Source organism: Malus sylvestris, chromosome 14 (genome assembly GCF_916048215.2).
Source record: "Malus sylvestris chromosome 14, drMalSylv7.2, whole genome shotgun sequence".
NCBI classification, from domain to species: domain Eukaryota; kingdom Viridiplantae; phylum Streptophyta; class Magnoliopsida; order Rosales; family Rosaceae; genus Malus; species Malus sylvestris.
Window position 1 is genome coordinate 23,167,044 of NC_062273.1, and position 54,580 is coordinate 23,221,623.

Here is a 54,580-nt window from a genome sequence, read left to right on the forward strand (position 1 = left end):
CCATGGATCTAAGAAGCAAGGAATGAAGGCCCTATCTCTTTGGGTGATTAGCCTTTGCTTATGCAAAGAGGAATCTACAAAGGTATTAATTTCAACTCACTTATTTTTGAGTTGATTATTGGTTCACCAATCTACTAGGCTTTGAATTTCATGGTCATGTTTTGTTTTTGAGTACATACAAGCATGATTCCGCCTTTTAATTGTTAATTGCATGCTATATGATGTTGCTCAAATGAACATGTTTTTCAAAATAATTCCTTCACTGTAGGTGATGTTTCAATAAAAAATAGTAAATTTGGACTTGTGAAATTATCTTATTGCCCATCATTTTTCTTGTGTGATAAAAGACTAAATAGTATTTTTACCCTCTTTTGGTTAATAAAAAATGTTTCATTAATTAATAGAGATAATGACATCTGGTGGTTCGGACCATGGATTTAAATATCGATATTATCGGCGAAATATCGCCGATAATATCGATTTTTCGGGGAATGGATATTTAAATAGGTATCCGTGTGGTTTTCGTCAAAATATCGTGATATTATCGATAATATCGCGATATTTTGGAAATATCGAGATATTTTGTTGAACGGTGCAATCGGACTCCGATATCGAACGCCGGAGAAGAACGCCGGAGATGGTGTGCCTATTCCCGAGCCGATTTCGTCCCAAAAACCTTGCAAAAACACGATTTTTAACTTCAATTTTACATATAAGCTTTAAATTTCACGCATGCATCAACGATTCAACATATGTGATGTCGGTTTAGGGCTTAGGGTTTCAATGGAATCTCACCTGAAAAATCGATAACTGGGCCAACTCCTTGCTTAGCGGTGCACCACCAGAGACAACTGAGCCAAGTCCGACTTCGCCAGAGCCACGATCAACGGCAGCGAAGGATCGAGAGAGTGGGAGAAGGGGGAGATCTGTGTGTGTGTGGGTCGAATGGAGAAGGGGGAGAAGAGAGGTCAGGCCTCAAAGAAGAAGAGAGAAGGATCGAGGGCCTCAGAGAAGAAGAGAGAAGGATCGAGAAGGGGGAGATCTGTGTGTGTGTGGGTCGAATGGAGAAGGGGGAGAAGAGAGGTCCGGCGCCTCAGACTCAGAGAAGAAGAGAGAAGGATCGAGAATGAGAGAGAGAGAGAGAGCCGTATGCGTGTGAGATATGTGTGCGTGTGTTGTGTGCGTGTGTGATGGCATGTCTGTGTGTGTGTGTGCCTCTGTGGTTGAGTGACCCCATCTGACTCACCTCATGAATTTTTCAATCACTTTTTACAATTGCAGACAATGGACAACGAATAATAGCATCACTTTTCATTAATTACTACATATTTTCTACACTCACAATGTTTGTCAGATCGCTATATAATCAACTTGATAATGTTAAATCCATCATGCAATGCATTTCCTTCCAATTTTTTGTGATAAACTAATAGATAATTGACTAAATAAACATCCTACAAAGTTTCAATAAAAATTTCCAAGTTTTTCTTACAATTTCCGTGGCTTCCATGTAATTTTTATCGATATCGATATTTTACCGATATTTCCATCGATATTTCCGTGTTTTCGGACTACCGATATTTCCGATATTACCGATATTTTCTTCCTTGGTTCGGACACACAGAAAATTTTCTTTGAAAAACCGAGAAACACCGCCAAATCATTACACACGTGCGGCCCTAGGGGGTCCCACTCCCCGTATATATAGCGAAAAGAAATTGTACTGGTCATCAAACTAGACTCCCACACTCACAGAACCCCGTCTGATTTGACTCTCACCGTGTCTCTCTTTTTACCTCTGTGTGAATACTTTTTACCCAAGGTGTTCTTCACGCGCCTCCATGGAGGCCTCGTCTTCTCAGCCGCCGTCCGGTACGAATCAAACGGCCAACGGCCCTTCCATGCTCCTCCAGAACCTCCCCTCCCGCGGCCTCTTCTCCTCCACCGTCCTCTCCTCCAATCCGGTGATCAATTCCTCTTCTTTCCTTTTTATTTGTATTTTCCTTTTGGGTTGCCGATGTATTATTGGATTCATCAGTTTTTCATTTCACATGGTTCCTATTAATCTATGACTAAAACAAGCATTTGGGTCTTAGGATTTTACAGCTATGAAGTAAATTGAGAGTAAAGACTTCGACCTTTTATTTATTTGTCTGTTGGGTTCAGACTGAATTGTATAATTTGCATTTGTATGTAGTCGATTGTGAATAATCTTGGTGTAATTCTGTATCTTAGGAAGTAAAAAGTATTGGGTTTTGTTTTGATTGAGTTTATGACTGTTGGGTTTTCAATTTTATGTGGGAAAGTAGATTTGAATACGCCATATTGATTTTATATGTGGACGATTTTCCATGTTTTTTTACAGATGTTCGGTTTTGCATGTTATATAACTTGTAAGCACTCGGCAAGTACTGAATTTCAAATCGTTGTCTATTACCATGTGTACATGTGAATGCTAATTTTATCCCAATTGCATTAAAATGTGTTGCTTTCTGCATACAATGGAGAGCATCGTAGGTGTACTAGGTTAGCGGCCTAGAACGCTTCATCGGATAACAACAATGTACCAAGTTATTTGAATCAATAATTTATTGATCAAGTGCTGGAAAGAGATTAAAGTCTAAAAATTTGAAAGTTGTAAGAGGTTATCATAGTTTTGTATCTAGGTTTGTTTTCTAATATGAGAAGCCAGTTAGATCAAGTTTGTGTTTTATGAAATCAATTTTCTGTGATGCATTTCTTAGCGTGTTTCACTAATTTGGCCATTCAAAAGACAAGTGCTTTTGGAAATTAATGTATTGATTTAAACAACTATTTTCGCCAATTATATTGTCTGATTCCTATCTGGTTCTTCCACCACCTACTCCTCTCCCTGTTTTGCTTACATGATGCAGAACTTTTTCAGGGCGGAGTGCGAGTTTATGTATGTACCCATGACACCTCACCCCCAGGTTTACATGTGCTTTTAAGTTTCTAAAATTCATTTATTTAGCTCTATGCTAATGCATTATTTTGCAAAATTTGTTATTTTTGTTTATCATATTCAGTCTATTCCACTTCTGACTTTACAGCTTGATCTTGTTTATCCAGATGGTCAACTGATACAGACAAACCAACAGAACATATTGATTAGATCACTTACACTTAAAAAACAGAAGGGAGATTCCAGTTCAAAGGATGCAAAAAGCTCCGGTGCAGCTGAAAGTTCTAAAAAGAGGTACGACATGGATTTTATTGATAAGATCCACCTGTTTGTTTATGTTTGAATGAATTAATTACTTTGAGGGTTTAACTTATAGTTTTTTGTATTAAGTAACTGCCTTTTACCATTCAGTATCTTCATATGGGCATCCCTTGATGTAGCCTTTTTGGGTGCTCATTTCTATATTTATCATTGTATTCAGTCTCAATTTGACCAGGGAAAAAGATTGTGTGCAGTCTCGTTTACCTGTTTTCGTTTATCATTTAGGCCTGCTGAAAGAGTTTTGGATAGCAAGGCTTCAGCTAAGAAAGCCACTAGTCAAACTAGTTCTCGACAAGGTAAGGTTCTTCGGCTTTTATGTTGCATTAGCTATCAGTTAGACATAAGTCATCATCAAGTCTTTTGACTAAAAGAATGTGTTGGATGAATTGGGTTCTCAGTTTTCAATGACTAGAATGTTTATTTCATTATCGTTTATAAGGGGTTTAGTAGAATGTTTTTTTTTTCATTATCGTTTATAAGGGGTTTAGTGTGGTGGTTCCTTGATATCTATCTTTTACGTTTAACTTTAATTTTTCAAATTCATAATTTTGTTATGCTGTAAAGTCCCGTCCTTGAATTGTATCACCTTTATTACTTGTCAAAGGGTACAAGCTTTCTCTCATGTGAAATTGGTGGTCAATTGCATAATTTTACGGTCTCATTGTGGTTTGAAATGTTTACCAACCAACAATGATTGCATGGTGCAATGAATTTCATGATGTGCAGTTTTGACTCCGAAGGTTCTGCCATCTTGTTACTTCTGTGTACAATTTGAAATCAAATATTAATTCAATTTCTCTTGTTTTTGCTGACATCTCTGATTATAATATCTCGCATTCTAGAGATGTATTTGTCTTTCTAACTTCCATGCATAGTGGGTGGACCCATTTGATCTTCACTAGAAGACCCAATGCTTCTTAAATTAGAGCAGCTTTTTAGTAATCTATTGAAGGAGTCCAATTTTTCTGAATTTCCCGTGAATCAATTGTACCTTTATAGTTATAGCTTGCAATTGCTTTAACGTGCAGAGGGATCAAGCAGTCAAGCATCATCTAGTAGGGACTTCCAAGGGTTAACTGTAGAGAGGCTCCGTGCCCTTCTGAAGGCTAAAGGTCTTTCTACAAAGGGTAAAAAGGTAAGTATGAAGACCATCTAATCTCAAATCTAAGTATTTGTTTAGAGGACCTATTTACATATTTACCGGAATGGGGGTGTTTATTGCTCTGTGGACTGTTGGCACTTGAGATCCGATAAAGCTTCATTATCATTTTTGTTGTTATTTTGGCGGAGATAAAACCTTCATCTGCTTTTATTCATCCATGAAATAATGCGTGCAGGATGAATTGATTGCACGGCTGAGAAGTTCAAGTGGTTAAGCACAGTTCAGACGGCGGAGCAACTCCTCTGTTATCTGTATGTGTACTCTTCTAGGGGGAGAGTAGTTTCATCCATTTTGATGTAAGTTAGGAATGATGTAAGCTGGAATTATCGATATTTTGAATGACGACCACAAGTTCTAGACACTGTGAACCGCATTTTGTATCATCTTGTTTGATAAATTCTATTTCGCGCTTTTAGCATTGCATTTTTCTATTCCGCTCTTATGGTATTTTCTAGCTTTAATGGAGTTTATACCGACAAATCTGGTTATAATGCTCAAGCTACTGCAAATGAGCAACTTGGATTATGAAAAGGACGGTGCTATTCACACTCCTCTTTACCTTTCATACACCTTATGTTAATTTTTGTTCTTTGATTCTGTTCAATTCATTCAATTCAATGTTCGAAAATTAAAAAGAGTGTGGAAGGTAAAAAAAATGTGTGGATAACGTCGTCCTGGAAAAATTCCCAAAATTTTGAGAAAGGAATGTGCTGAGTAGTGGGTGCAAATAGAAGCACTCGAAAAAAAAAAGAAGGAAACCGCGGTCTGTCTCAGACCCATAACCCAAACTGATTGAGGAGCCGGGAATGTGCTCCTGAAGAGAGGTCCAAAGTAAACTGTCTCCAACCCAAAGTCCCATGGGAAGATTCTCTTTATATATGCAGTTGCTATTCACATTTAGACCTCTTTCAACATTAAGAGAAGTACTATAAGACAGTATGTTGAAAGTGTTTCTACAGTACACATATGTATGGGATGCATCAATGTTTGAACGACATTGAAACTGTCAAAATCAAGTCATCCAATGCACGAATGCGTTGTAGAATTTTCTGTTAGTTGATGCAATTCCAAACACTTCATTGACATCAGCTTTTCATTCTTGTAGACTAAACTTATGAATACTACAGTGGAATGAATTGGTGGATAATCTTCTCTTCATCGCACTTTGTATCAGGCTTGAGCCCTTTCTCCTATCCATAACCTAACATAGTAAAAATATCGTTTGTAATAAAAAAAAAAATTGTGAATAAGAAAAACTATACTTGATATTTGCTTATCAAAAGGATTTGAATCTTGAGCTTTAAAATTCTATTACTCCCAACTTGTGGTCACTTAGCATATACCAAAATGACAGGTTCAACTAAAATTCTTCTCTAAGACCCACCAAAAATGGAAACCCTATAAACTAAAAATAACTGAGTTTCACTTTGGACAGTCCAGACAGATTAGGGCTGGAAATATTAGGTAAGATTGCTTGATTATGGCAACTTTTACACCAGGTAAACAATGTGAATTTTGATAAAAGAAGAAAACAAGAGTAATCTAATACTTCTGTGAAAGATGCCCTTCATAACGCTTCATTCTACGTAAGTTGTTCTTACAAATAATTAAAAGCATGCATGCATGAATGCCGCGACCGTTTTGTAGCCCGGACGGTGCACGTTTTGGATTGTATTTTGTACTTTTATTTCCGATAAGAGTATCTAACTTATTTGAAGCTTCAAGTTATGAAACTGGTTTGGATGCTTACAACAAGGCCTGGTTTTTTGAGGACCTGTCCTAATTGTGGGAATCGCACGGCGGCGTATTGATGTTGAGGGAAAATGTTTGAATGGTGTAACTTGAGTATTGGTCACTTCTTGGAAGGAAAAGCATCACGCTGTGATTGGATTTGAGAGCTGAGGGTGACAACAGGTGTCGATATATCTACAGGGAGAAAAGGAACACCATCTAAGCAGCTTCCCACCAAATAAAATTGAGACCTTTTGGTCTACGTGCCAAGCATATTTCACATTATTTTTGTGCCATGAGCCAGGGATTCATTTTCGTACAGAAAAAATTGTAGTAATGGTCTCTTAATTTTAATTTAATTTGAGCAATGGTCTCTCAATTGAAAATCTTTGGCCGTTGGTCCCTTAAATCATCAAAACATGCATCAATAGTCATTTTCATTAATTCCGTCAGACTTCTGTCAAAATGTCATGTCAAAAGGGTCATTACTCTAATTTGGTTAAAGTTGAGAGATCATTTCTACAATTTCCTCTTTCGTACGTGTAAGGGGATTCACGTGCAGAATTCAGAGGAAAAACGATTTGGTTTTAGTTTGGTTTAAGTATGAAAGCAATCGAAAATATGTGAATTTCAAATTACACTAAGTAATCCAATACTTGAAAAATGCAAGAATTAGATTGATTAAGAAGTGTATTTGATTTGCATATGATGCTTTATCGCAATTGCCCAATTAACACTCAAACATGCCTTTCCAGATTCAAACTAAGTAAACATAACAACTCATCGTTTGAAATCCTAATCCATTTATAAATAAACAAGAACAACATTCCTTCTAATCTACATTTTAAAACTTAATTAGTGGTTGTAACAAAAGAAAACATTCTCTGTTTGTTGTTTGATCATCTTTTTCTTGTGCCGACTTAAATAAGGTCATCTCCAACCGAAGGGTCCAGAGGGCCAGAGGGCCGAAAATAGCCCTAAAACCGTCTCCAACCGAGGGCTAGGCCAGAGGGCTCTGGAATCTGGGAGGGCCCCACGGGATCGGAGAGGGCTGGAGGGCTGGAGGGCTGGCTATTTTTTTTTTTAATGATTTCCTATTGCTGTCGGTTATAGCCGACAGCATTAAAGATATTCTTTTTTTTTTAATAGTTCTACTATTAGTGTCGATTATAACCGACACTAATAGTTTGAAATGCTTTTGAATATAACGGCTAGTAGCCGTTGTATTATTAGGCCTCTTTTTTTTCTTTTTTTTTTAATGAATTAAACTTCTTTTTTTTTTCCTTTTCATACGAATCAAATTTTGTTTCATATTTTTTTTCCTATAACTTTTATTTCACAAAATTTGTTTCATATTTTTTTTCAATTCTATTTTTTTCGTATAACTTCCTAGGCCATTTATACAACATTAAATTGTAGTTTTTAAATAATAAATTATGTTTGGCCCTATGGCCCTTTGGCCCTCGGTTGGAGACGGTTTTTTGTGACTGGGCTAAAACGAGCCCTTTGGCCCTCTGGCCCTCGGTTGGAGACGGAGGCAAATATGGCCATGTACTGTTCATTAAAATATTAATATCTTGGGAAATCTTGGAGGGCTAGAGGGCTCAAACGAGCCCTCTAGCCAGCCTTCGGTTAGAGATGACCTAAGTCGTTTTTAAAAGCAACAAAAACACTTGACGCAAGCTCCAAAATACTTTTAACCAATTCACAACGACAAGGAAATACAATTGAATATGAACTGTCATTATTTATTCAGATTCAAGATTTGCATTACATACTTTTCTATGGAAGATGTTCCACTTGTGGAAATAAAAAACATGCTAATTAGTTACACTTTTCACGTGGGTTTTTTGTTTAATATTTCGGCACAGAATAAAGCCATGTTTAGTTTCATTTTTTAATTGATATTGTATACATCCAAGTCCAAAGAAAACGAAGAACTGCTTTAACTGCATGCGCCTACATTTAGGGTTTAATGGAAAATTCCAAAGCTGCTAACCCTAAATATTTAAAGGTTAAAACACCAGAGCTCGGCTAATTAACCCTACCTATTAATATAGAGCTTTTTTGGTGAAAATGTTTTAAGAACTGATATTTAGTAAAGATACAAGTAAATCTTAGAAAATCACTCAAAGTGCTTCCTGAAACAAACACATAACCGGTGCTTTTACAAAAAGCACTTATAGTACTTTTGGAACTCAATAATATTTTCTCTAAAACTGCTTTCAGTTATTCTAAAACCATTTCCAACCATGCTCATGATCATCTACGTTTGAAAGGTGATTAGTTACTGTAACGACCTGTCCCAAAAAATTATAGTTTTTTTTTTAATTTTAAAAAGTGAATTTACGAAAATACCATTTGAGGCAAATACGTTGACCACCTTGTCGTGTCACATAAGATCTATTTTCTTGGCGTATTTGGGTAGTACTCGTCGATACGAGCGCATGAGCGCAAACGGAACGTGATTTAGAGTTATAACAAAGAAGTTATGGGTGAGTAAAAATAAGGACAAAATAGTCATTTAAATATTTTTTGGAAAGCTCCAAATTTTTGGAGCAAAATCTGGAAAGCCACGTGTGGCCCAAATTAAAGGAAATGAGAAATGGTCGACTGTGATGGAAAGATAAGAGGAGAAAAGAGGAAGAGGTGAAGGTAAATCGAGAGAGGTGAGAGAAGAGAGTGACGAATGGGGGAGAGAAGAAAGGAGGGAAAGGAGGGAAGAGATAAGGAGGGGAAAGCCCAGACCCTCCATTGACCGCGCGACCCGACCAAGTTTAGCCGGATTTCCACGAACTTTCCGATAGTTTTCCGACGAATTTCTTCTCTCCACCCCCTGGAAACCAATGCACAACCTCCCATCTTTCATTTTTATACATTAATCGATGGAATTTAGTCTTGGTTTCATGGGTATACCAACGGCGGCATCATGGGAAGATCGGAGAAATTTCAACGTTTTTGCAAGCACCACCGTCTACCACCACCATCAAATTACTCACCTTAAACATAGGAACAAAGCGCAAACAAGTTTGGGGGTGTCAGGTTCGATTTGAGGACGAATTGTGAGCACCCAATTTAAAGGTTTCCGGAGAGTTCGAGTGAAATTGGGGATTTTCTCAGCCAAATTAGCCTTAGTCACAGGTATAAAAGTTGATCCACTCATTGAGATCTTCATTCCTGTAAAATTTGAGAATTTTTGGAATTGTTGGATTTTCCGGCAAGTCGAGGAGGCTGACTGCTATGTGTGGCGGCGCGTGGAGGAAAAACTCGAGGTTCCTCGACGTGCCGAATCAGAATCCACCATCCGTTTTCCCAAACTCTAACGTTTTAATAGAGTTTTACTAATAGGTTCCTAATTGTGTTTAGGTGCATTGGCGGGAAATGATCACATTCTCGATAGTTCGAGCGACTTTCGGGCAATGGAAAACTAGTGAGTGGACACCTTCTTAACCTATATATTTTTATAAATATTTATCTAGCATGCATGGCATATTTCATGATTTGAATATGATTTATATTTTATGCTTTGCTTTATGGATTTCTATATTATGACTTATTTAATTTACGTTTTATGAAATGTTATAAACTATTGGTTTTACATTTAGAAAAGGTTCAAGACTATTGCTTTTATGCCCTATGGAATATTACGGATTTATGAAATATTATGGAATGTGGTTTATGAGAATGATTTGAGTTGGATAGCTTTCATGGTTTTATATGATTTATGAGACGAGGTTTGAGATTTTGGACTCCGAGATTTCATATGAGTTTTTGAGACATGTTTTTGGTACTTATCTAGTGGGTTATCATACGGCACATCCGCACACCACAAGTATTATGTCTATGGCCATAGGACACAGATGATGGAGGAGTGAGATATGATATATTATATATCCCCAATTTCACCGCCAAAAGCGGTGTCGGTGTGGATGTATGCTAATTTATACAGCTTCACCTACTGGTGATGGACATATTATTCAGCTTCACCTACGGGTGATGGACAAGTTATACAGCTTCACCTTCGGGTGATGGATAGGTACTGCTTTCGGACGACTATGATACCCCTAGTTGAGTATTTTACTAATGAGATTTACGGATTTACCTTCGGGCGACGTTTTCAGCGTTATTGAGCATAATTTTACACGTACATGTTTTAAGAAGGTTTTTCATGGCATGCTAGGGTTTTCATAAAACATATACGTAGTATTATATATGTTTTCAAAACAGGGGGTTAGTATGTTTATAAGAAAATGACTTTCATATTACTAGTATTATTATTATTATAAACTTTGGTTCACTCACCTTTTCTGTTTTTGCGCCCCCTTCAGGATTTAGATTCGAGGCACGTGATCCCGGCGTCAGGATTCTACAACATAGGTATTCTCGAGTCTTCTCAGTATAGGTATCATTTCTTTGTTCGTACCTTTTCATAATAATTCTTTCCTACTATTCTTGAGTAGTTGTATGCTCTGAACACGATTCTGCTTTGGTTTAATTCGTTCTAATTACGTATTCTTAATGGTAAGCAAGGAAGAAAAAATCGATAATATCGGCGATATTTCGCCGATATTATCGTTTTTTTGGGGGTCCGATATTTTTTTAACTATCCAAATTATTTTCGTCAAAATATCGCGATATTTTCGAAACTATCGCGATATTTTGGCACTGTGCTAATTGGAGAAGAATGCCGGAGCAAATTAACTGGATCCCTAAATCCCCAAATTCGAATTCAAAGCAAATTAACTGAATCCCTAATTCCTAAATCCCTAAATTCGAATTCAGTACAAAAATGAAATTACATGTAGAAAATTCGAATTCTGTACAAAAATGAAATTACATGCCGAGAAGAAGAGAAGTCGGAAAACTGCAGCCGAGGCTCCGTCGTCGCAACTGCCAAGATCTGCGCCTCTCTCTGCAATCTGCGCTCAGACCCATCAAAATCCGCAATCCCTTCTCTCCGGATCCCAAAACCCGCTCGGGTTTGATGGATCCTCCGCCTCGTGTGGGTGTGGTGTGGCTGTGCTCCGGGAAGGAGAGTTGCAAAAATGGGGGGAGAAGAAAGAAACAAGGAGAGGAATGAGGGAGAAGGTTCGAGGGATTGGGGGAGGGGGAAACACGGGGAAGTGGGGTGTGTGTGTGTATGTCTCCTCTGGGAAGGAGAGATGCAGAAAAGAGATGGGGGGGAGAACTGGAGAAGAAACAAGGAGAGGGAAGGTGTGTGTGCATGTCTGTGGAATGAGGGAGAAGGGTTAAGAGATTGTGTGTGCGTGTGCGTGTGTGTGTGTGTGTTATCCGAGAGAAAAAAAAACATTGAGGGTGTGTGTGTGTGTGTGTGGCACACGGTTTTGTATGAAACCATGATTTTGTGTGTGTGTGTGTGTGTGTGTGTGTGTGTGTGTGTATGGTTATGTGTGTGTGTGTGTGTGTGTGTTATCCGAGAGAAAAAGAAAAAAACTTTGAGGGTGTGTGTGTGTGGCACACGGTTTTGTATGAAAGATTTGGAAGTGACTTTGCTCAGAAGAACCAAATATTTTGTCAGAGAAGAACCAAAAAATCTGCTTACTTTATCTTTTTCTCCACGTGTAGACCAAATTCTGTCAGAGAAGAACCAAAAATGCAATGTATAAAGTGTAAAATATTGTACTAATTCATTATATATAAATGATTATGGTGTGTTTAGACTTCTTTCATTAATTACTACATATTTTCTACACTCACAATGTTTGTCAGCTCGCTATATAATCAACTTGATAATGTTAAATCCATCATGCAATGCATTTCCTTCCAATTTTTTGTGATAAACTAATAGATAATTGACTAAATAAACATCCTGCAAAGTTTCAATAAAAATTTCCAAGTTTTTCTTACAATTTCCGTGGTTTCCATGTAATTTTTATCGATATCGATATTATCCCGATATTTCCATCGATATTTCCGTGTTTTCGGACTACCGATATTTCCGATATTACCGATATTTTCTTCCTTGATGGTAAGTATGTTTTTAAATGGCTTCGTCACCCTCGGGTGTCGGCCAGCACGTACCTACCCTGGTATGTGAGGATATCAGGGTTGGGGTGTGTCAGTTACTATATATCTCTCACGAATACGGCAGAACAACTGTAATATATAGTGCTAAAACTTATGTACGAAATGGTTCAACAAGGCCCAAATCGAACTTTTGAACTTTTACGGCTCAATTCAGCCACTTTCATCGGTTTGTCAGTTTAGATACCCAGTTTTAGTTTTAATCAAGATTTGCATTTTTACTTAAAGTTGACATTATTTTTATTCCTCACTTTTTTGAATTTATTAACACATATGTATTGGAATTATTCTCACTTTCACAGATTGTTAATACATGCAAAATCTAAAAGTATGTGAGTTTCAAACTACACTAAGTAATCCAATACTTAAAAAAACCAAGAACTGAAACTAATTAAGAAGTGTATTTGATCTGCAAATGGCGCTTTCTCGTAGTGGCGGAAAGCACCTATACAATCTGGTGCGGGTTTGATCCTAACTAATTCCCCCTTAACAACTAATAATTAATCCACTAACACTTTTGTTTGTGAAAAAGAAAAAGCGTATTTAGTCTCATATACATTGTTTATCTCACTGAGTGGCTCGAACACAACTTCCCTGATTTAGAATAAGTAAACATTACAACTCATCATCTTTTATTTTATTTTATAAAACCTCGATGGTACGAGGGAAATTTTATTAATAATGAAAAAGAAGTTATATCTAGTCATGAGGGATATAAACCTAACCCCTTATAATACAAGAAAAAATGGATAAAAATACTTGAAAAAGAAGAGGGGACATAAACCTTACTCTTCTAGAAACGCAAACAATAAAGATACAAGAAAAAAAAGGGGGACATTAAACCTAATCCCTCTAAAACTAAACCTAAAAGTCTAAACCTGCAAAACAGATTAAGCAACATCACAAGGTTAAGAAAAATAAAACAAGAAAGTGAATCAAACCTGTATGCCAATATGCAAACTAATTTGAGAACCGATAGCCAGGAAAGCCAATATAGTTTGAAAACAAAGTAGCACAAGCCACCAACGAAGGGGAATATTGCCATACTAAAGTTGGAGAAGACAACCCCATGTTAGCAAAATTATCTGCAACAACATTTCCTTCGCGATATATATGAGAGGCGTAGAAAGTCATCTTCCGAATGTGGACCAAACAAAAAGACCATTGCGTACGAAGAGGCCAAGGAATATCAAAATCAGTCAATTAGAGAGCAGAAATAACACTAGAAGAGTCACTTTCCAACCAAATGCAATGCCAACCCCACTGATATGCAAACTCTACACCCATAATAATTGTTGATAATTCTGCAAAGAAAGAGTTGTGATAACCAATCATTTGGCAGAAGCCACCAAGAAATTGACCATGGCAATCCCTGAAAAACTCATCCATAAGCAGCAGAACCAGGATTTCATTTGGACAAACCATATGTATTAAGTTTAATCCAAGGAAATCAAGGAGAAGATGAAGGCATAAGAAGAATAGTTGGCGCCTTACGAGGGATAGATTGTCGTTGGATCCCCAAAGAAGAAATGATATAAGTGTCAAAACCTTGAGAATAATCAGGAATAAACTTCACACCATAAACGATCCCAGAATTGATAGATATGCAAAGATGAGGAAAATAGATTGGGTGAACCTAAAAAAAAACTCATTTCGAGCATTCCAAATAGCCGAAATAGTGGAAAGACATGCAAAAATCCAGATATTGTGCAATTGTTGGGAAAATGGCTTACATACGTAGACATCCCAAAAAGTGAAAATGACAAAGAGGTACCAAATTGACATGCTAACCACTTCTAAAGTTGCCTAGATATTCGACAATCGAAGAAAAGTTGAACAATAGATTCCTCAAAATTATGGCAAAAACAACAAATGGACACCAAAGAAATATCATGTCGTTGAAGTGCACATTTTGTAGGAAATTTATCATGAAAAAGCCGTCAAATCAAAATACACAGTTAAGGTGGAATAAAATGTCGCCAAATGACCTTAGCCACAATCATAACAACTCATCATTTGAAAACCTATAATATGTTTCTAAATAAACAAGACCACAACATTAATTCTTTCTAATCTACATTTGAAAACTTATGGCGCGTTTACGTAACCGTAATGAAAATTTGAGGAATTAAATTGAGGAGGAATTGAATTTAGGAGTTGGAATGAGGAGAAGTCAGAATCAGATTCTTGTTGAAGCTGTTTACTTAAATATTCTGGAATCAGAATAGAAATGACACTAATTCCATAAAATTGTTTACTATTCAGCAGAATCGGAATATAAACCAATATGATTACTAAAATGCCCTTGTCCAAAATCAAATATTATATATGTTTTTTTTAATAAAATTTGATATAATATATAATAGTAAGAAAAAAATTAAATTGCTTTTTTTATTTCATAAACACACTAAAATGTTTTTGTTTATTTTTTTTTATAAATTTAAGCATTTACTTTAATGGGTTTGTAAAGGATAATCTTGGAAATAAAAAAAAAGTGAGTGAGGGCATAAAGAAACAAAAGTGTATTATCCAAGCAATTAGGAATCCAAATACTATGTTAATCTAAATAATCCAAATCCTCCAAATTTTGGAATTGAATTCCAAAATTTTGTGTCGATCCCACCTTTTCTTTTATTCCCAAAATTTAGTAAATAAAAGTATACCCCGTAATCGAAATTCAATTTCGTATTATAATTCTGATTACAGTTATATAAACGCGCCATAAATTAGGTGGTGTAATGAAAAAAATACATTCTTTGGTTGTCCTTTGATCGTCTTTTTCTTGCGCCGACTTCAGGAGTTGTATTTTAAAGCAACAAAAACACTTGACGCACGCAAGCTCCGAAATACTTTAAGCAATTAACGACACGAGCAATTACAGTTTATTTGAACTGTCATTGTTTATTCAAATTCAAGATTTGCAGTACATACTTTTACATGGAATAGCTTTGTTTGATGTTCTTCTCCAACTGCAAGTCTGCAAGTGCTACTTCCACTTGGGGGATAAAAAACGTGCTAATTAATAATAATAATAATAATAATAATACTTTTCACGTGGGTTTTTTGTTTAATATTTCGGTACAGGATAAAGCCACGATTTTAGTTTCATTTTTGAATTGACATAGGAATAAGGATCCTTTTTGGATCATTTTTGTGAGGATTCTGAGAATTTGTGTATCTTGTCCATCCATTGTACATCGTACGGTCAAAAATCATTTTAAATTTTATTATTTAAAATTAAACACAAACGGTACTTGAAAAAAACTGGCCGCACGATATACGATGAACGAACATGATTTACGGATCTCCAGAATCCTCACAAAGAGGATCCAGATTGTTGATATACATCCAAGTCCAAAGAAAACATAAAAGTGCGCCTCCGTTTAGGATTTGATGGAAAATTCCAACCTAACATCTTGTGTTTGAATTTGAAAGGTGGAGACTCAATGTTTTTTTTCAAATATTATTCGTATAATACTCACGGGATGTGAGTTGGCGGCTGAGCTGGGCTATGGTTGGGTCGTTGCGGAGTCGGATTCATTAGAGGTTGTCTCTTCCTTGAATGGGGATATTTCTAATGGTAGCTGGGAAGTGTTTCCAATCTTCGAAAATATTTTGAGTTTGGGGATCTCTTTCCAAGGCTATCACTGATCTTGGGTTCCAAGATTGGCCAACTAGACGGCAGACTTATTGGCGTCTAGGAAGAACATGGTGATGTTTGGCAAAACTTGGGTTAGACGACCCCCATCTTCATTGATTCACATTCTCAACAAGGATGCACTTCATTGCCATCTGTAATTGTTTTTGTGTTGTGGGGGTGTGTTGGGACGACGCTTTGCCTTTGTGGCAGCGTCCTTATGTTGTTGTCCCTCACATTGCCCTTTAGTGTGTATTTTGCTGTGCTTGCCCCTCTTGTGGGCTTTTCTTGTACTCTTAGCTTTCGCCCTTGTTATGAAAATTTCCAATTATCCAAAATAAATAAATAAATAAAATACCAAAGCTGCTAACCCTACATATTAAGGTCAAATTAAACACCAGATCTGTTAATATAATCATCTGCGTTTGAAAGGTGATTATATATATAATGCTAAAACTTAAGGCAGTGTTTGACAAAAAAAATAAGGTAATAATCATGCATGATTATTAGTAACCATTCCTAATATTAGCTTCATTGTCCGATCATAATGAAGTCATGCACCTAACTTACAGGACTAGTAAATATGGCCTAGCTACAATTATTAGAGCAAGTGCGCACACTCTTTATCTACTCAAGTTTGAATTTCATTTTCGTCAGTTAGATTAATTTAACATAAAAAAATCTAGAGAATAATAGTTAGGTCCTTTGACTAATCAGAACCTTCTCATCGTTATAATTTTATACGGCCAGAGGATATTGAAACGCATGTACACAATTTATTTTTAACAAGCTTACTAAATAAGCAATCAAACGAGCAATTAATTTTTCGATGTATTAGATGTTAATTAATACAGTCATATGGCGTTAGAAGTAGGCCATACGAAACCCTGTTGTTCATTCATATTATATACTAATAAGCAGAATAATTAATAACACATCACATGACTTATATACTAAAAAATAGTAAAAATATCTCCAATCAAACACCTATTCTCTTCTTTCCTTTATTAACTAAAACAAACAGTGACATTGATAGGATGCTGTGTATTGTGACATATAAGGTTGGCAGTGCTGACTAGGACAAGGAAGAATTAGTTGGAATTGGTTGTCAGTTAAGGGTTGTTAGGGAGTGACTTAGGGAGGAAGCTGCCTAGTTACTATATAAGGGAATATTGTAAAAGGGGAAGTTGTTATTGTAAAAGTTGATATTGCAATGAAATATACTAGCTACTGTTACACTGATTAAGAAGCAGAGTAAGGGTTGTATCAGACACCATAAACACAATAAGGAAAACTAATGAAAAATGTTTAAAAACTTTAAGTTTTAATGATAAGGACAAAATAAAAGGTAAAGTGAATAGTACCAGGATTGACATTTTAGTGTAAAAATATGGTTTTTCGTTAAAGTGAACAGTACCGGGTGCTTTTCGTTAAAGTTCCCCAAGTCTTAAAACGCAAAGAAACCATTTAATACATGCATCAAACGCACACACCAATACATGTACATTAGATATATGAAACGTGCAGACTCCTTTCCTCCTCTGCATATCTTTTCTTTTATTAGCTTTTGAACTAAATAAATTTCGAATAAGGTAAATAAGAATTAAACCTTTATATCTCTAAACTACTTATTAATAAAACATTGTTTGTCAACCAAAAACTAATAAAATTACTATTATACCCTCTTATTACAAAATTGAAAGAAGATATTAGAAACAATGGGGGCATTAAAGTAATTTTATAAAAACAAATTTTTACTTTTTTTAACTTCACAGCTATGTCACTTTTTTCAATACCCTCTCAACTCATTCTCTCTTTCTCAACTGCCAACCTCTACTTTTTTGGGATGCCTGCCAACCTGTTAAAAACAAATAACTCCTCTCATAAAAAATAATTAAAATACAAATGTTTAAAAAATGTATTTCTCAACTCATAGAGTGTGTGACATTTGCTAGTATAAATAAATAAAAGTGTGTGTAAACAAAAAATGGTACATGAATCACTTTTTCGGTGTAAATTAATTAATTTAACTTATATTCCCTTATAGATTTTAACAATAGTAAAACATATATATTCTTTATTCTTAAATGGAAATGTCACATATACATGCACTCCAAATTTGTTACCTTCCAACACTAATTGTGGATTAATCTAATATAATATAACAATTATTTTTAAATACAATGACAAACTGAGAGTATGAATAACAAGTTATACCAACTGCATTAATTTTTTTTAACACGACATATTAATTTTGCACATTTTATGCAAGTAGAGTGGGGATTCACTATCTCTATATGATGTAGACCCTAGCTACATTTGAGTGGAGGCTAGGGTTGGGCACAGTGCGGTTTGGTCTAGTTTTACCTTCAAACCAAAATCAGAATCGGAAAATATTAACGGTTTGGTATGGTACGGTATCCATATTCAAAAACTATATTGATCGATTTTCAATTTCAGAGACCATCTTAATTGGGTGGGGTTAAAAAAAAAAACCTATATATAACACCTCCTCTTGGCTCTCATCTTTCATCCTAAAAAACTCTCCATTTGCAAACCAAAGTTTTGTCATCAGAGGCAGCCATGTTCTTAACTCTACTCTTACTTTGGTCTCTACTTTCGTTACTCTATTTCTTCTTCACCACCATCCAAAAACATCAAACTAGATTAACCAAACCACTATTGAATTCCACCTATGGCCCTTCCTCCTACCCCATAATTGGTTGCTTTATCTCTTTCTACAAGAACGAACACAACCTCCTAGACTGGTACGCCAGTCTCCTCTCAGGCTCGCCATCACAGACTATAGTTGTGCACAGGATAGGTGCACGACGCACTGTTGTGACGGGGAACCCATTCAACGTGGAGCACATTCTCAAAACAAACTTTGCAAACTTCCCCAAGGGAAAACCCCTAACTGAGTTCCTCGGGGACCTTCTGGGCTGCGGCATATTCAACGTGGATGGCGATTTGTGGTCCACGCAGCGCAAGCTCGCGAGCCACGAGTTCAGCATAAAGTCCCTAAGGGAGTTTGTGGTGAACACTCTCGCGGAAGAAGTCGAGCACCGACTTATTCCACTGCTGGAAGAAGCTGCAGAGAGCCAAAAGGTTTTGGATATGCAGGAAATACTGAGGAGGTTTGCTTTTGACACTGTGAGCAAGGTTTCTTTGGGCTCCGACCCGTTTTGCTTGGACTTGACCCGACCCGTGCCTCCCCTTGTGAAAGCTTTTGAATGTGCTGCTGAGATAAGTGCCAGGAGGAGTACGGCTTCTTTGTATTTGATGTGGAAAATAAAGCGTGCATTAAGCATTGGGTCCGAAAAGAAGCTCAAGGAAGCTGTTAAGGTCGTTCATGGCTCTGTACATGGTACGAAATTTCGATACTATCTTGATTTTAATTTCTTTTACACGAAAAAAATTGTCGATAGTGATGAAAGGTGGGAACGTTCGCACAGATATCATGTTGATATTTGGTTTACATTTGGCAGTGTCTAGGATGAAATTTTGATAACTCATTGATATTCTGTTCATCTTTGGTAATATCAATTAAGTGTTGAACATGCAGATGCAAATTAGACCAGCTCGTTAAGATAATGTGCCGTAAACTTTAGATTGGTTGCAAAGTATCAGTAAATAAATCACTTACGTCTTCCATATTTCTCTCATTTTAGTTATTGAGTATAGATGCTAGATGCAACATCTTTTCATATATTTTCATTTAGCATTTTTTTTTCATATAATACAGATATTTTGTTTGATATTTATGTATTTTCATTTAACACATTGATTTGATTGATTTGTTGCAGAAATAATCCAGAACAAAAAGAAAGTTTTTGAAAGAGATGGAGAGAGAAGTGAGAGCCACGACATGTTGTCACGGTTGTTATTAGCAGGGCATAGTGAAGAAGTGGTGAGAGACATGGTGATAAGCTTCATACTGGCCGGACGTGACACCACCTCAGCAGCCATGACTTGGCTCTTCTGGTTGCTCAGCAAGCATCCTGACATAACCCACAAGATCGTGAACGAAGTCGAAAACGTCGTCGTACGTACAAAGAAATGGTACGGGAAATTAGGGTTTGATGATTTGCAAAAAATGAGGTTTTTGAGGGCTTGTTTGTGTGAGTCTATGAGGCTCTACCCACCAGTCCCGTGGGATTCCAAGCATGCTGAGGTGGACACTGTTCTTCCAGATGGGACTTGGGTTGGGAAGGGAGATAGGGTTACTTATTTTCCTTATGGGATGGGGAGGATGGAGGAGTTGTGGGGAAATGACCGGTTCGAGTTTAACCCGGACCGGTGGTTTGATATTGAATCGGGTTGTGCCGGTGATAAGGTTTTGAAATCGGTGAGTCCGTACAAGTTTCCGGTTTTTCAGGCCGGCCCGAGGGTTTGCCTTGGGAAGGAGATGGCTTTTATTCAGATGATGTATGTGATGGCTTCGGTGTTAAGGCGGTTTGAGATCAGACCGGTTTGTGGGGAGGACCAGCCGGCTTTTGTTCCTCTCTTGACGGCCCACATGGCTGGGGGGTTGAAGGTGTTGGTTCGAAAAAGAAATTAGCTTATATTATAGTACAAAACCTTCTAGGTAAACTCTACGCTTCAAACGGCATTATTGCATTTCGAATGTGATCTGTTTTTTAATTCTTATGTTTATGCCTACGTTAAATGTGTTGAATGCAAATATGTCTTGGGGATATGGTTGTTATAAATTAAGCATTCATGTTCAACTCGTTCGATCCAATTAAAAATTGAGTCACACATGTATATATAACCATGCGGCCTTATGAGGTTAACCCGATTAATTGGATTCATATAAACTAAAAGGCAAGTCAGTGGCGAAGCCAGGAATTATCGAGGGGATGAGCGAAATTTAAAAGGATAAAAGATCCCAAAAAATTTAGACAACCAAATCCTTTTAAATAATGAACAATATTATTTTTGTTCAATACAAATTTAGACAACCAAATCATTTTTATATACTATTTACAAACCAATAGATATTATTGATGAACTTATAATTTGGAAACCCATTTGATAGAGAATTCAATAGCAACAAAAAATAGCTAGGACATCAGCTTCCTCTTAAATATAATCTCTCTCTTACCAAAAACAAATGGACTATCAAAATATCAACAAGTTGTAGATGCCCCAATAACAAAAGGCTCCATTAACGATACCCAAAATGATAGATATGGGCAAAGCTGGCAAAGCTTGATGGTACACTGACCACAAAATAAGAGTGCACTCTGAGTCCCAAAATAATGGCAAGATAATAGGCATACACAGTCATAAGGTCATGCATTGCAGCTCTGCGCACAAGAACACTGTAAAAAACGAAATCCCTTAGACCAAGTTTAATACCTTGGTACTAAACATTTTGCTACCTCCCCTTCATCTCTCTTACCCTCACTTTCCTCGTTCGCCACCTCAACATCAACAATGGTATACTCAGAATTACCGCCATTTCATTCTCATTTTCATTCACATTGCCCCTGGGGACTAATTTGTCAGATAATTCTTTGAGGCATTAAAACAAACACATGGAGTGTGTAGAAAGACTAGCAAAAAGCAGTACGAGAGGTAGATGGAGGAAGACTATCAAACACCTAGAGATAGGTGGAGGAAGACAATCAAACTTTGCCAACGGCCCACTCCTAGTTCCATTGTTCGACGGCAAATCATCAGACGCCTAGGGTTTCAATATTAACCTATCAATCAGGCAATTGGGAATCCCCAAGTGAACAAAAAAAAAATCAAATCTTTCAACCCAAAATCGTACATGAAACACAAAACTCAAATACCCAAAAAACCCATTTGCGCAAAAACGAATTGAATTGGAAAAGAACAAACCTTTGAGCGTTTGGGGTTGGGAAGAGGGGAGGCGTATAGGGCTCTATCATGTGCTTTAATTTGTTCTGGAAATAGGAAAACAAGGTGAAGATGTAATGGGCTAAACACTCAAACGACGTCATCCCATTTACTTTTTTTAAAATCACCAAACGAGACGGCGTCGTTTTTGCTAAAGGATTTTACAAAAAAAAATTTTAAACACTCTTGCTGCTTAGCAACAGAAAACCAAAGATCGGGTTGAGCAGCCATCATTTCCGACAAGACCAGAAAGGCGGAACCACCTCTCCTGGGCTTGATTTCCGACGAGGGGAGGGGCGACCGCCCTTCTTTGCTCCTCTGTAGCTTCGCCACTGAGTCCAACGTTACTCAAATTGATTAGGTGGCCAAAGTCTCATAAAATAATCTTGCACTCCTTACTGAAAAAAAATAAAACTTAAAAGACATATAAGTATGAGTGTATGATGACTATATGTCCTTGATTTATACCACGAATTTAGTTTTCGTCTCTGAATTCTACTATTAGTTGTCTCAGTCCTCGAAGTATGTCATTTAATTTACTAGTAGTTATTTTCATTAACTCCGTCAACTTTTCATTAAATTGAGTGATAAAATAGGACTTTCATCCAAAAAATAATAAAATGAAAATTTTAAATAAAAAGGCTTGGCTCCTCAAGGATTGAGGAGGAACTCCTCCTTAAAATACCTTGTGACTTATTCATAGAATTTCGTGCTTATGAACTGAACTTCTTAAGGATTGACTAAGATTTTAGTTTTAATTAGTCTTTTGAATGTTTGATAATAAACACGAAATTCTGTGAATAGGTCGCAAAGTATTTAAGGAAAATTTCCTTCTTAACCTTAAGGAGCCAATTCTTATCTTTTTTTAATAAATTAGATTTTTTTTCTTCTATATAACAAGTCACTATACCCTTAAATTTGACGAAATTACTACTCATGCAACATAGGGTTAAGTTCAACAAGATAAACTAATATGAGAGTTCAAGGACAAAAACTAAATATGGAGTAAAGTTCAAGAACCGTTGCTACCACACACCCAAAAATTGATAGTAATAAGTGACCTCGATGCAAATGATAAAAATGAAAAATCAAAGCATGCACCTACCAAGTGGCATACACATGTGAAGTGTGACTCCAAAACTAGGGTTCCATGTTAGTATAGTCTAGCAGACTAGACTGCATCTAAAGTTGGTAAGCTTTTTCCAAAAGCAGGAGAGCTCAGGCCACGAAATATTCAAAACGTTTTTCTCAAGAGCATGTGAAATGTGATATTTAGACGAATACAAAGTTGAACAAGGCTTCCACCTTTTACCTCAGAAAATTGGTAGAAGTTCACGTGCAAACTACAAACCCTAAATTTTGGGTGAAGTTCCAAAATTCATATTATTCATATTTAGCAAGCAGATAACTTGAGCCTATGTGGAATTTTAAAGATTACTTTAAGATCATAGACGAAAAAAAACACATGCCAAATGCTTGTCAGCCTTCTCCTGACAGCTCTTCTAAGTAAGCACTTGAATTTTTTAATAAAAGTTTCAAACGCGTTTCTAATAAAATGAAAGTTATATATTTTTTTTCTTCCCACAGGGTATCGCATCACATCATGAATTCAATAAATTACGAAAAAAAAATTCTACCAAGGAAAGAATTGGATTGAAGAAACTAAGTAAAGATGATATGAAATCATCAGGATCTAGATATCTTAGAAATACACGACTGCCACTTATTGAAACTTAGCCAATTCCTTATTTCAAGTGCTTCCGGGAGCATCACTTCCGGCTGACTTTCGGTTCAAGTAACGAATAACAGCATCCTCAGCCCTGAAAAAAAAAAGGAACGTCAAATTGGAAATTAATTGGGAGAAAAATATGGCAACGTCCCAATTTTTATACATAATCCCCAGACCAACTAGCTTGTCTATTCAGAGAAGAGCATGAAAGTGTCGTAAATACCACGATATTTGAGATTCCGTGGAATTCACACAAGGAGTGTGATATCCACACACCCCTCTAATTTTCAGCCGTTGAATCGGATGAATTGAAGAAGATCAATGAACAGAAATTAACAAAGGGTGTGTGAGAAGTAAAATGGGGTGTGGATAGCACATCCCTTCACACAATTGCATGACAAAGGATTTGCTTAATGTATGCTTAATGTACGAAAGTTAACATCATAAAGCACTAAAGTTGATAAGTTTTATGCTGTAAAGAAAAGTGACAGAGAACCAACAGAAAACCAAAGTCTGGATATTTCTCAAGAATATTTAGGCATCTAAAATCTTTAAATGGACGAAGAAACCGTGAAAGTTCATCATATCGATAGCGATAACTTCTACTCCAAACTAGAAGTTACTACGGTCATCGAGCAAGGATCTTATCACCAATACAAAAGCGAGGTGACCGTTGAGGTTCTAAATAAATAAAGGGTATCGAGGACGTCAATGCTAAATAGTTGGACTGAATAGCGACATGAAGTTAATTTGAGCAGTACAATCATACTAAGAGTACAAAAGAAACACACACAAAAATAGAAGTGCAAGTATAAAATGCCGAGCAAAAGCTTACCAAGGTTGATTGTAGAAATCGGAGCGGCGCTCCTTTTCCGCATTACGACTAGCATCTCCAGCAACAAGCTTGAGATCCTTGCTCTGAGAAGCAATCAAAGTATTAATAAACTCTGCAGGAGATTGACTGAACCCAAGAAAGAAAGCTCGCCGCCGTCGATGTTCATGGATTTTTTTTATGGATGCACAAATCAATTCATCACAAGCATCAATCTCTTTGCTCCTCTCGGTGCTTCCCAAGAATGCAGACATCTCTTTCTCTAATACCATGGGTACATCAACCAGTATATCATAGCAGGTAGTTCCAGCTGGGCAATTTCCTGAAAGTTTTATCTTATGCTCTATGTGTATAGGCTGTGGTGGAGTTAAATGCTGTGATATCTTTTGTGAAACCATCGAAAACTTCATCTTCTCTTCCCCAAAAATCTTCTGAAGAGGTGGATCACACACAAAGAAAGTAGGGTCATTCGGGTTCTGCAACTTCCTGGCCTTGACATAGTGCCAAATAGCAGCTATAATTCTGGGTCGGGTCTCTACCTCAATTCCCAGAACTTCATGGAGAGCTGGTGAAAGTTTGAATTTCTCAGGTACATAATTCATCTCTAGTCTTACTATTGCAGTAAACTCCTTATCCCCTTTTCTTTTCACCTCAAAGCCGTCATGAAGAGCGGGTGAACGGGAACTTTCCCATAAAATCACGTGGTTATCTGGATAGAGGGTTTGGTCCAAGTATATGGTAACTTTCTTGAACAGGGATGAAAATTTTGCCCTTGATTTCGGTGTCAATCCAGCCACCACAGGATCCCTGCCGTCTTCCAGTAATCTCCCAATTATCTTAAGTGACCATGAAGGGGGTTCCGCATTTGTCTTCTCAGGATTTGTTTGCGTCTGATTCGCAAAGGTGTTGAATACATAAACTCTAAGTGTTCTCTGAACACGGGGAGGACATTTAAGGGACTCTTGGATGTCCATCTTCTTCCTTGCCAGAGCAGCATCAACACGAGACTCAAATTCAAGCAACTGAGTATAAAGACCGGACTCTGGTAGAAGTGCAGCCACTTTGTCCGGTATTTGTTTATCAGGTAGCTTTTGCTTCTTTCTACGAGCAGCTGGGGTGAGCTCCATAGTTTTAAATGGTGAACCCGTGTTGGCACTAGATGAACCAGGAGGCCGAGAAGGTGGCTTCTGGTTCGCCCGCTTAGCAGTTCCTGTGCTAGGTGTTGCCACGGAGGGTGATGAACCACCAACATTACTTGTATTCGCATTATGCAGCTGGGCAAGAGACTGAGCTTGAGCTTGCAACTGAACAAATTGGGCATGGGCAGCTTGAGTTTGGGCTTGTGCGTGAGCATTCACATACTGTGCCTGTGCAAGTGCCTGCGCTTGCGGCTCAGACAACTGAAAGTGCCCTGGAAAATGAGCTCCCCCTTGTGTCGGAGGCTGCGATTGAGTGAGAAGATGAGGCTGGTGATTCATGGTCATAGGTTGCGACACCGCCCCAGAATTGCCAAAGTGGGGTGGCACCCCCACATTCCTGGGCTGATTATTATTATTCATCACCTCAATTATCAAAAACCACAACCTTCAACACACCAAAACTATTCCATCAAAAACCCCAAAACCCAAATCGAAACCTCTGATATCCTCAACTTCCAAACCCCAACAACGAAATTAAACCCGGGTTTCGACTCTGACGAGCTTTCTCCTTCAACTAAACAAAAAGACACGATCTTTTCACCTCGGAAGGCTTACAATATTGCTGAAACACTGAAAAATTCAAACTTCCTAGCAAGAACTTCTGCAGAACACAAAACCCTAATTTCAGAAGCAGAACCCAGAATTCAAACATCAAAAGCAGTACAATTCAACCCAAATTCGAGCATTGCAGCAGCAGCTAGTGAGTTCAAACCTTATGCAGGCTGTGCTAATACAAGCTAATTCTAATTTATCAGAATTAAGAAGCTGATTACGCAAAAATTAGAAAACAATTAGGAATTTAAAATCATAGGAAAATAATTATATCATCAAATAATTGACCATACGACATATACATACTTGTTGCTAGCTTCTGTAGCTTCTCCTTCTCTCTCTCTCTCTTCTTACAGATCGGCAATGGAGCGGAACCGGTTCTCTCCCTCTCGCTATCTCTCTTTTTTTTGCGATTTTGTTCAGTTCTTGAATTTACACAATTGCCCTTTTTTAAACGAGGGCCTCAAAATCGTTCATACGTGTCGGGGATCGATGGGTGGTGCATGTTTAGTTTAGATTAGCACGTGCTTAAATTCCTAAAGAACGATTTTGGAAGAAATTTTTCATTGTGACGGGAACACGGATGGTATATCACGTGTTTTTATGTAAGTAGTGAGAAATTTTATTTTTTAAATTATTAATTTTTTAACACACATATCTCATTATTTATATAATAATACAAATGTGCCGATCACATTGAAAAATCTCTCGGGTTTTAAAAAGTACACGTGAACTTGCCTTATTTCGAGATTTCCCAATGTACTGTCCATTTGGTCATGAGATATATTGCGTTGACTACAGCACTAATTACAGTTTTTCTTTTATGATATGATTAGATTTTGAATAAAACACGTATTATTCTTAAATTGTTCGAATGAATCGACGATTTTCTTGCACCGATAGAGTATCGTAAATTTGTCTATTGTCCTTGAATTTGTCAAATCAAGAGTAATTTTGATTCCTTCAAATAGAAAAAAAAAAAACCTCACATCAAAATGTGATAAATTTGGTGGTTCAAGAGCAACTTGTCACAATTTAAACGAACAATCAAATTGAAAGTTGAGAGAAAAATGGAAATATCATAAACGAGACCCAAACAATCCTCAATTTAAAGGCTTATTTTCACAACTGTTAGTGTGGACTTCAGCCCAAAGCAAAAAATTCGATCTTAGAAGCAGTAAAAAGCCTAAACAGGCTAAACTCTATGTTTCTCTCGTTATCACATGTCTCAAAATATTGGTGATATTCACACTTATTTTTTTTTTAACAAAATTTTTATTGATTTTTGTTTAATGATCATCTTCAATTCATTCGACTCATCGTTCGAAATTTGAGATGTGTGTGTGGAAGGTAAGAGCTTAGCACACGCCGGAGGAGCAGCTATGGTAAGTCCCTTCGCTTTGTTTCCTAGTTTTTGCATTTGAATCCGCTTTCTTCGTTTATGAAAGCAAAGAAATTGAAGCAAATTTTTTGTTCGTTCGGAAAAAAAAAATCTGATTTATGAAATTCTCGATGTATTTGATTTTTGAATTTTTATGGTGATTTTTTCAGGTGAAGTATTGGACGGAGCCATGTTACATTCCACATCGCCCAGGGGAGTATATCATGTAATCCTTATATGTATATTCTCATCTCTACCTAGCACGAGGCCTTTTGGGAGCTCACTGGCTTTGAGTTCCATCGGAACTCCGAAGTTAAGCTAGTTCGTGTGAAAGCAATCCCATGATGGATAACCCACTAGGAAGTTCTCATGTGAGTTCCCAGAAACAAAACCGTGAGGGCATGGTCGAGGTCCAAAACGGACAATATCGTGTTATGGTGGAGCCGAGCCCGGGTTGTGGTGAGGGCCCGGGCCAGGATGTGACAATCCAAAGTTAAGCGAGTTCACGCGAAAGCAATCCCATGATGGATGATCCACTGGGAAGCTCTTGTGTGAGTTCCCAGAAATAAAACCGTGAGGGCGTGGTCGAGGCCCAAAGCGGACAATATCGTGATACGGCGGAGTCGAGCCCGGGATGTGGTGGAACCCCACCACATCCCTGACTCGACTCCACCGTAGCACGATCCCGGCCTGGGCCCCTACCACATCCCAGGCTCAACTTTACCATAGCACGATATTATTCGTTTTTTGCCCGACCACGCCTTCACGGTTTTGTTTCTGGGAATTCACACGAGAACTTCCCAATAGATCACCCATCATGGGATTGCTCTCGCACGAACTCGCTTAACTTCAAATTGTCACATCCCTGCCGGGGCCCCACCATATCTTGGGTTCGACTCCACCGTAGCACGATATTGTCCGCTTTGGGCCTTGACCACACCCTCACGGTTTTGTTTCTGGGAACTCACACAAGAACTTCCTAATGGGTCACTCATCATGGGATTGTTCTCGCACGAATTCGCTTAACTTCGAAATTCCGATAGAACCCGAAGCTAGTGAGCTCCCAAAAGGCCTTGTGCTAGGTAGAGATGAGAATATACATATAAGGCTTACCGGATCCATTCCCCTGACCGATGTGGGATGTAACAATCCACCCCTTTAGGGATCCTCGTCGGCATACTTTTGGCCAAAGATTGGCTATGATACCAAATTGTCACATCTCGGCCTGGGCCCCACCACATCCCCGACTCGACTCCACCATAGCATGATATTGGTCGCTTTGGGCCCCAACCACGCCCTCACAGTTTTGTTTTTGAAAACTCACACGAGAACTTCCCAGTGGGTCACCTATCATAGGATTGATTTCGCGTGAACTTGCTTAACTTCGGAGTTCCGATGAACCTGAAGCAAGTGAACTCCCAAAAGGCCTCGTGCTAGGTAGAGATGGGAATATACATGTAAGGCTTACATGATCCACTCTCCTGAATGATGTGGGATGTAATAAGCCAGACAACCAGACCAAGTGTAAGTCATTGTCATTATATTGTAGTTTTCACGAATATATATATAGAGGCAGATTTACTAAGGGACCAAGGTGGTCTCGGGACCATCCAAGAGCTCGGATAAATGACTGTGAGAACCTCCTAGGACCACCCAAGTCTGGGCAGTGGTAGAGAAGAGCAGTAGCCATGGCTGATGCGCTGTGTAAAACTGAAGGAGGAAGAAGAAAATGTTTTTTTTTTAAATAACTTGACCAAAACGACATCGTTTTGAGCCAAGTCATTAAAAAAATTTAAAACCCACGTGAGAGCCTTCACGTGATAGCACTCACCATCTTTTATTAAAAAGTCAAACAATTTGAAATTTAATAAAAGCCCATGGCTTTTCATTAGTTTGCTTTCAATCAAATTCAACTTTATCAAATATAATATACCTAATTGCGCAACCTAAGCCAGCGAAGGCCATCAACAGCAATTTTAGAATTTCTGTAAGTTTTCTAGTTTAGTGTTAGTTCATACTTATTTTTAGTGTTAGTTCATATATATTTATTGTTAATTTGTTAAGATTTTTAGTTTTAGTGTTTTATTTTATTTTTTAAGAACACTAATTAAAAACAAAAGGCTGAACAGTGAATTCATATATGTAAGGGTCTTTGATAATGGTTGGTAAGAGTTTTTGATAAAAAGCTAAACAATCACACACTAACGGGCTTTAAACTAAGTTTAGCCTTATTCATTGTTAATTTCTTAGGATTTTTTCATATCTATTTTAGTGTTAGTTCATACATATTTATTGTTCATTCGTTAGGATTTTCTGATATTACTTGAATTGTTTTACAGTGTTTTTTTTTTGTCGAATATTGTGGTACAGTGTCAGTTCATACATATTTTTTGTCGAAGTTGTAGTTTGCCATTTATTTTTCAATGTTATTTTCGTTTTTTTTTTTGGAAGTTGTATATAAGGACCACCCTATGTTAAAATCCTGGATCTGTCACTGTATATATATTCATTTGGTACATGAAATTCGAAGTTTGAATTTTACATATTTTTAAGTTTTCTTCATATTATGTTAAATCGTAAATCAACCTACTAAGCGAGGGGCAACGGGCTTCGAGTTTTAAGGTACGCATATAAAACTTGATTTACATGTTAGGTTGATTTAGGCAGATAAAACATGATGTTTTGGCCACAAGCAAGCCATTCCGTCGCTTTTGTGGCAAAGTAGGGCGAACTGCTCAGGCTAAAAACCGCCATTCCAATGGACAAGAAAGGTGGCCGGTGAAATCTGCACAGTTTTATTCTGTACTTGCTTAGTAATGCTGAGAGCAATGCTCTGGTATTAATATTATGCTTTACTTGTATTCGGTTTTCAATCACTACAGCTTCATATCTGCATGATAGCTGCATATATGTTTTCTGTTGACATATTCTCTAGCCGAAAGGTTCAGATGTGACGCCGCTCATACCGTGCTCATGGCGGAATGAATCGTGAGTGTTTTGGACATCCTGAGACTCAGCTGGCTAGTAGGAAAGCGAAGGGAAAGCTCTACCTCTGCGCAGTGGTGCTTCTTCTTAAACAACGACAGTTAAACATGTCATGAGAGCTGTTGGTACTTTTGTTGTTTCTCGAAGCTCATGTGGAATGTGAAACATGTTTGAACAACTTCAAGTTTAAGTTGTTTGCCTTCGGTGCCCCCACCACATAGTTGCTACAACTTTTACTTATGAATGAAAAATTATAATGGATGATTTTGGTCATGGCATTTGCTTTATGTACATAAGTTGTTCCCAATGTTCCCAAATCCTATACATTGGGCTGAATTCTCTAAAGTACATGTTTTGAGTATGGTATACATTGCACTTGAAGCGGCTCATTTCTAGTCGTTAAATGTTCTTGGATTCTTTAAATATATTCACCAGTTAAGTTCATCAATTTATGTTTTATGGATGTAATTTAAATTTTCATTACTTCAACTAGCTCAAAGTCCAGTGGTTCTCTCGACGATGATCAATTGGTTGTTAGTCTAATGATACTCAATTTCTAGGTTATCGAGACATGTACAAGTTTGAATTCCCTTATTCTCCCTTGATAAAAGAAAATGATTTTTAGCCAAAAGGTTTATGAGATTGACATAACTCTTCACTTTGATCCCTGAAATTTAACATCGTTAGAAGTGGTTCTTGAATTTGTCCATCATTAATCATTTTGGTCTTTATGTGAAAAACCTCCATTGGATAACGTAAAATGATAAAAATATCTTCAATTTTTGTCAAATCATTTTGACACATTGTTTATTAAATTGAAAGTATTTTTATAATTTTGGTCATTATTTAACAAAAATTTTTCATAGAATGATCAAAATGACTAATGACAGACAAACTCAGACACCACACCTATCGATTTTAATTTTTAAGAATCAAAGTAAGAAGTTATGCTAAATTTAATGATCATTTTACATAAAAAAAAATAGAAAAAAATAATGGTTCATAGTCCACACGTTAAATTAGGTCGGTTGAGTTCTTTTCCCGTTTAATAATACAACTTTTGAGCAATTAATTACTTTCCCTCTTCTGTCTTGTTCCAGACCAATTAAACATTGAAAGAAATTTAATTTTTGTTGATAAGATTTGTCTTATCATTTGACAGTTTCAGCTGCTATGTGACGAACTCAATCCAGGTATTATATTTAGAACAGGAATGGAGATTGAGTACCATCCTAAGGTTTGTTTTAAGATATTTTTAAAATAGCTGAAAATGTTTTTGGTAAAAAATATATTTGAATAAAATTATTTGTAAAATATAAATATGGTTCGTTTGGATGTACTTTTAAAATGACTGAAAGAGCTTTTAAAGAAAATGTTTTTGGGTTCTAAAAGCACTTAAAGTGCTTTCTGCAAGAAGTATCAATTATGTGCTTCTTCCAAAAAGCATTTTACGTGCTTTTTCAGGATTTACTTGCATTTTTATTAAGGATTGGTTCTAAAATTATTTTTACCAAAAATGCTTTGAATTATTTTAAAAGCACATCAAAATGAGCTCGTAAACACTGAAAAGTACTTTTCAAATCCAAAATATTTTGTCTAAAACCCTTTTCAGTAATTTTGTTAAAAACACTTCAAAACGAGTACTTAATTTGGAGTCAATCAACATAAACAAAAAAGTTCATCTCTTTATTTTATGAAGAGACAAGTTTGGTAACATGTAACTATCACAACACTAATGTTTTTTGTGATTGATTTTAAAAGGTTGTAACACATAATTAATGGAAAATAAATTTCTATAAATGGAACTATAGAATATTACCATAATAAATAGAAGAATGTTTAAAGACTTTACATGAAAGTAACACAAAAATGTATTATGCAACGATGAAAACCATGCACAATATAAGATCCATTCTAAAGACAAATCGCATTATCCCATCAAAATTTTGACCAATTTTATTCATTTGCACAAATGGTGTATAATTTCAAAAATTTGACCATTTTTTTTTAGTATATCAATATTTTTACACCAGGGAGAGTTCAACTAAGCCACAAAATGAGTAACCTAATTTGGTATTGAATTCGTCATTCACGAGATTCGAACCTAAGACCTCTTACTTCTAATACCTTCAATTGAGAGATTTTTCAGCATTTAACATAACAAATCCTAATTTGGGGTTTTAACTTTTGTTCATTTTCTTTAATTGTTCAAACAAATTTAAAACCAATGTGCTCGTTTGTGTAGATACAACTCAACTAACTACGATCAAGAAAATTGTGTAGCCATTAAGAACATACATGAAATGTTGCTAAATAATTTGTCTGTTATACCTGTTCAATACCCATTAGTATATCAATTATGCACTTTTTGTGCATTTTTAAAGTGTTTTGTTAAATATAATTGCCATGTTGAAACTCTCAACAACCAACTAAGAAAAACGCTAATGGGACTTTTTAAAAAGTGAGACTCTTTGCCGCCTCATGTTCTTGTGCTAATTTTTGTGCCAATATTATAAAATATTGATAGTGAGTCAATGGAGAGTTCCACTTATCATTTCTCATCGACTAATATAAACTTATCAAACATGCATGAGACACACACTATAATTCTCAATTAATATACTTAAATATCAACTGAGCACGTGAAAAATGCGCATTATTATCCGCTTAAAAATCATAAAATATCCAAGGAAATTGTTATTGGCGCTTCAAAAATATCATTTTGCACTCTAAACTTTCTATAATTAGAAAGAAAAATACACTCATGAGGAGTGTATAATGAGATTTTTGGAGTGCTAATAACAGTTCACAATATCCAATCATATTAAGAAATGCAATCAACCCAAAATCTCACTTTCCATTGAAATCAAATTTGTCAAAAACGTTAAAAAACCATGGGTCCATTGGCAAATAAGAGAAATTTTTCATTGTGATTGGAACATGAATGATACATCACGTGTTTTTATATAAGAGGTGGGAAATTGTATTTTTTAAGTTATTAACTTTTTAACACACACATCCCACAATTTATATAGTGACACATGATGTACTATCATGTATTCCGGTCACACTGAAAAATATGTCGGCAAATAAGAATTCAAAGCCCCCTTGCATGAGTGGCAAATAGGGAATCAAAGCCCCCTTGCATGAGTACTCTCCCTACACAAAACCTTCTCACTCCACCAAGTGTAAATGCAAGTGCAGCAAAACAATGATAAAATTTTTATTGTGTCCGGAACACATATAATACATCAAGTTTCATTGAAAAACTTATTTTTAAGTTGTTAATTTTTAACGCACCCATTTATATAGGGATACTAAAACATGTCTCCAAAGACAAGAAACCCCACTAGATTCAAGAAACCAAACCGCCTTGTGTCTTCCCCCAGCGCATTTTAGGAAAAACCATGCAGGACCCACTAACCTGCGCCGTCGTCTACCCCTGTAAAATCCATCTTGGGGACATCTATCTTCCATGCACCAACCGAACACAAGGAGAGGAAATATATAATATTAATTTTATTTTTTTTTATCAATTTTTTAAAAATAACAGAAAACTATAAATGTACAAATACAAAAAACAAGACCCATAAAATAATTAAAATCTTTCTCTCCGTTTGTTTCTCTCTCCGTTCGTTTGTTTCTCTCTCCTCATAGCATCTCTAGCAGAGAAAAAGGAAAACGAAGAGAGAGAGTGCCATGGTTTCAACGAGGCGAAGTGGATCTCTCTCCGGAAACAACAGCAAGCGATCGTCGTCTTCCGAGGACAAGCCCCCGTCGCCGAAACGACAGAAGGTTCTTCGTCGTTGGAAAAATCGGATTTTTGTTCTGTTCTTTGGGTTTATTTTTGGGGGAGGGTCAAAGATTGGGTTTTTGGGGGGTGGTGGTGGAATTTTGAGATTTAGGGTTTTGATTGGGTTCGATTTCGCAGGCGGATAATGGAAGTGCTTCGGACAAAGCGACTCCCGGGGTGGAGAACTCGAAGGAGCTGTGTACGCCTCCGCCGGCGGCGGCTGCCGATCCCGGAGAATGTGGTCCCGACGATTCTCCGCCCGCCGGAGACGGCGTGACTTCTGGAAAGACCGAGGCTACTGCGCCAGATGTGGCGGTGGCCGCGCCGATCGCGGAAGGTGGGTTCTTGGCGCGCCGACTTTTCATTTCTGTGTTTGTAATTTGTGAATTTTGGGTTTTGAGCTACTGTTTTGCTTGAATTTGGGTTGTGGGGTTCGGGTTCTGGTTGAAATTTGAAGTCTTGGAAATGTTGGTTTGGTGGTTTATGAAGGGTCTTCACCGGTGGTGGAAAAGCAGCGGAGGAGTTCACTCTCTTCCTGGAGTTTCTATCAGAAGCAGAGTCCGAGTTTGGATACGCCTTGGTGCAAGCTTTTGTCACAGTCTGCACTGGTAGTTCTTGTTTATATATTTTTTTAACTATAATACAAAGTTGAATAATTTGAACTTCTTGGGTGATTTTCGACTGAACTACTCTTTTGGTGTTTTGCTTCGGTTTTTTTTTGTTTTTGTTTTTGTGGCGCATTTTAATCCTCTTTGTTTTCAACTGCAGAATGTAAATATTTCTATTAGCGCAATGACTTTCACAATTGGTGCAAACAGACAGTGCAATTTTGCTCTGAAGGATCACACCATTAGTGGGGTTCTGTGCAAGATCAAGCGCACGCAGGTATACTTTGAGAACCCTGCGTATAATATTCTGTTGGTACTTTGGTGCGTCTGCGCCCAGAGGCTCGCAGACGGCAGAAGCTTTCATACCTGTTACTAAGTTGTGGTCAGACTATTTTTGTGGAACTGAGATATGGAGCGACCTACTTGGGTGTTGTTGGGTGTTTTTTTATATTTTAAACTTAATTAAAATGTGTACGTGACCTCTCGTTGTTTCTGATCAGCGCGAGGGCGGTGCTGTAGCAATTCTTGAAAGTACGGGAAGCAAGGGATCAGTGCAAGTAAATGGGACAAATGTCAAGAAAGGCAACAGTTGCGCGCTTAACCCTGGTGATGAAGTTGTCTTTGGTTCGGTGGGCAACCATGCTTATGTATCCTTCTCTTTCCTGGGTTGCTTACTTATCTGTTCCTTTTTTTTTTTTTTTTAATATTCTAAACTTAACTTCTGGGTAGCACTTGCGTCACTTTCACTCACTTTTATAACTTACTAGGCCTGTATAAGTTTGTGTCTATATGAATACTTTCCTTAAATTTTATCACCATAGATTTTTCAGCTACTGCTGACTGAGGCTGCAGTTAAGGGTGCAGAGGTTCAAGGCAGTATTGGAAAATTTTTGCATCTTGAAAGGAGGGCAGGAGATCCTTCAGCTGTGGCTGGGGCTTCCATACTGGCTTCTCTTAGCGCGAGGGCAGAACAATCGCGATGGAAGTCCGCAGCTCAGACCACCAGTAAAGTTCACCCCGGTGCTGAGGTACCAGCTCAGTCTGTCATTGAAGATGGTACAGAAGTTGAGCTTGATGGCCTAGAAAGCAGCTCAACTCCAGACAGAGTGACTGACAAAGCTGAAGATATCAGAGCAATAGACAAGATTCTTACTCCAGACTGCAACCCCGATTCTAGCATAGAGGCAGGCAATGTAAAACTCTCTGGGATGAATGATTTGCTAAGGCCTTTATTGAGGATGTTAGCTCGATCACCTAGTTATAAACTAAAATTGAGCAAAGGTATCTGTAAACAGGTATTGGAAGAAAGAAACGAGTGGACGAGGGATTCGCAATCAGCATCAACGTCAGGCATGTCTCTTCGGTGTGTTGCATTTAAAGAAGGCCTTCATGCAGGAATTCTTGATGGCAAAAGCATAGATGTCTCCTTTGATAACTTCCCATACTATTTGAGGTATTACTTTTTTTTTTTTTGATAAACAAGACATGTTTGTTTATTTATTAGAATGGCCGTGTAATATCTGCTTTGTGACGTTTATTAGTTTGATGTATACAATATAAGCTGTGTTGACAATACTGTTGTTGAAGTATTCGAGCCCAGACAATGAATCGTTTCTTTTGTTCTTCTTAAAGAACAATCATAATTTTGTACTCTCTTAGGTTTAGGTATTCATCCCCATTTATCTTTGCATCTATAAATTAGAATCTAGATATGAATATGTGAATCTACCTTTCTCTTTTGGCGGTACTTTGCTTTCTGTTCCCAACTATTTCTTTTATCATCTAATAATTTATAACGCTCAAATCTCTCTTATACTTGGAGAGATTTGTAGGGATGTGAATCAGCCAAGTGGATCATATTGAATAAAAACAATGTGGTTCTTTTCTTTGTCAATTTTTTTGGTTGACACTGCAAAATGTGAACCCAATTTTTTGGTTCACTCTCTAGTCATGCTTTTATGTGTTACGTAGCTTCAGTGTATGATTTTCGTTAGTGGTTGTGGTAATTATGAAAATGATACTTCTAAGTGATATAGTTACCATTCTGACATGCCTTTTCTTTTGCTATTGATTATTACACCGTGTGATTGTTAAATTCAAAGATGTACTTGTCATTGAGTTCATGTTATTCTCTTATTTCAGTGAGAATACGAAGAAAGTCTTGATTGCAGCCTCATTTATACACTTGAAACATAAAGAGCATGTGAAGTATACTTCAGAGCTTACAGCTGTGAACCCTCGCATTTTGCTCTCTGGTCCTTCAGGTGTGGATATAACAAATTAAATTTAAAATAAGGCATTTATGATACATAGGTTTTGTTCCCGCAGTTGAGAATGTTTGTTTCTGAATGCCTTTTCTAGGGTCTGAGATATATCAGGAGATGTTGGCAAAGGCTCTTGCGCAGTATTTTGGGGCTAAGTTGCTCATATTTGATAGCCACTCTTTTTTGGGTGTAAGATAAACAAAACCTCCTTGACATTCACTCAACTTCTTCTTTGTAGTATACTTCCTTCTTGTGGTATGGAGACTAATTTAATCATTTTGTTTTTGTTCCATGGCGTATAAATTTTAATACTTTTGCTACTCGTCTTACCAATATTCTATTTTTGACTTCTTTTTTTTTTATTATACTTTCCATAGCTAATTAGTGGGAATTATCAATAACAAATGTTCAATAGGGTTTATCATCAAAGGAAGCTGAGCTGATCAAGGATGGATTGAATGCAGAAAAACTCTGCAGCTTGACCAAACAAAGTCCTGCACTGCCAGACTTGGCTAAGAACAATGATCTGTCAGCTTCTGAAACAGAGGCACCAGGATCATCAAATGCACCTTTGAATGACATGGAATCCCAACCAAAGATGGAGACTGACACCCTCCCCTCTTCCTCAGGGACATCGAAGAATTACTTGTTTAAAATAGGTCTGCCACTTTGCAGGACTTTCAGTTGCTCTTTTTCAATTTAAAAGTTTGCTTTTTTTTTTTTTAATTTTGTTTTAAAATTTATTTGTATATAATTTGGCGTGATTTCTTATAAACTACAATGTGCAGGTGACAGAGTAAGATTTAGTGCTTCATCTTCTGTTGCCTTGTATACTACATCATCTTCTTCACGGTATATTTCTTATAAACAGTTCAGTAGGGCTATTTTTTTTTTAGTTTTCATTTAACTGATACTTTTGTCTTCTGATGATATGCGTTAATTAAAACTGAACTCGATTCCTCTATCTATAAATTTCCTACTGTACTGATGTAATGTTTTAAGTTTGAGCTGTATATCACACAATTTTGATTAAGAGTAGATTCATCTACCAGTTGTTTAATTGATCTGATCCTGGCAATTTTGAAACCGTTTGGTCTGTATCCTGTTGTTTTTTTACTGTAAGAGGTGCATAAAACTTGTAGCGTATGATGAATTTTGGGTTTTGTTCCTTGGGATATTGTTATTCTCTTATATCAGTTGGTTGTTACTTTTTTTGGAATATTTACTGTTAATAATAGTGGAATGTAAATTTTGTAATGTATTCTGAAATCACTATTTCTTCTCTATGTAATTATGTAAGCTTCTAACATGCATTTACATGAGCATCGGTTACAACTGAGTATACTATTGTATCATGTTATCAGAGTGTAAACTTTGGTTGTCCCTATTATAAAGGCGGTCCACCTATGATATTGCACTAACGCTGGTACATATGCTATGCCACTGGTTATGCAGGGGCCCAGTGAGCGGAATGCGCGGAGAGGTTGTGCTGCTTTTTGAGGAAAATCCTTTTTCAAAAGTCGGTGTAAAGTTTGATAAACCAATACCTGATGGTGTTGATCTGGGGGGTCTATGTAAAGGCAATGGGTACTTCTGCAATGGTATGTATTTGCAGTTGTAGTTTTGCCTTCCTTAAGTTGACACACACATGCACACATATATATTCGAAACCTTGCTTATCCCCTCTTCTTGTAGTCTCTGATCTTCGATTGGAAACCCCGGGCACAGAAGATTTGGACAAATTACTTATCAACACATTGTTTGAGGTGGCATATCTTCCATCATAGACTGATTTTCCTTTTTTCTTTTGGTTTAACTGTATCATCTTCTTATGAGTTTTTATCTTCTCTTAAAGGCTGTACTAAGTGAGAGCAGAAATTCCCCTTTCATTTTGTTCATGAAAGATGCTGAGAAGTCCCTGGTGGGAAATTCCGATTCATTTTCCACATTCAGAGCCAGACTCGATAAGCTTCCAGATAATGTGGTTGTAATTGGTTCTCATACTCAAACTGACAGTCGCAAGGAGAAGGTAATATTTATGTTGGTTTTGCATATATTTTGTGTGCAATTTGCTCTTTAATCCTATATCACAATAACACATTGTGAGAATGTAATATAATCTTATAGCATACTTGAAAGGAAAAAAATGGAACATTGGAAAGGAATTTGAAATGTACAAGCCTAGCCATAGCATCATGCTTATGTATTTATCTCCGAAAGATACGTGATTCAGTGATCATGGAGAAGAAATGAATATTTAGATGCTGGATTTGTGCAAGTGTAAATACTCTTTAGAACCGCTTTCGAAGTTCTTTTATGATGTATAGAACCATCCTTCCCTATGTTTTAGACAATGCCATCCACAACATGTTTTGCTACCATTTCTTAGCCACTCTAGATAATGTCTCCCCTGCTGAAGCCCAATATTTTGAGCCAGTAATAGATATAAAGTAACACAACTGATACCGATTAACTCAATGGCATTAGGTGTAACCATGGTATATGGATTAGGTGGTAAAAACTGGTGGCAGTTAAATTGTTAGAAAGCAGGGGAAGCCTGTATAAATAAAACTGGTTGAAGTCAAGTATTATGTGCTTAAAATTGAATGCTTATTTTGCTGCTTCTTTGAACATCACCCATTCTTTCAGTCGCACCCTGGCGGTTTGCTTTTCACAAAGTTTGGCAGCAATCAAACTGCTCTTCTTGACTTGGCTTTCCCGGTAATGTTCATACACCTCTAACATGTGCATTTGCTTATGTCTTTCATTTCCCCCTTTTCTTTTAATCCTTTTGCATAGCAGCTTAGTTGAATTATCTCTGCCTTAAAATTTTGGTATTTCTGGATGGTGGCCTTTTGCTGTTTTGAGTGTGGATTATTTGTGATTACAGGATAGTTTTGGAAGACTACATGAGAGAGGGAAAGAAGTTCCCAAGGCGACAAAACTTCTGACTAAACTCTTTCCCAATAAAGTTACCATTCATATGCCGCAGGTTTGTATATTGCTTCCTGTTACATATAGGTTTCTTTTTTCCTATTTGTGGGGCTTTCCTTATTATGCTATGGACATTGCAGGATGAAGTACTTCTTACCTCGTGGAAGCAACAATTGGATCGAGACGTTGAAACCCTAAAAATGAAGGGAAACTTGAATCACTTGCGTACTGTGAGTTTTTTTTTTTTTTTTTTTTTTTGTGGCTGCACAAAGTTTTTTCTTATCATATATCTGGACTTTTTCCTTGGACACTGTGTAGTTAGGTCCATTTTTGTGATAGTTTGGGAATTCAGTTGCTTTATCTTTTTCTAGCTTGAAGAAATCATATGATGATATTCAAATCATTGTTTTGGAGGTTAAAATGTGAATTCTTGGGCAGTTTTCTGTGCATGCCCTTTTCTGGACACATATACCATGAGTTTGGGATGGTAACCCCATATACCTTGTGCCAACCTTACTGGTACCTGGAATGCTTCATCCCAAAACAATATAATTCAAGACAGAAAATTTAAGCAGTCAATCTATTGTAAGGGTGGATTTTGTAAATCGTATTTGTCCTTTCAAGCTGAAAGGTTTTGGTTACTGGTCAAGTGTGGCTGAACCTGCTTACATATGAGTCCAAATGCAATTACCTGGGATCTGACAACTATACTGTTAGTGCTGAGATCTTGCAAATTTGTTGTTTAATTCTGTTGTGGTAGTTTAACGTTGTACTTTGATTGTATATCCTTTGACCTTTAACGTTATTTACAAACCATAATGGTTAGTGGTCCAGCACTTCTTTGCTAAATGTGTTCAAATGCCATGAAGATCTTAAATAAAGTTAACATGAATTAAACAATTAACATTATTTATCCAAAGGAAAAGTGAAAACTCTGACAGAAGAAAAACAATTTCATTGATCCAAACTTACATGCTGCCGCCTTAAGTTATTTTTTATTTTTGCTCATTGAAGTGTATGATTACTGCTGGTGAGTTTCAAAATGATAATCAAGGTGCATTTTTCTATATATAGGTTCTGGGTCGATGTGGACTGGAATGTGAAGGACTTGGGACACTATGCATCAAGGATCAAACACTTACAAACGAAAGTATGCTCTTTTCATGATACATCAAGATGCCATTAGCTGCTCATGGTTCTGTACTTTTTGTGTTATCTTTTGTGACTTATGTATTATCTCATCTGTTGCAGGTTCAGACAAGATAGTTGGATGGGCTTTAAACCATCATTTAATGCAGAATCCTGAAGCTGATCCAGAAACAAAAGTTGTTCTGTCTGCGGAGAGGTAATTAACAGATTATTTATTGCCATCTTCGTGAATAATTGTTAGCTGAAATATCAGTTATTGGATGGATATTACACAGTAATGCCATGTTGCAATTCTGGCAGCATCCAGTACGGACTTGAAATTTTACAGGCTCTCCAGAATGAAACGAAGAGTTTGAAGTCACTTAAGGTAGGTATCCGACTTTTGTTTCTCCAACTTGTATGATCACTTTTTTTTTTTATCTTTTTTTTTTAGGGGAGTTATCCCTTGATCTCAATTTGCTCTTCCTTCTTCATGTAAGGTAGAACTCTATGTTAATCGTCATAGTGATTTTTTGGTTGAAATCAGGATGTTGTTACGGAAAATGAATTTGAGAAAAGGCTTTTAGCTGATGTTATTCCACCTAGTGACATTGGAGTTACATTTGATGATATTGGCGCCCTTGAGAATGTGAAGGATACATTGAAGGAGTTGGTGATGCTTCCCTTACAAAGGCCAGAGCTTTTCTGCAAGGGGCAATTGACCAAGGTAAAATGTTTTGTCTGCATTGAGAGAAAATATACTTTTTTATTTGATTTCTCTGAACATTGTATGGCTGGTTTATGCATGTGAGTTTTAATGTTGATTATATAGTTCTGATATCTCTCATCTCCACCTTAGTGTTCATGAAGTGCTAGTTATCATCTATGAACTTGTTTATTTTTCAGTACTACGTTGGCACATGATCAAATATAAGTATTGTAGCCCTATGGTGACGAGTGTATATGATCGTGATTTTATGTCCTCTCTATGCAGCCTTGCAAGGGTATCCTTTTATTTGGTCCCCCTGGAACAGGCAAGACAATGCTTGCAAAGGCTGTGGCTACGGAAGCTGGTGCAAACTTTATCAATATATCCATGTCGAGCATCACATCAAAGGTTGGCAATTTGGATAGTTTGACTATGGTCTAATTTTAGAAGTTGATTGCATCTCACAATTTTAAGTAATGTCTTCTTCGGTGCAGTGGTTTGGTGAGGGTGAGAAATATGTGAAAGCTGTTTTTTCGCTGGCCAGTAAAATTGCGCCTAGTGTTGTGTTCGTAGATGAAGTAAGGTTCTTTTAGTTCTCAAGGAATTTACCTATTTTGGGTTGTTTTCCTTTAATTGACTTCTCACATTATTTGAGCTTGTAATAGGTGGACAGTATGTTGGGCCGACGGGAAAATCCAGGTGAGCATGAGGCAATGCGTAAGATGAAGAATGAATTCATGGTAAATTGGGATGGTTTACGAACAAAAGAAGCAGAGCGAGTTCTTGTACTGGCAGCCACTAATAGGCCTTTTGACCTTGATGAGGCTGTCATTCGAAGACTGCCGCGCAGGTAAGTATCATGTCCAAATCGAAACAATAGCACCTTATATATGAGTACACATTCTCCCACTTCTTGTGTTTGCCCCATCAACTGACACATTTCTTGCCTTCTTTTTTTATTAAATGATGTCAAGTTATTTATAATTAGCCTTCTGCAGGTTGATGGTAAATTTGCCAGATGCTCCAAATAGGGCAAAAATATTGAAAGTCATACTGGCAAAAGAGGACTTGTCTCCCACTGTTGATTTTGATGCGATTGCAAGCATGACGGATGGGTATTCAGGAAGTGACCTCAAGGTGATTAATTTAATATTATTCATTTTGATAGTTGAAGCTTTCGTTAAATCTATGATTCTATATCAATAATTGTTATTATGTTGCAGAATCTTTGTGTAACTGCCGCACATCGTCCAATTAAAGAGATTTTGGAGAAGGAAAAAAAGGTTCGTATTTTGTTTCTTTGGCATTAGAGCAAACTTGTCATTAGATTTTGTCTTAGTTGTTGATGATGTGTGTCCAAGTTTTCTTTATTTTCTTGTGCAATGTTAGGCAGTCACTTTAAGCGACTGCTGATGGTAGACCCACTTGGATCAATTTATGTGTCCTAGATTTCCAAACAAATTTGAAATTGCCAACTCTCATCTTTCCAGTTTTACTCCGCTATTACCAGCATTAGAAGTCATCGTTTATATCATCTCTCTCTCTCTCTCTCTCTCTCTCTCTCTCTCTTTCTCTTGAAAACAAAGAACTGATTTTCCATGGTGAGGACCAAAATAAAACAAAGAGACATCTCTACATTGTTTTTCTAAACAAAGAAACTCCTTTTTTTTTTTTGGTCGACAGAAAGCCCAATTTTATTTTATCATTTTTCAGGTTCAACTTTGAAACTAGTTATTTTGATTTTCTTTCTGTTGATTTATTTCATTTTGAATCCAAGTTCCAAAATCCCCTTAAAACCTGGGGTAAATCAGGGACATCTTTTATTCTTATGTGTCGGTGACAGCTATGGCTCCATAAACCACCTCCCTTCCAATGGCCGTGGCTCTATCAAAATAACAAATTTGGTTTGAATCACATCAGTGATAGACTGATTTGTTTGATGTAGGAGAAAAAAATTTAAGGAGATGAAAATGACATTAAATCCTGGTAGAGGGGTAAAAAGGACGAGGAATCAGTTATTGAATTTCAATTTATCTTGAGAGTTTTGAAAGACGCGTAGTTTGCTTCTAACGAGACTATCCATAGCAGTCGATACATTTACATTGCTCTATTTTTTTTGCGGGGTCAAGTAGCCAGTTGATATGTAGAGAAGGTATGATCTAATACGTTCTACTGATGACAGGAGCATGCTGTAGCCGTAGCGGAAGGTAAACCCGTTCCAGCTTTGAGTGGCAGTGCTGATATACGGCCTCTGAACATGGATGACTTCAAAGATGCTCACGAACGGGTAAGATGCAGCCTCAATTTCCATTCCGTGTCTCTCCTCCCGCAGTATTGTGCTTTTGTTTTCTAAACTTGGTTTGTGGAAACAGGTATGCGCTAGTGTTTCATCGGAATCCGTGAACATGACCGAGCTTTTACAATGGAACGAACTCTATGGCGAAGGGGGCTCAAGAAGAAAGAAGGCCCTTAGCTACTTCATGTGAAGGCATGTGCTGTAGAAAAAGGGTTTTTCTCCTTTTCCTTGTCAAATTTTTTATTTTCTTTTACAATTTTCCCTCCCATAAATTTCTGCAGTTCTCGTAGAGCCCGAAGTAAATTTTTGCCTCCATCTTAGTTAGGGCTGTGTGGAGAATCATCTTGTCTGTAAAATGAGATTCAGTTTATCAAGCTGCTTTTCTTGCCCCTTTAGTTCGACGGTGGCGGGCACAAGGGAAGCAAAAGCCTTCTAAAGAGAAGCGGCTTTGGCTTCACCACTTGTGTTTTGTTCCCCATCCTCTTGCTGTCGGCGTTGAGAATGTGTCTGTTAATTCCAGTTCAAAGACGGAATGACCGTATGTGCATATAGTCATTTTTTGTTGCGCTCGTCGGAATTGAACGATAAGCAGTTAGTAACCATTGACATTTTCTGTAACCATTGTTTTTTTTTTCCGGGTCTCTCGTCGCACGTTAGTTAAATTACTTTACTGCATTATTTTTCTCCAGATTTGTCATAATTTTAGTGTTGAATGTTGTTGGATTAGCATAAGCTTGTTCGCGTTCGCTAATCGAACCTCGCTTTGCTTGCTGTTTTAACTGGAACTGCACCACTAGCATGAAAATTTACCGGTAGGAAAAGCTATGAAGGAGAAGTTGCTCCGGGAGTAGCAGCAGCCAAGCAATATCCTTGCGTATGTGATGTCGGGTGTCTGAAATCAAGAGTCCAGTTCGTAATATTACGTGGATTCCAATGATCTTCATTCCCAATTAGGCTTTTTAGTCAAAATGGTATCTGAAAATGACATACTTTTTCATTTTGGTATATGAAAATCACAAAAGTAGCCTCAATTTTTGTCAAATCATTGCGGCCAATTGTTTATTATATTGTGGTAGTTTTGTCATTTTAGACCTTATTTAACAGAGATTTTTCACATAAGGACCAAATGATGAACGATGCACAAACTTAGGAAATACTTCTACCGGTTTCAAATCTTAAGAACCAAAGGAAGGAGTTATACTCATCTCAATGATCATTTTGACTTGATTAAAATTACGATTACAAATAAATAAACTATGTCACATAAATTGTGATTAGTCTTAGTTGGGCTTATGCCACCAATTTCACCGGAGCACAATAAAAAAAAAACCCATGCTTACGATTTCGACACAAAAAAAAGAAAGAAAAAAAAAGTTACTTTCTGCATAACATTTACAGTCCGTACAAATAAAAAGATTAACCTAAAGAGTTTTTTTAACTTTAATCCTTCAAGAAGATTGAAATTTAAAATAAACCTGGTGTTATATTATATATTGATTATAATCCCTTGATGTGTCTTTAATTCAAAATAATCAATGTGCATTTTATTTAATCTCTCTCATTAAATATTTAAATTTATTAATATACAAATTTTAATTTATTTTTTGACCAAAAAAGTTTTTTTTTTTTTAATTTATTAATTTTATTTAACATCTTCAGACTTGAAAGACTCAATTAATGTACCGCAATGTGTGTACCGAAATGTATTATATTGAACTAATGTATTTAAATGTTAGTACCAAAATATATGCATTGAAATGTATTATATTAAATTAATGTCCCTAAATGTGTGTATCGAAATGTATTATATTGAATTAATGTACCTAAATGTTTGTATCAAAATGTATGTACTGAAATGTGTGTACCTAAATCTATGCACCGAAATATATTATAATGAATTTAATGTATCTAAATGAATAAGACAAAGTACATCGAAATATATTGTAGAACATAAATTAGTTTATCTAAATGTTTACAACAAAATATATTACGATAAATGAAATGAAAATTATAATTATAATGAAATAAAATTAATACATTAAAAATTAGGAAGAAAAAGAGAAATAATTAAAAAATCAAAATATAATTAATAAATGAGGTTATTAATGTATCAAGAGACTAAAATTAAATTTTAATCTTACTCATGGTTTTAATTTAAAAATCATCTTTGCCAAGGATTAAAATGAAGTTTTTTATTTAAAAAATAAAAAAGAAATGATGTCTCATGTATGATGGCACAAAAGTGTGGTTTTTCAAAACCTAATAAAACAATATTAAATTTTCCACTTGCTGCACACTTAAGGAGGCAGATTGTCTGCCCTTCCATCCCCTTCTATTTGTACGGTCACAGTTAAGCCACGTCAATATTTTATATTCTTATTACTTTTTGTCTTATTATCTCTACAAAAAAATTAATATAAAATGTTGACGTGACTTAACCGTGACCGCACAAAATAGGAGGGGATAGAAATGGCACCCAAACAAGAGGGTAGACAATCTGCCTCCCACACTTAAACCAACTTTCTTGGTTTCCAACGCACACAACCCACAAGGTTAATAAGAAAACCAGACCAAAGCAGTGGCACATTGCACAAGAATTTTGAATTTGAATTTGCCTCAGGTATTTTTACATAGTTTCGAACATAATTTGTTTGTTATAACTCCGAATTGAGTTCCTTTTGCAGCCATGTATTTGTAAAAATAAGTACTATTCAAGAATAGTAAAACAAGAGTGGAAAAATGAAGGAAAAATTGAGGTCCAAGTTAAATGCCTATGTGGCCTTGCATTTTGGTAATTTCATTACTATTGAGAATAAAATACAATAAATCATGGAGCAGAATGTCACAACCTATTTGTCGATTTCTAGCTAAAAAAAATGGAAGTGGAAAATCTGATAGGAGCAAGAATTATTGTTTAATTTACTTAGAAAATAAAGGCATGGATCATACAGTCCAAATGAATGGATCCTTCACAGCTCTAAACAGCAATAAAATTGTCATTTTTTAAAGATCAATAAACAATTTGTTGGTGCCATTAACTTTTAGCATGTTTTTGATTGAAGCTTCTGGCTTTACTAATCCCTACCTCATCAGATACAGACTCATCAAGTTTTAAAAATTGTCTAATTCATATCAGTTACTATCTTGGTAGAAGAATGAGATCATTTAGTTTAATTTCATAATATTATTCGGACTTTGCAAAGTATAAGTTTTGTGATTTAATATATAGACGGCATGGCTCAGACTGGTTTTTAGAAAAATAAAAGAAAGCGTATAAGTTTTGTGATTTAATATAGATGGCATGGCTCAGACCATTTTTAGAAAATAAAGTAAATACCAAAAGTACCCCGCACCCACCCCCAACCTTTGTTCTTATCCTAAGAGAAAAAAAATTTAAATTGTAAAGATTTATTTATTTATTTTTATACATGAGGCTAGAATTTAAGACATCTCACTTGCAAGTGAAGAAAAATATTATTAAAGCATAATACTAACTGCAAAGAAATCTTTGGTTCTAGCCGAGGAAAATTGTAAAGGGTAAAAGGTAAAATGCAGCTATAGCCTATACATCATGGCTCCTCAAAGATTTGAAACAAGCAAAATTATATAGTGGATATAACGTCCCAAAATATTTAAGGGAAGGGAAGCTAGGGTGACAAGATGTTACGGCGTTCATACTAGATTTTATTTATTTGTACTAAGGTTTATTTTATTGCTACGCCTCTTAGAATTCAATTTTAATCTTACTATGCCATCTGTAACTCAACAGTCATCACTTTACTCTTGAAAATTCAAAATTCGCTCAACTTTGCCCCCTAGAAATCAATTTTTTGATAACATTTTGTCCCATGAAACACAAAACTCGTCATTTTACTCTATAAACTCAAATTCGCCCCACATTGCATTAATTATATTAATTATGTTATGAGGGTTTGAATTGGGTGCACTAGACTAATCAATTTTTATTTATTTTTTATCTCTACAACTCAAGCATAGCAACTCAAAAATTTCTAGTTCTTAACTTCTTCTTTTAACTTAATATTTTTTTATTGTTGATTGTTAACACATAGTGGAGATTCATAATCAAATCCATTGGCACATGTTGCATAGTCTTATTCACTACAAGAAAACAGGGCTTCAGTGACGATGGCAAAGCGTCACTGAATACTAAAAAATTTAGCCATAAATATAAATATTCCAAATGTAACATTTCTAACACTAAATGAATAAATTTAGAAATAAAGAATATTTTCAATTAATGACATTTATTAAAACCTAAGACCTTGATAAAAAATTGAAATGGAGTAAGATTTTAATTAATGAAGTAGCAAAAAAAAGGATGAGAACCTAATTTCTCTTTATAAATATATGTGTGTGTATATCTTATATGTATATTATGCTTGAAAGGCTCACGCCTTAAAACGCCTTGCTTTACGCCGACACTTGTAAAAACATTTGCTATCTGTAATTGATAGAGTTGAGGTTCAAGACCATATTGGTACAGATCAAGTCTTATCCACACTATAGCATATACAATATTCAATAATTTATGGTTTTTCTTTCCAGAAAAACTGGAGTCTGCAGTCATGGTTAACTGGAACAGTAGTTTAGTACAGTAATTAATTAATTATAAAACAAAGGGATGGTAGAGAGAATAAGATAAATACACACACACACACACACATGCTACACATTAGAGCAGATTAGAGGGACTGCATTATTATTATTTTTATAATTGCATGCACTATATAGCGACCTCTATATATATATCTCGCCTCACATTCAGGCAATACTAGTCATCACTACTCAATTTAACTAGCTGCTGCAGATCACAGACACAGAGAGAGATGGAAAACAAAATACAAGATCAGCAACAGAGAACGAGTACAGATGGAGCTTCCAAACGCATATCAGCCATCTATTCAGAACCCACACCACCACCACCCAGCGAACACTTTGATCTTGAGCTTGATCATAATACTGACCCTAAGGATGAGCCTCAGGTAATTTAATCTCTCTCTCTCTCTCTCTCTCTCTCTCTCTCTCTCTCTCTCTCTCTTAATTTTATGAAGTTTTTTAACAGAATAAAATGTTCTAAGTTTGTTGATTAATTATTCCGATGATCACTAGAAGCCTGGATTGAGAAAGTTTCTAGCACATGTTGGCCCTGGCTTCCTTGTCTCTTTGGCTTACCTTGATCCTGGCAACTGTAAGTCTCTCTCTCCATGTGTTATATACATGAAAAGTTTTGCTAAACTGCAAATTTGAACCACTGATTAAGTTGATTCTCATCTGAACGTGGATTCAAATTTACAATTTGACAATATAGTCTAGTAAAAACACATTAACCCACACACACACACACATATATATAGCTCAGTCAACCTTTCATAACAATATTTGCATGTGTACGTCCGTACATGTGTACGTCCGTACATGTATATGTATTAATTAGTCTTTATGCTTTTTGTTCTTCATTCATTGACAAAAGTATATGTTGTTTATGGTGATCTTACAGTGGAAACTGATCTCCAAGCTGGAGCAAATCACAGATACGAGGTAATAAAACAAAATTCAGAAAGGCAAAAAAAAATTTGAAAAAATAAGATAATTATTAAAAGCAAGCATTAAGAACAAGGAAAAAGATAAAAAATGCTATTATTATCTTTTATCTTGTACCAGATGAAACTCACGCAAGCTCTACCTTTAATAGAAAGATGCGGTACAAATAATGGTAGAAATAGATAGTAAATGCAGCACTACTAAAAAAAATAGTGAGGATGAATTGATCGAATTCTTTACATGTGTTTAGCATGCAAAAGAAAAGACCGGCGCAGTGGCCTTATTATATATTTTGCTATGTATTTTCAGCTGCTATGGGTGATTCTTATTGGATTGATCTTCGCTCTCATAATCCAGTCTCTCTCAGCAAACCTTGGTGTGATAACTGGTATGAAATGGATAGACATTATTCTAATCTTAAAAAATAGCACAGATATTAATAATATTCTATATTATATAACTACATAACTAAGGGAAATTGTATAATAAATAAATAGAGATTAGGAACAAGTTTGTTCGTTTTTGTTGTTGTTAACACAAATGGATTGGAGGATACAGATAAGATAAACAGGTGATATGATGATGAGAGAGGAGAGAAATAAACAGAAGATTATAATATTCTGCACATAAAAGGAAAATTGAAGATCTCTATTATTGGTTTATTTTTATTTAAATAATATTTATATTTTTTCATTTAAATTTCAGGGAAACATTTGTCAGAATTATGCAAGGCGGAATACCCACCATTTGTGAAGTATTGTTTGTGGTTGCTAGCAGAAGTAGCCGTCATAGCGGCTGACATACCCGAAGGCAAATATATATTCACTTCAAATTTAATTCATGTTTATGCATTAATGTGTGTGTGAATACATAACGTATAAGGGGAAAAAAAGAAGGCCAAATTGGATAAATGATTCATGTAATCATAAGGTATTTGGAAGATAACTCATGTGCTTAAAAACTTGGATTTAAACCCATGTGGTGTACTTCATTAGTAAATTTAGTCAAAAAATGATTTTTCTGTTAACTATCTGTTAATACATGAGTAAAATTGTACTTTGACGTGTAAATCTTATTATTTATCCTATTACAAAAAAGAAAAAAAAAACAAAACAAACCCACAACCTAGCCCCGCGACCCACTTCTCCATCTCCTCCCTCTTCACCTCCCATCCCTTCTCTCCCCTCAAACCCACCCCTCTCCCCAAACCCACTCCTTCCTCTTCACCACATCAGCGGGACTAATAGGTGCTTTATCTTTCTCAGACCCGCCAAAGGCGAATACATTTTACTGGGACTCGTTATGGTCCACCTCGAACACAGAAGTAAACAAGTTGGACTTGAATTCGGGTGCCTACTCCTGAGTGGAGCGAAGTGCTAATAAATACTACAGCGACCCTTACAATGTATTTCAAGCGTCCTAGCATTCGAAGGAAATTCCAGAATATATTGCAAGGTTCAAAATTACCATTTTCGTTCACAGTAGTGATTTTCCCTCTGATTTTCTCAGTAACCAAACATATCGTCAAATGATTCAAAGCATACCTTTTGGGGTGAAGAGGAAGGAGTGGGTTTGGGGAGAGAGAAGGGATCGCGGGGGAGGTTCGGGGTCTGTGGGTGTTTTTTTTAATTTTTTTAATAGGGTAAATAATAGGATTTACAGGTTAAAGTACAATTTTACCCATGTATTAACAGAGAGTTAACGAAAAAATCACTTTTGAATTAAATTTGCTAACGAAGTACATGTTTAAATCCGAGTTTTTTTTAGCATAGGTTATCTTCCGAATACCTTATGACCACAGAAATCATTTATCCGATTTGGCCAAAAAAAAAAAGAAATAGAAGAAAAAATATTAACAAATGTTGTATCTCTATATATATAGTATAGGTGACGATTCTTTTAAAGAGTATCGTAGTGATGATTCTTTAGTATCGTAGACTAACCCTATGAGAACAAGTTATAACGACGATTCTAAATTTTGGCATGCAGTTATTGGCACAGCGTTTGCCCTAAATATACTGTTCAATATTCCAGTTTGGACTGGAGTACTCTTAACTGGTTTCAGTACTCTTCTCCTTCTTGGCCTGCAGAAATATGGGGTAATTTAATATATCATTTAATTTGTTTTATTCATGTGTATTTAATTTATTCAGTTACGTATGTATGTTTGTGGTTGCATTATGTATATGGGCAGGTGAGGAAGCTGGAAATGCTGATAGCAGTGCTGGTGTTTGTGATGGCTGCCTGTTTCTTTGGGGAAATGAGTTATGTGAAGCCTCCGGCATCCGGTGTGCTCAAAGGCATGTTCATCCCTAAGCTCAGCGGCCAGGGAGCCACCGGAGATGCCATTGCCCTCTTGGGTGCCCTTATTATGCCGTAAGTACATGTCTCGACAAATGCTTATGCTATCAAACTACAACTTCAATCGATGAAAATACTTAAAATTTGATCATTAATACTTACGTCATCTAATTTTTTATACATATTCTATAATAATATGTTGCTAGCTACGCTCGTTGTCTATATTATCTAACACTTGACTATTTTGACAGGCACAATCTTTTTCTCCACTCAGCTCTTGTGCTTTCAAGGAAAATTCCAAAATCTGTCCGTGGCATGAACGTAAGCCCCATATATTAATCAGCTTTTTCTATTCAATTAGATTACAAATAAATAATTTATACAATTTTAAATGGCATGAAGATCCAAGTAGTTGGTTAGTTGAAAATCTCTTATAATAGTTAAATAAGTTATAGAACTAATTATCAACTTAATGCTAAACTGTTTGTGACCTTATCTAAAACACTTATAATTATATAAAACATTGTAAAGTTAATATAGTTTGAGGAACCTCCTGATGTCCTATAGGATGCCATCTTCTATGAATCCATGTTATACTCTAGTTTTTATTTAGTACTAGCCTCTTGTAACGCGTGCAATTGGCCTTGTATGTTAAATTAAAGTTTTTTTTATGGTTTTTTACAAAATAAATTAAGAAAATCAAGTTTTTTATTTATATATGTTCTATTTAAAAAATTTGAAAATAAATTAGAAACCACCCACTAACATGGGGGTTTTGTTATATTTTTTTTCTACGTTTAAAATTTCAAATTCATTCAAAATGTTTTAAATTTTCATTCATTCAAAGTTAATATTTGTTGAATTATTTTAACTCCTTTTAATTTAATTGTAATTTTAAAATTCATGAGGGGAAATTTATGGTATTTTGAATGTTTCACCATTTTGAGGTGCTCCCTTTATATATTTAGTATTAATAAAAAAAGGTTGATTATTTTGTATTTTTTTACAAGATTATTTTATGTATTTATTATTAGTTTGATTTTTCTTTTGAAATTTTCAATTATAAGTGAGAAGCATGATGCATGCATCTACTTACTAAATATAAATCTAAAAGATTATTAGAATACTTATGGAATATACCATAATATATATATATATATAGGCCTCGTTTGGCAGCTCGTATAACACATCGGATAGGATAAATAGTACGGATACAGGTGTTTGGTGCAAATTTGTACTAAATAGTACCCGGATTAATTAAACTGGCCCCACACATTTTATACGGTGTACGCCAGCTAAATTATCCTCCCAAAATCCTCTGTATTATTAGTCGGGTAGTTTTGCTTCCTCCGCTCTCTCCTTCCCGTCTCGCATCGCGCCCTGTGTCTTCTTCTCCTCCTCCTCATCCCCTCCCTGCTTCGGCCAAAACCAACCCCTCTTTGCTTTCCCCAATTTCTCTATTCAACCCCACCTGCAAATTTCTTCTTCTTCTCTCTTTGTTCCCACTTGCAAATTTCTTTTTCTCTATTTGTTCTGCCTAAACCTAACCCCTTTTCATTTTCCCCAATTTTGTAACTACAAATTCCTTCTTCTTCTCCATCTGTTCCGCTCAAACCCAACCCTTTTTGTTTTCCCCAATTTTGCCATCCAACCCCACCTGCAAATTTCTTCTTCTTTTCTACCTACTCCACCCAAACCTAGCCCCTTTTTGTTTTCCCCAATTTTGGTTTTGGCTGGATGACGAAAATTATGAACAATTGCGTTGAATGATATTAAAATTTTACTTCTTTATTCCTATCTATTTGTCCAATCCAATTTCCGCTGCAACATTTGGAGAACTGTAATCAAGTGGGGGACCTGAGGGTGGAGCTGAACTTCTGGAATTGTGCTCCATATATGTGTGAATAATTTTGGACTAGGGTTGTTGAATTGTTGATTGGGTGTTGAAGTATTGCTCTGTTGTGGTTTACTGGATAGAATTGTTGATTTTTTTTTCTCTTATCTTAACCGGTTCAGTACCAAACACAATATAAATAATACGGTCATTAATCCGATATTACACCAAACGCCCGATTAATTTAGTCAGTACTATCCGGTGGCTATTTATCCTATCCGACATAAATAGTCAGTACAGTCCGAAGTGCCAAACGAGGCCATAGTGTATACATATACTATATGGTCGCCATTACTGTGCAAGTTCCTTAATTAATGCTTCGTATAGTGTTTATTTAACACTAATTAATTGAATTTTTGCAGGATGCATGTCGATATTTCTTGATAGAGAGTGGATTTGCATTATTTGTAGCATTTTTAATCAATGTTGCTATTATCTCCGTATCCGGCACTGTTTGCCATCAGAGCAACCTCTCGGATAAGAACAACGACACATGCAGTGATCTTACTCTCAATTCTGCTTCCTTTCTTCTCCAGGTACGAAGTAATCACCTTCGTCCCTCTAATCTACATTACACGCGTGTGTTCATATATATATGCCAGCTTCATAGCAGGTACCTCATTTTACTATTGCAAAAACGTGATAGGTATGACGTCTTATAAATTTCACCGTGTTTCCTAATATTTGCTCCAAGATACAAGAGTTCTATAGAGTCACCATGAT

At 36.3% G+C, this 54,580-nt stretch overlaps 5 protein-coding genes and 1 long non-coding RNA gene across 11 annotated transcripts in view; 4 read left to right on the forward strand and 2 right to left on the reverse strand.

Moving 5' to 3' along the window:
- Positions 1 to 1,735: 1,735 nt before the first annotated feature.
- LOC126600976 (uncharacterized) lies at positions 1,736 to 4,829 on the forward strand. Its single transcript, XM_050267671.1, has 6 exons — positions 1,736 to 1,964; positions 2,906 to 2,951; positions 3,091 to 3,217; positions 3,470 to 3,540; positions 4,273 to 4,379; positions 4,582 to 4,829. Exons 1-6 carry the CDS (start codon positions 1,842 to 1,844, stop codon positions 4,618 to 4,620), a joined length of 513 nt encoding a protein of 170 aa, XP_050123628.1. The 5' UTR covers positions 1,736 to 1,841; the 3' UTR covers positions 4,621 to 4,829.
- Positions 4,830 to 18,402: 13,573 nt separating this feature from the next.
- Positions 18,403 to 20,380, forward strand: LOC126600491 (cytochrome P450 94B3-like). Its single transcript, XM_050267065.1, has 2 exons — positions 18,403 to 19,186; positions 19,626 to 20,380. The coding sequence occupies exons 1-2, from the start codon at positions 18,403 to 18,405 to the stop codon at positions 20,378 to 20,380; spliced, it is 1,539 nt and encodes a 512-aa protein (XP_050123022.1).
- Positions 20,381 to 20,718: 338 nt separating this feature from the next.
- Positions 20,719 to 21,762, reverse strand: LOC126600493 (uncharacterized). The gene is made up of 2 exons (XR_007615451.1): positions 21,673 to 21,762; positions 20,719 to 21,511 (listed from the first exon to the last, which is right to left on the reverse strand). It is a non-coding gene; the product is annotated as an uncharacterized LOC126600493 (long non-coding RNA).
- Positions 21,763 to 23,234: 1,472 nt separating this feature from the next.
- LOC126600490 (SWI/SNF complex component SNF12 homolog) lies at positions 23,235 to 26,419 on the reverse strand. Its single transcript, XM_050267064.1, has 3 exons — positions 26,309 to 26,419; positions 24,255 to 26,051; positions 23,235 to 23,510 (listed from the first exon to the last, which is right to left on the reverse strand). Exons 2-3 carry the CDS (start codon positions 25,808 to 25,810, stop codon positions 23,441 to 23,443), a joined length of 1,626 nt encoding a protein of 541 aa, XP_050123021.1. The 5' UTR covers positions 25,811 to 26,051; positions 26,309 to 26,419; the 3' UTR covers positions 23,235 to 23,440.
- A 7,540-nt stretch (positions 26,420 to 33,959) lies between these two features.
- Positions 33,960 to 44,718, forward strand: LOC126599666 (uncharacterized). Of its 5 annotated transcripts, none has more exons than XM_050266080.1 (28): positions 33,961 to 34,163; positions 34,300 to 34,498; positions 34,651 to 34,769; positions 34,930 to 35,046; positions 35,270 to 35,416; positions 35,591 to 36,222; positions 36,912 to 37,033; positions 37,131 to 37,222; positions 37,449 to 37,692; positions 37,822 to 37,885; positions 38,489 to 38,634; positions 38,729 to 38,799; positions 38,889 to 39,062; positions 39,683 to 39,754; positions 39,924 to 40,025; positions 40,108 to 40,197; positions 41,042 to 41,117; positions 41,219 to 41,312; positions 41,417 to 41,483; positions 41,643 to 41,822; positions 42,090 to 42,212; positions 42,299 to 42,382; positions 42,470 to 42,654; positions 42,803 to 42,941; positions 43,028 to 43,087; positions 43,987 to 44,091; positions 44,177 to 44,292; positions 44,382 to 44,718. In XM_050266080.1, exons 1-27 carry the CDS (start codon positions 34,068 to 34,070, stop codon positions 44,288 to 44,290), a joined length of 3,714 nt encoding a protein of 1,237 aa, XP_050122037.1. In that variant the 5' UTR covers positions 33,961 to 34,067; the 3' UTR covers positions 44,291 to 44,292; positions 44,382 to 44,718. The 5 variants fall into 5 exon arrangements, 4 of the variants coding, with proteins under 4 accessions (XP_050122037.1, XP_050122038.1, XP_050122039.1 ...); XM_050266081.1 differs by having other exon boundaries at positions 35,591 to 35,962; positions 36,065 to 36,222; positions 44,177 to 44,718; XM_050266082.1 differs by having other exon boundaries at positions 35,591 to 35,953; positions 36,065 to 36,222; positions 44,177 to 44,718.
- Positions 44,719 to 48,879: 4,161 nt separating this feature from the next.
- LOC126598768 (metal transporter Nramp5-like) overlaps positions 48,880 to 54,580 on the forward strand; it is a 7,588-nt gene continuing 1,887 nt past the window's right edge. The window contains exons 1-9 of one of the 2 annotated variants that reach the window (XM_050265124.1): positions 48,880 to 49,103; positions 49,231 to 49,309; positions 49,619 to 49,659; positions 49,972 to 50,050; positions 50,368 to 50,472; positions 51,652 to 51,761; positions 51,857 to 52,038; positions 52,215 to 52,284; positions 54,220 to 54,393. In XM_050265124.1, coding sequence (XP_050121081.1) covers positions 48,948 to 49,103; positions 49,231 to 49,309; positions 49,619 to 49,659; positions 49,972 to 50,050; positions 50,368 to 50,472; positions 51,652 to 51,761; positions 51,857 to 52,038; positions 52,215 to 52,284; positions 54,220 to 54,393 — 996 coding nt within the window. In that variant the 5' untranslated portion in view covers positions 48,880 to 48,947. The remainder of the gene's footprint in view (positions 49,104 to 49,230; positions 49,310 to 49,618; positions 49,660 to 49,971; positions 50,051 to 50,367; positions 50,473 to 51,651; positions 51,762 to 51,856; positions 52,039 to 52,214; positions 52,285 to 54,219; positions 54,394 to 54,580) is intronic. The other variant, XM_050265125.1, reaches the window with a different exon arrangement.

Excerpts from the sequence above, each read along its gene's own strand:
- LOC126600976 (XM_050267671.1), top strand. The coding sequence starts at position 1,842 with ATGGAGGCCTCGTCTTCTCAGCCGCCGTCCGGTACGAATCAAACGGCC. Across the intron at positions 1,965-2,905 it reads CCGTCCTCTCCTCCAATCCG|GGCGGAGTGCGAGTTTATGT; the intron begins GTGATCAATTCC and ends GAACTTTTTCAG. Across the intron at positions 3,218-3,469 it reads GCTGAAAGTTCTAAAAAGAG|GCCTGCTGAAAGAGTTTTGG; the intron begins GTACGACATGGA and ends TTTATCATTTAG.
- LOC126600491 (XM_050267065.1), top strand. The coding sequence starts at position 18,403 with ATGTTCTTAACTCTACTCTTACTTTGGTCTCTACTTTCGTTACTCTAT. Across the intron at positions 19,187-19,625 it reads CGTTCATGGCTCTGTACATG|AAATAATCCAGAACAAAAAG; the intron begins GTACGAAATTTC and ends GATTTGTTGCAG.
- LOC126600490 (XM_050267064.1), bottom strand. The coding sequence starts at position 25,810 with ATGAATAATAATAATCAGCCCAGGAATGTGGGGGTGCCACCCCACTTT. Across the intron at positions 23,511-24,254 it reads GATTTCTACAATCAACCTTG|GGCTGAGGATGCTGTTATTC; the intron begins GTAAGCTTTTGC and ends TTTTTTTTTCAG.
- LOC126599666 (XM_050266079.1), top strand. The coding sequence starts at position 34,068 with ATGGTTTCAACGAGGCGAAGTGGATCTCTCTCCGGAAACAACAGCAAG. Across the intron at positions 35,417-35,590 it reads CGGTGGGCAACCATGCTTAT|ATTTTTCAGCTACTGCTGAC; the intron begins GTATCCTTCTCT and ends TTATCACCATAG. Across the intron at positions 41,118-41,218 it reads TCAAACACTTACAAACGAAA|GTTCAGACAAGATAGTTGGA; the intron begins GTATGCTCTTTT and ends CATCTGTTGCAG.